Source organism: Eubalaena glacialis, chromosome 9, assembly GCF_028564815.1.
Source record: "Eubalaena glacialis isolate mEubGla1 chromosome 9, mEubGla1.1.hap2.+ XY, whole genome shotgun sequence".
In the NCBI taxonomy this organism is placed as follows: domain Eukaryota; kingdom Metazoa; phylum Chordata; class Mammalia; order Artiodactyla; family Balaenidae; genus Eubalaena; species Eubalaena glacialis.
The window spans coordinates 20,115,573-20,187,661 of record NC_083724.1 but is presented as its reverse complement, the minus strand read 5'-3'; the positions used below and the strand labels follow the sequence as shown (position 1 = coordinate 20,187,661).

The window sequence follows — 72,089 nt, the reverse complement described above, 5'->3', positions numbered from 1 at the left end:
ATTTATTTTTGCTGTGTTGGGTCTTCGTTTCCGTGCGAGGGCCTTCTCTAGTTGCGGCAAGCGGGGGCCACTCTTCATCGCGGTGCGCGGGCCTCTCACTATCGCGGCCTCTCTTATTGCGGAGCACAGGCTCCAGACGCGCAGGCTCAGCAGTTGTGCCTCACGGGCCCAGCTGCTCCGCGGCATGTGGGATCGCTCGAACCCGTGTCCCCTGCATTGGCAGGCAGATTATCAACCACTGCGCCACCAGGGAAGCCCCTGTGCATAACTTTTAAGATTTTTGACACATGTTGCCTCTTTGCAGTTGAGGAAGTTCATACCATTGAAGTGACCCCAGCAATGGGCATTGCCATTAGTTTTAATATTTGGCAATTAAACAAGTAGAAAATGGTATCTTATTTGAAGATGCATTTCTTTGATGATTGATGAGGTTCAGCGTCCTATTTGTTGATTGATCATTTGTTTTTCTTCTTTCGAGAATTACCTATTAATGATTTTCATCCATTTTCCAATTTCTGGGTTCATTTTTTTTTTTCTAGTAGCAATGTAATACTAATATTTTATTGACGTCCACTCTTTGCTAAATGTCTTGCATCAATTATCTCATCTAATTCACACAGTTACTCTATGAGGAGGTAAGAGAATTTTTTCCTCCTGACACCAAATATGTGTTGTTTTTTCCAAGGCCACCTCTCTAACTCTGACACCAACTAGGTGTCAATTCTGACACGAATGACCCAGAGTTAGCATCAGACTCACAGATTTAAGGGCTCAGTCTCACAAGACTGCCTTCAGTTCAGACACTAATTACAAGTATCAGGTCACTGAGAGACTGGCTATAAATTGGGGTTTCCCACAACCGCCTTCTCAGGTTTGAAGGATTGCTGGAATGGCTCACAGAACTCAGGAAAGCACTGTACTTACTGTTACAGATTTATTATGAAAGATGTAAGTGAACAGCCAGATGAAGAGGTACATAGAGTGAAGTCCAAAATGGTCCTGAGTGCGGGAGCCTCTGTACCCGTGGACAGACCTTGATATGTTCACCAGCTCTGAATCTCTCAGAACTCTGTTGTTCAGGAGTTTTTATGGAGGCTTCATTACATAGGCATGATTAATTAAATAATTGGCCATTGGTGATAACTCAATCTCCATCCCCACTCTCCTTGGAGATTGGGGGATGGGGCTGAAAGTTCCAAACTTCTAATTAAGTGTTGATCTTTCTAGTGACCATCCCCCATCCTCATCGAGGAGCCCACCAGAGTCACCTCATTAGAACAAGAGATGCTTCTCTCACCCTTATCACTCAGAGTTTAAGGAGCTCTGTACCAGGACTTGGGGACAAAGATCAGATATTTTACTTGTTATATTACAGGAGGGTATTATCCTCATTTTGCAGAGAAAGAAACTGAGGCAAAGAGAGAACATGGCCTAAGTCATACATTTAGCAAGAGGGAGCCTTGGAGCTGATTCGATCTGTCTATCTGCAAAGCCCATTTCTGAACAAAAGGCTACATGACATTATTAATATTTATTAGTTCATATATTAAATATAGTAGCCTATGTCTGTGGTAGATGTTGCAAATACATTTTCTTTTTAGTATATTATTTGTCTTTAATTTTTTGACTCTGGAAGTTTACATTTTTGCATTATTATTTCATTCAAAAAGCTAATCTACAGGCATAAAAGCAGCACAGTGACAAGTTAGTCCCTTTCTCACTCTTGGTCCCAGGCTTCAGTTTTCCACTCCAGGAGTTAAAAAAAAATTATAGCTGAATCCATTCATTTTTTCTTTTGTGACTTCTACCTTAAGTGCTGTATTTAATAGAAAGTGTATCACTACAAGATGTTATGAATATTCATTTATATTTTTCTTACAGCTTTTATAGTTTTTTAAGATCTAAATCCATGGAATTTATTTTTACTTATGGCATAAAATAAGGTTCTTTTTTCTTCTGAGTAGTTAACTTACTTACATTTGAATTTTAAATTTGGAGGGAAGACAGAGCATATTTCATGTCCAATTTCAGAATCCAAGAGAAGTAATTATGCAATAATGAAAAGAGAAGTTTCCTCATCTGGAGGGAATGCGGAGATGTCACAAGAAAGAACTGCTTCTGTGAGAGAAAGTGAATGCACTCACGATCTCACCAGTGTAATCCACAACTTTTAACAGAACTGGTTTGAACAAATTTATGTGATGAAAGAGGAACACACAGGGCCACTCCCAGCAGACTCTTCCAGTTGGATTTCTGCCACCATATTCTGCTGCAACTCCCAGGGAAGAATGAAGGGACCCTTTCCCTCATTCCTTCAAGGGATTCTCCTATGCATAGCAAGTTTGGGGACTTTCTCAATTTTCCTGGGTGGAGATCCATCCCCTCTCATGTTTAGTGTAACTAGGGCCTTTGGCAAATAGCCAGTCCTGGGACCCATGATGGAAATCTTGACTCCATAACCTTCTTTGGCTCAGCCAATGTCAAATGGAAACTGGACCTTGAGAGCCACAGTCCTGGGGGAAAGTGGTGAGTTAGATGGAGGCTGGTCGGGGGAAGTCCAAAACCTGTTCTAATTTCCATTTTCTTACTGATTCCCTGGGTGAATTTGAACATACTCAAATTCTACAGGATCTCTAAGATCCTTTCCAACTTGAAGTTCATGATCCTTCTGGGCACTTCCCATTGTCATCTTCAGGCATTCATTCATTCATCAAATATTTATTAAGCACCTACTGTATATATAGAAATTGTTCTCACAACTAACTGAAATGAAATGTATTGAAAGCTCTTCAGGAAAATGAGACTCCACATAAAAGTCGCTTAAATAATAAGACTTAAAAAAAATCTTACATAACAAGATGTCGCAAGATAGGAAGATTTCAAAATAGGTTAATTCAGCTGCTGAATGACATCAAATACCAGGTTCTTTCTGCCTTTCCTCTGTTCCACTTTCAGCATGTTAGTTGGGTCCCTCATTTTCTCAGTATAGCTGCAGCAGCTCATTGTATCCCCATGTATCTAGGGGCAAATAGAGTGGGTATTGAAATGCCTTGAGCTTTCTTTTTAAGATCTAAGAAACGGTTCCTAAAGCCTTTCTCATCTTTCTCAGTATATTTCTTGTGGTGCTCCAAGGACAATGGTACTTCAAGGACAAAGGACGACCCTGCCTGAAAAAGTTTCAGAGTTACACCCCCTACCGGACTCTTAATCGCCCTCCCCGCCCTCCCCACCATGTTGCCATGGTTATGAAATTCCTGAGCCCACCTGGGCGACGCCCACCTGGGCAAGGGGACCTGTCCCAAATAAGGAAAGGCATCTGGCCTGTACCACTCCCACCCTATAGAAGGAATGTATATGTGCCTCGACCAGTCAGTAAACAAAATTTTCACCTTGGACCATTCCTTTGTTTTCTGGCTATAAAAGCTGATCAATAGCACGTGTTCGGGCTCAACTCTCCCAGACTACTAGGAAGTCGGCCTGCTGTTCTGGCAGCGACCCTTCCCTCTAATAAATTCTATCTTCTTTACATTCTGCCTTGTGTCTGGAAATTCTTTTCCAACCCGCGTTCGGACCACGACATTTCTGTCAAATATCATTAGCCAGAATTGGAACATATGTCCCTTCCCAAGTCAATCACTGATAAAGTGAATGGAATCACCAGTTTTGGCTCATACTAAATCAAAGTTCTTCCTTACTGGGATGGGGCTTGGCTGGGATCTAGAAAAATAAAGCCAGTCTGAAGAGTCTGGATAACTCAACAGATCCAGAGTTCTGTTGGCAAGGAAGGATGCTGTTGGGTAGGCAACCAAGTGTTTGCCTTACCAATCTTTCTATTTTTTGCCAATGTTAGAGGCAAAAAGTGATATCTTACATTTTTGTTTATGTTTGCTTTTTTATTCAGTTAGGCATTTCTTCCATATTTCTTGGCCATTTTTATTTCTTCTTTTATAATTTGCCTGTTCATATCTATGGCCTGTTTTTCTACTGGTATGTTCATTTTTCTTATTGATTTGTAAGAGTTTTTTGTTTATTATTTTTCTAGTGGGATTATTAGTTCCTTCCCCATTCCTTTACTCTGAGTCAGGCAATCCTGAGTTCTTTCTTTTCCTCAGTCCCATATACCTTCCAAATTTACCTTCTTGGAGCTGTTTCAAAAATTCTTTCTTTTATAATGCACACATCCTGGTCTAGCACAGAATAGTTTCCCACCACCATCTAGTTAGTCCCCAGTCTACTGTATTCTTCTTTTAGAATAAATATCCTGTTTCAATTGCAAATGCCCCAACCACTTCTCCCTTTGGACTGTTGCCATGGCCTCATAATTGTTTTCCTCTCCTCTAGTGTCTTCCTTTTCATCCATCCTGCAGTATTTCAGTGAAAAAACACCAAGGTGTGGATGACACAGCTTTATGTCCTTTGTTGCTAAGGCTGACCTTTTGCTTATTCAGTAAAGTCTAGACTTCTAAGCGTAGCGTATAAGACCTGCTTCCAAATAATCCCTTTTCGCTGTTGCCTTATGCTCTTATTATATTAGTTTACCATGCCTAATCCTGCTTTCTGCCAGCGCCATTTCCCTTTCTATCATGTCCTTTTGGTGAAATCTCACCCATTTTTCAACACCCACCTCGGAGCTACCACCTAAGCCAAGTCTTCCCAGATTCCTCAAGTCGGAATGACCTTCTCTTTCCTCTTTCCTAAGCATTTTTACTGTCCGTGTTTGAGTGTGTAGGACATCTTACCTGTATCACTGTCCCATGCATGTGGGGCTTTCCACCAGTCCTCATCACCCCCTAGAGTTTATGTGGAGTGGTGTTCAGCTTGCTGAATCTGTCAGTGCTCAGTAAATGCTTGACATTAACAATTCCTCTTGGTGTGCAATTAACCTAGGGGTCAACTTAAATTTAATTGCCATTTAGCACTTGCTGGAGCAAGGCTGATTACCACTACATGCAAAAAACACTTTTGGAAAAGGAGGTGTTTTCCACAGTCTGTTTGTAGTATGGATTTTCAAGCCTCATTTTTGGTCTGTTAGCAGATGTCTCCATGATGGTACTTCAATCAATCGATCCTTTTAGCGTAAGGCTATTTTAAGTGAATTCAGCCTTGAAATTACAACTACAAACAGATCTTTATAAGTCATGCTAAATTATGGGGAATGGGATCAATTGTAGAAATTTCCTTTTCTAGTTCCTTTCAAGAAACTTTAATAGATATATAATAACCGGTAGTTATTGACAATTTGCTACACGTCATGCACTATTTTAATCACTCTATGTATGTGAATTAATTTAATCCTCATAACACTTTTAAGAGATAGGTACAATGATCATTTTCATCATAGATATGGGAAACTGAGGCAAGGGAGTTTAAGTAACTTGCTTTAAGTCACAAAGCTAGTAAATGGAGGAACCAGGATTTGAATTCAGGCAGTTGAATTTCTAAACTTGCACCCTGAAGTGAACTCTGAGCTATATTTTTACTGACCACTAAGGAGATAAGTAGTCATTTCAAAGCCATTCAATATAAATTACTTTTTCAGCAACCTTAAGTTTTAAGGGACAGGAGGACAAAAAGGAGAAGACTTAGGTGGGGGAAATTTTTGGCTACATCTACAGTTATGAGAATTAAAAGCTTTATTCATCTGCCATCTCATGCCACTTTTGGTTTCCTTGCTAGAACGTCTGATGATCTGGAAGGCACAGTCAAAGATGCAGAAAGATGATAGGATGTAAGTTAGAAGGAACATTACAGGATCTACAGTTTTGTCCTGCTATGATGAATTTTCTGTTTCATGATGATAAGCTATTTGTCGATTTTAACATCTACAATATTTTAATCATTTAATGAGAATGTGCCTTCCAGTTTCTCTGCGCTGACATCCTAGTATATAAGGATTTACCCTAGTGGGGTAAAACCTTATATCTCTTTCAAAGCAGAAAAATAAATCCTTTGATTAATTTTCCCTACTGTGTGTAGAACATGTATTATGAAATGTGTGCAGCAATGGTTCTCAAAGCGTGGTCTGGGGATCCCAAGGGGTTCCTACAACCCTTTCAGGGAGTCCATGAGGCCAAGACTATTTTCGTAGTGATACTAAGATATTATTGGATTTTTTCACTCTCGTTCTCTCACAAGTGCACGGTGGAGTTTTCCAGCGGCAACAAGTTGAATGCAGAAGCAGACCCGAGAATCAGTTGACTTTTATTAAGCCAAACATCAAAGAAATTTCCAAAATGTAAAAAAAAAACAAAAACCACTGCCTCTTTTCTCATTAAGTTATTTTATTTTATTTTTTTTAAAGATTTATTTATTGATTGATTGATTGATTGATTGCTATGTTGGGTCTTCGTTTCTGTGCTAGGGCTTTCTCTAGTTGTGGCAAGCGGGGACCACTCTTCATCGCGGTGCGCAGGCCTCTTACTATCGTGGCCTCTCTTGTTGCGGAGCGCAGGCTCCAGACGCACAGGCTCAGTAGCTGTGGCTCACGGGCCTAGTTGCTCCGCGGCATGTGGGATCTTCCCAGACCAGGGCTCGAACCCGCGTCCCCTGCATTAGCAGGCAGATTCTCAACCACTGTGACACCAGGGAAGCCCCAAGTTATTTTTGTTTTTGAAAAATATTTATTTTTCATAAAAATGTTGTTTGTGTTAACCCATTAACATGTAATGGGTTTATTACTGTTATTTTAAAATAAATATTCTCAAATGATCAGTTTTAATTCACAACACAGTGCATATCAGTAGGTGTAACCCACATAAACAAAAGCTCTTTAAGATCCTCAATCATCTTAGGAGTGGAAAAGGGTTCTGAGACCACAAAGTGTGAGAACCACGGGTATAAAGAGACTAGTACAGATCCAAGTCATGAGTTATATTTAGGTTAGATTCTAAGATCATGATTTCAACTCTGTGTATGTGCTGAAATATTTAAAGCTTGAAATGTATTCATTTAATTATTCACGTATACAGTGGCTATCTGTTGAACGCTTGCTGTGTGCCAGGTGCTGGGTGAAGCATTGCGGGTACAGTGGGGAGCAAGATAGCCTCCCCTCCCAAAGCTTAACTTTGGCATTCATTCATGCAGCTTTCCCTGTGTCAGTGATACCCAGGGTCTACTCTAGTCTTAGAAGAGCCCCCAAAGGATTTATAATCTAGGGAGGCGAGACACCTGTGTGGAATCTTTAAGCAAATCAGGATGAATACAGTTACGATGTCATCATTAGCAGTTCTCACGATGTCGGAGCTCAGAGAAGGGAGAAATCAGTGCGGGTTGGTATAATAAGGGATTCTGGGACTGGACTTAAACCCAGAAGGATAGGCAGGCTTAAGAGAGTTCAGTTGAGAGGAAGGGGCCAGACTGGGTTGTGGAGGTGAATCATTGCTCACTGTCGGCATGTAGGGAAGGGAAGGGGCTTGCCTAATGGAAGAGTCTTATGGAGGGGAACTCCTGGTCCAGGACTGGGTTTGCTTCTGTAGTTGATGGAAACCTCCTTATGGCTTCTAAGCTGCTGGTCATCAGATGTCTCTCTTGGGTCTAATTACAAATCTATGCCATCATTCAGTGTTCCCAAACTTGCCAGATCCGAAACTTTCCCAAATGACAGAGTTATCTGGAAGTACTTGTTAAGGACACAGATTCCAGAGCTTCATACAAGATGTGCTGATCTGGACAGGGGCCTAGGGTTCTGAATTTTTATTAGGTATACTAGGTGATTTTTTTTTTTAATTATATGCAAGTTTGGGAAATGTAACTCATCTCATTACCAATGGTTCCAACCCTGATGGTGCACACTGGGAAACTTTAAAAAAATACTACTGCTGAGGCCCTACCCACAGTGACCTAGTTAATAACAACAAAATGATAAAAATAAAGATAGACTAATAATAATTAGAATTAAATTAGGAGAGTTTTTGGGTCCATAATTATTCCTTCAGTGGCACTATATTTCCCATAATCCCAGAATCAGCTAGGAAAATCTCATCTGGCTCCATTAACAGTGTTTTTCTAGTTTCAACATGCCAAGAACACAGCACTGCGAACTAGGGGTGTGTTTATTGGTGGGGTGGAGGCAGGGGAGTTACATTGCTTGCTTTGAAGAAAAATAAAAGAACATTTATGGTTGCTTTGGGCTGCCAGTGTCTGTTCAGGTCACAGCAAAAGTTAAAAGCATCCCACTGAGGCCACATGGGAAATAATCCTCCTGGTTCCACTTAACTGGAACCTTTGGGAGGAAGCAGAGAAACAAATCACACCAGGGCTCTCATTGTTCCTGAGAACTTTCTGAGTAAATGCAAAATATGTGCCATTTGATCCCACAGGAAAATCAATTTAGTTTTACTGAGAAAGTGTGTGTATATTTCCATTTATGAAATCATGGACTCCAAGTTCCGGGAGGTCACAGAGCCACAAAATATGCGAGAGGCCACTTGGCTCTACTGCTTACTCTGTCTCTCTCCGCTCTTCCTCATGCAGCTGGATTGGGTGCCAGGAGACAGTGAACTTTGAGCTGCCTCTGGCACTGCCTTGCTCTGTGACCTTGGGCAAACCTCTTGCACCCTGTGGGCCTCAGCTTCCGTATCTGTTTGAAGAAAGGTGTGCTTTAATCTGTTGAGCCCTTCTAGCTGCATCTTTGGAAAAATATAAGCCTCAATTATGACATTTTTCTGGCTCCTTCCTAGAAAAAGGACACCTAGTTTATAGAGCCAAAGGGTTGAACTGCATCTAGAAAGAACTATGCTTGTAATGTGTCCCAGTGGAACAGGGTCTGTGCAGGGACTTAGAAAAGAGTCTGAGTATTCAGGAAAGCATATTTGAAATTCTGAAGAAAGTAAGGGTCTGAAACTTGACCTTCTTGATTCATCTCCCTGGTGGGTTGTATGGTGTTGAGCTTGTGAATTATTCTCTATGGGATCCGTTTTCTTCATTTATAAAATAGGAATGATAACAATAATAACTTGTCTCATGAAGTTGTTCTGACAAGTAGATAAAAAGTAGCTACTTAGTATCTCAATAAAAACTAGCTGTCATTATTTTCCCTTTATAATGTGGTTTCAGTGGATGTTTTCTCCTTTCCTTGGTGTATCCCTTGGTACTATTCTAGCTTAGTTTTGTTAATGCGTCTTTATTCTCTTTCTACTCTATAATTATTTTGGCCTGGTTCACCTAAGGAAAGAAGAAAGGAAATGTTTTTTATGAAGTCACGTTTTAAAGAACAAATAGTATACCTGTATGGTAAGATCAAAGAAGGTGAAAAATTACCTGTATTTAATGCTATCAAATGGAGACAGAAGTAGAGTCCAAAATTTTGGCAGGAGAACAGGTCTCTGGGTGAAGGATTGCCTCCTAGCACTGTGCTTTTTGACCTTCGTTTCCTGAGCAAGAACTTTCTGTGCAAACCACTGGCATGAATCAAAGAACATCTGGGTTCTTGCTAAGGGCAGCTTCCAGAGCAGGGCAGCAGTCAGGACCTTCCTGCCATCTTTCTCCACCTCTCACCTTCCCAGCCCCAGTCCCTTGGAATGGAGCAATGATACCAGGGAGTCCACAGCTGCAACACAGCTGCCACGTGCTGGGCCTGAAAGTCCAGATTTGGGATTTAGTGCTGATTCTTCAGCTTCATCTTTTCTGTGGGTCCTTGAGTGAGTTGCCTGCCCCATCAGCCTCACTCAGAATCTGCACCTGTGAACGGGCAGGTTGGAATGGATGTGAGGTTCCATACATCAGGACTACCTGAGAATATTTTATTAAAAATACACAGCTTCAGACCTCACTCTCAGTGATCCTGGTTCAGAAAGGTCAAAGATGAGTTGAGAGCCACTGCTCCTGGCCCCGTAAAATCCTAGATGTCCTCCATTCATGGTATGTGGCGTGACTCACCCTCCTGATGGAAGTGAGAGAACTCAAGCAAGTTTCCTCTTGCACAGCGTTGCCATCCAGGCCGTGGTTCTGGAAGTGTGGTCTCCAGGTCTCCAGTGAGCCATGAGGGTTTATCTGAAGGTCTTAGACAGAATCATATGTGAGTCTTGTCTTTACTTTTAGGAGGTTAGTGACATAAATTTCCATAGGTTGGGATCTCTTATATAATTAAAGACTACCTGTTAATCTAATATCTGAGTTTGGGTTCCCCTGACAGCAAACCTAAAGCAAGGTTTTAGGTGAGAAGTTTATTTGGAAGGTGACCCCAGGAAGTATTATAGAAAGGAGGGATGGGAGAAAAGCCAATAAAGGCTATGTCACTGAATTACTCACTGCTGTGGGCAGCTGGACTTAATGCCTTGGGGACCCTCTGTCAATCCGTGTAGTTCCGTGATTCTCAACTGCATGGTTTTTCTCGCAGTGGCATTTGGCGGTGTATGGAGATAACCGGGAAGGGCTACTGGCGTCCAGGATGCTGCTAAACATGCTGCAGTACCCAGGACAGACCCTGCAACAAAGAATTATTCAGCCCAAAATGTCAATAGGGCTAATGTTGAGAAACCTGTCTCAGAATTGTCCCTCTTATGGAGATGTGCCTGGCATCTGTCCATCAACTCTCACCCCCCCTGGATAAAGGTTGCCTCTGGGAGTGTGAATGTCCTCAAACCAGTAGGCTGCACTTGAATTAAGGCTGAGCAGCCTTCTGTGGTTTTGGAGAAATCCCTGAGGCAGAAAAGCAGAGACATCACATGACACATAGGTGGGACCCTGGCCGTGTGCATGCGATAGCCTGATGTGTACTGAAATCAGGCCAAGGTCAAAGGGATGTGACTAAATGTGATTTTCCTAGCTGAGTAATGATTCAGGGCTGTGGAGAATATGGTACAACTGAAAAAAATTATAGACCCTGAAACTGCCATAATTTAATTTGACCGTGAAAATGGCTGAAGGCTGGAAATCCAATATAGTACAGAGCTACTGTATGATGAAATGGTTAAAAACATGGTGTCTGGGCCGAGACTAGCTGCCTTCAAATTCTGCCTCTAATAGTTTTTAGCTTTGGGACCGTGGGTGAATTAATTAACTTCTCTGTCCCTTAGTTTTCTCACCTAGAAAATAGGGTTAATAATGGTTCCCATCTCATAAAGTTATTGTGAGGATTAAACTTTTTTTCTGTATATGCATTTGTGTTTGTATGTATGTATATATATTGATGTAACATATATATTTAATGTAATGTGTATATAATATTTAATGTAACATTTTAACAGTACCTGGCATTTGGTGAGCTGGACTGACTGACTGGCTATTATCATCATCCCAGGGCTTGGGTTCTGGGCTTGGGAAGTTGCAGCATTAATCTAGCTTGGCCTTTTTCCACTGGTAGTAGGCACAAGACCTTCAGTTCAATTGAAAAACATTTATTGAGCTCTTATTATAAGCCAGGTACTATGGTATCTGTGGCTCTTGGCCAGGCTCTTGGTAATAAGAATAGGAATCTCTCTCTTTCCTCCTCCACTCTTTGTTTATGTACCACCATTCCTTTCTTTGGTTTCATAAGGTGTGATGGAGAGTAAAGAGTATAGGACTTGGAGAAATGAACTTCCGTTCCAGGCTCCACTTCATCATTCACTGGCTGTGGATTTGGGAAATCACTTTGCTTTACAATTTTATAAGTGAATATAACCCACTTCTGCCTCTCTGTGAGACTTAAATGACTTGCTATAAGGAAAAATACTGTAAGAATTTCTAAGTGAACTGGTAGTTTATTGTTTCACTTGAATGTCCAGTGTTCTCAATTCTGTCTGGGACTGTGGAGCTTTAAAACAGATTTCTGGGTTCTAGCCCTATGGTTGTTGAGAGTGTCTTGAGGGGCACCAAGGGAACCCATAATCAAAAATATTTTTTCTAGTCAATTCTGACAATCAGCCAAATTTGAGAAACACTAAACTATACTGTGAGTGCAATGGAGCAGGGATGATGTCTTATTCAACTTTGTGTTCCCACTGCCTAACAAAGTTCTTAATATACAGCGTAGTCAATAAATGTTTTTTGAATGAATAAAAGGCTAAACCTCTCTATACTTAAGAAAATAGAGGAAAGGTACAGCACTCTAGGAGTCACCCTGTTCCCCGATCTGCATGTTTGTCTGACCCACCTTCCTTCCACTGAATTAGTTTGTTGCTGAAGCACCTGAGCTAATTTACACCTGGGACTATAACACTTGAGCAGCTTGCACTGTATGTTCAGATTCACCATGAGTGACAATATCTGTTCTTTCTACTTCAAAGGTGGTTGGGAAGATTAAGGGGATAATAGGTAAGAAAGTGATTTTTCAGGCCGCAGTGTGCTATAAATATATAGGGAATTCATGTCAGTAAGAAGACAAGGCTCAGTAGATACAGTGACTGTAGAAGAGAGAAGATTCTTTAATCAGAGTCCGTAGGCCCACAGATTCACTACTGAGCTTACTAAAGTGATTCAGAGAACAGATTTAAAATGAAGTGACATGGAGAGTTGAAAGTATAAGACTGGGCAGAGGTATACAGGCCAAGGAAACCCCAAAGAATCCAGAGGGATCTCAGTGTTAATGTCAGGAAATTGGAATTCAAGGTGTTAAACAGGTCAAAAAGGAACCTTTTATAGCGATGGAGTGTGTGATCCATAATGGAATATACTGGCATGAATAGTTATGCACCAATGAACATGGCACTAAAATATAGGAAGCAAAATCATCAGAAAATACAAACAACAACAACAACAACAAGAGCAAAACCCCTGACAGAATCAAATTTGTAGTGGGAACATTTGTTATACCCCTTTGGAACTTCGGCAGATCCAGTAGATACAGAAGTAAAGATAAAGAGGCATGAACATAATTTATAAGCTATTTCTAATAGAAATACATTGATCCCTACAAACAAAGAATAAACCTTTTTAAAAGCATCTATGGGACAGAATTTTACCATACTTTAAGCCTAAAAATACTCTAAAAGAACAAAGAGTATTGACCTGAGCTATCTAATATGATAACCACAGTTCACATCTGGCCATTGAACACTTGAAATGTGGCTAGTTTTAATTGAGGCGGGATGTAAGTATGAAACACACACTTAGAATTCATTCCAAAAAAAAGGAATGTTAAATATGTCATTAAAATTTTTATAGTGATTAATGTTCAAATGATAATATTTTTATATATTGGGTTAAATAAAAATATTATTAAAATTAATTTCACTTGTTTCTTTTTACCTTTTTTAATGTCACTACTAGAATATTTTAAATTACATATGTGACCCATATTTTTGGCTTGCATTATATTTCTATTGGATAACACTTGTATAGGCCATACTTATTTTCCACAGTGTGATAAAGGACAAAATCTAAAGCATAATAATAATTTTTAAAACCCAAACCACTTAGAAATTGAAAAAATAAAAGTACAAATTATAAACTCCCATTTAAAAATCTTTTTGCCTTCAATAAAAAATTTTTAAGAAAACTAAAAATCTTTTTGTGTCAAAGAGGAAATCAAACTGACAATGTCAGAACATTTAAGGAAGTAAATTTGGAGAATAAAAATAATTTATATCAAAATGTATGGGATTTACCCAAAAGAAAAGGAAGAGCCCTAAATATTTTCATTACTAAATAAGAAAAGGTGGAAATAAATGAAAAACAGTCAAGAGTCAACTCAAGAAATTAGGAAAATGAAACCACATTTTTCCAGGGGTCTTATGGTCCAGAGAAAGAAGTCTGCCAGTGTACAATGGATGTCTGTTTGTTCTCAGTATTGAGTATCTCCTGTGAGTCAAGCAGCAGGGGCTCACCTACATTATCTCTAATCCTTTCAAACACACTACAAGATTGGCATAATTATACCCATTTTGCAGGTGATTAAACAGACTCAGCTAGGTTAAGTGACTTTTTCAAGAACTCAGGACAAAATCGTAGATGTGTGTGATTGGAATTCTGGCTCTAATGCCCACACTGTTTCCAGTTCATCACACTGATTTCATAAAATGTTCAGCTGCTTGGTTTAGAGTCCATGGGTTACTGGATAGGAATTCAGAAGTGAGAGAATTAAAAAGTCCAAACCATTGATTCACCTTGATTTCGTTGGTATCCCACAGTTTAGTTGTAGGAACTTCAGTCTCTTCCTTTATCAGACAAGGGAACAAAAATAGGTCATTGTTTAAGGCCCCTTTTGGAAGGTAGCAATGAAAGGTGCTTTGGGTAGGTCAATTTTCATGTGTGTGATGGGTATAACTGGTATCTGCCAGAAAAGGCCTCTCCCCGCCATCATGGTATAGCATGCAGTCACACGTATGGGACACTCCTGACGTGTGTCCTATTAAGAGTTCCCTGGAGTTTGGGTTGTCTGTCCAAGTACTGCTCTAATACTGACTTCACATTTGGACACATCGCAGCTGAAGTTTCATTACCTGAAAAATAGACTTCACCAGAATTTATTCTCTATTTTGTTTTAAAAGAAAGGGGGGAATCATAAAAAATCTAGAACTAATCCATTTCTTGGAACATTCTGATCAGTTGAATTCATCTCAACATAGACTTTCCAGGCTCCTACTATGTGCCAGAACTGGGGACAGAGTTGCAAACGAGACAGAACACTAACCCTAGGAGGAGACATATAGACTCTATTAGTGTGTTATTTTTCCAGTTGTAAGAACAGAGACCCTCCTGGGTCAGCTCAGAAGATATTTGATATTAGAGAACTACTTGAATAAACAAACCAAATTCCAGGGAACCTAGGAGAGCCCTCACCCTACTTACTGTAAGGATACATGTAGGAGTAAGAAGAATAGAATCGCAGTCACACAGCTAGATCCCTGAAAGACTGGCTCATCAAGGGGGCACTGGAAGGCTCACGGCTTCCCCAGAACACTACTTGACCACTGCCACAGTTTCAGCTACCACCAACAAATTTCTCTTTAATAATAATAATGTCTGTTAAGGGTCAGGCACTATGCCAAACACTTTCCAGTTGTGATGATTTTTCTCTTTTTCATGTTGTCTACTACTCCTTGGCTATTATTTTACCTTCCTTTACATGTGTGCTTTGGCTTCCAGCTCTGTTAATAAATTCTCAGGTTGCCGTGCCTGGATTACAAATGATCATAGAAAGCCCAATTGGTCCACTTCACTGATTTATTTAACCAGTATTTGTGGTCCTCCTGTTATGTGCCAATGTTGAACTACATTCTGGGGATTCCAAATTTAATGAGAGAGTGGTAGACCCTAAAGTGTGTGTGTTGGGGGGTGTGTGTGTGTGGAGTGTGCTAGACCAATACACCAACATAATCACATTTTTACTGTAAGGAGGTCCTTTTTCTTGGGTGGAGAATGCATCAGGGTTGGGGAGGAGGTGGCAAGAAAGTGATGAGAACAGGGGGGATATATTCCATGAATCCAGGTGAGAACGATAGTTTGGATTACAGTGCTGATAGCAGAAATGAAGAAAAGAGGAAAAATGTGAGCGCTTGTTACTGGTTGCTTGGATGTTGGATACTAGTGAAAGGGTGATTTCTGGTTTGAGCAGTCAAGGTGATGGGATGACACTTTTTGGGAGGCAGGGAGGGGAATAGACGATGTTAAAAAGTTTTAGACATTTTAAATTTGAAATATCAGGGAAAATGAATTTGAATTTGGAAGGGTGGATCTCAGAGGAGCTGTCTAGAGTAGAGATATAAATTTGGTAGTTCTAACATATAGATAGCACTTATAGCCATGAAGATGAAAGAGGTAATGGAAGGAAAGACTATAGGGGGAGACCAGAAAGATCCTGCAAAGAACCCCAAGTTCGGGAGGTGAGGAGGAGCCATTGAGGTGACTGAGGAAGATGTCCCAGTGAGGTGAGAGGAAAAAAACCAACAACAGGTGATTATGGCATTATGCAAGCTGAGAGAGAAGCATGTGTCAGAGAGGGAATACAACCGTGACAAATGCTGAGAGACTGGGTAAGGTGAGGACAAAGTGAGGTCCATTGGATTTAGAAACAAGGAGTTATTGATTAATGATGTTAACAAGAGCAGTTTCTTTTATTTTTTTTTTTGAATTGAAGTATAGTTGATTTACAATGTTGTGTTAATTTCTGCTGTATAGCAAAGTGATTCAGCTATACATATATATACATTCTTTTTTTAAAATATTCTTTTCCATTATGGTTTATCATAGGATATTGAATATAGTTCCCTGTGCTATACAGTAGGACCTTGTTGTTTATCCATTCTATATATAATAGCTTACATCTGCTAACCCAGCCTCCCACTCCATCCCTCCCCCAACACCTCCCCCCTGGCAACCACAAGTCTCTTCTCTATGTCCATGAGTCTGTTTCTGTTTCATAGATAGGTTCATTTGTGTCATATTTTAGATTCCTCATATAGATGATATCATATGGTATTTGTCTTTCTCTGTCTGACTTCACTTAGTATGATAATCTCTAGTCGCATCCATGTTGCTGCAAATGGCATTATTTCATTCTTTTTTATGGCTGAGTAATATTCCATTGTATATATGTGCCACATCTTTATCCATTCATCTGTCAATGGACATTTAGGTTGCTTCCATGTCTTGGCTATTGTGCATAGTGCTGCTATGAACACAGGGGTGCATGTATCTTTTTGAATTATAGTTTTGTCTGGATATATGCCCAGGAGTGGGATTGCTGGATCATATGGTAATTTTATTTTTTGTCTTCAGAGGAACCTCCACACTGTTTTCCACAGTGGCTGCACCAACTTACATTCCCACCAACAGTGTAGGAGGGTTCCCTTTTCTCCACACCCTCTCTTGCATTTGTTATTTGTAGACTTCTTAACGATGGCCATTCTGACTGGTGTGAGATGGTACCTCATTGTAGTTTTGATTTGCATTTCTCTAATAATCAGCAGTGTTGAGCATCTGTTCATGTGCCTCTTGGCCACCTGTATGTTTTCTTTGGGGAAGGTGTATTTAGGTGTTCTGCCCATTTTTTGATTGGGTTGTTTGTTTGCTGTTGTTGTTGAGCTGTATGAGCTGTTTGTATATTTTGGAGATTAAGCCAACAAGAGCAGTTTCTGTTGAGTGCCGGGGGTGGGAGCTGAGTGGGAAGGAAGCTCCCCTTTGTCCTGAACATCTAGTCTTACTGTGTTATCCCCACCATAGTAGCAAGCACTGTCATGGATTTTGTGTGTACCTTTTTAATTCATCTTAATTAAAAAAATGCATGTACAGATTACTATCCAATTCTTTCTCTGCATTTTAAAAATTTCTAGAAAAATACAATAAGTAAAAAAAAGAAGCAATAAGGCGAAGTAAGAACTTGGGACTATTGTGTGTCTATAACTCTTGGCAAATTTGGCTGTGAGTGGGGCATAGGAGATGGTGTAGGCACTGGAGAGGTCAAGCCTTGCCTTTTTTTTTTTTTTTAAATTTATTTATTTATGGCTGTGTTGGGTCTTCATTTCTGTTCAAGGGCTTTCTCTAGTTGTGGCAAGCGAGGGCCACTCTTCATTGCGGTGCACGGGCCTCTCACTATCGCGGCCTCTCATGCTGCGGAGCACAGGCTCCAGACGTGCAGGCTCAGCAGATGTGGCTCACGGGCCCAGTTGCTCCGCGGCATGTGGGATCTTCCCAGACCAGGGCTCGAACCCGTGTCCCCTGCATTGGCAGGCAGATTCTCAACCACTGCACCACCAGGGAAGCCCAGCCTTGCCTTTTTGATGAGGGTAGGCATTCGAGCATCTTTGCCCGTTGATGGGAATGATCTAGTAGAGAGAGAGGGAGACGGGCATGTTCCATAAAGGGCATAACTAGGGAAGTGAGGTCCTTCAGAAGACTAGGATGGATCAATGGGATGGGATTCAAAGCACAGGAGGAGGACTGGCCTTTGTTGGGCCTGAGGACACTTCCTCCATCACGGTAGGTTAAGATAAGGAGAAAATGAGTGCAAATACCTAAGGCTTGAGCATGGGTGGTGAGAAGCTGGGGGGTTTTGCTTCTGGTAGCTTGTATTTTCTCAACTAAGTATGAGGCAAGGTCATCAGATGAAACTGTGGGTGGAGGAAGATATGTGGGAGACATAGGAAGAGAGGTCATTCACCTCAGCAAGTGGGAAAGTGAGCCTGTGAGAGAAAGATGGCCAGCTCTCTGGGAGATGTGAGAACCCATTGATACTTGGGACTGTTGCATTCATGGGAACCCCATCAGCGCAATTGTGTGATTCTTTCCTTCAGCAACATGCAGCTGCTTGGGGCCAGCCTGAGAGAGGGGAGTTGGCTGGTGTGTGCAGGTGAGAATGATGGGGAAGGGGCTGTGGGTGAGGAAGTTGAGGGCATTTTCCAGGAAGTAATTAAAATGAAGCCCATGAAATCTATAATGCCCAAGAAGGGAAGCAAAGTCAGAGGAAACCAAGGGGTGATGAAAAATGGTAGGGATTGAAGGATAAGGTCAAAAACTTGTGGTGGGGGGAATGTTCTGGAGCATATGATTTGGAGTGATGGGAGGTGTGGTCAGAGTATGTGGTGTTTAAGTTGATATTTCACAGATGATCATGGTTTCTGTTGGTGAGGAGATGCAGGATGTAACTGTGAGATGGGGTGGCTGAGATACAGGGGAAGAAAAGGTGAAGGACCTGAGCTCAGTGAAAATGATACAGATGTTGGGGTGAAGAGGAAAACTGAGCCAGGAGCTCAAGTTGTTAAGGATTAAGGGAGTGGTCAGGGGGTCAACAGATAATAGCAACAAGGAAAAGGTGTGAGTTAACAAGAGCCTGGACGTTTTATAAGAATAAGGGGGAGGAAGGGTGTGGGAGAAGCAATGAGGAACAAGGAGGACGGCCACCCCATCTCAGGACTCGGATGGTGTGGGGTGTGAGAGAACAAAGTGCCTCCACTGTGAGGGCCATGGGAGGAATTGTGTCTCAGAGAACTGGCAGGGTTTAACAAAAGCAAAAAGGTGAAAAGGGCCCACCAAGAAAAGTTGATAATTTATGGATGTTTGCTGACCCCTGAGTAGGATTTCCAGAGGTTTACAGTGGAAGGGTTTGCTGGGGAGGGATTGGGTTAGATTAGGGGTTGTGCAAAGCAGCATGGAGGTGTGCACCCACTTGCTGCCCGTTGTCCCTGCAGAGCCAAGTTTGCACACCAGATTAATTCATAGGTAACTGAACATTCTATAGGCTTGACCGGAGGTATCCTATCCCTGGTCAAATCCCCTAAAGTCAAGATGGTACAGACTTGGGTACAGAATGTGGCTTCCTATGCTTGAGAAGCTACCTAGAACTATTTCCCTCAGCAAAGCCTGGTGGGACAGGGCAGCTACTCTTAGGGCAGTGAATTCCTGTGCAAAACCTTAACCAATCCCAGCCCCTTTTCAGAACAGTAGTCTTCTCGATAGCATGGTCAGTAGCTTATGTTTAAACATGTTTAATTAATATGATAATATTTGTAGAGTCTAGTTCATATTAGTGTTGCAGTTTCCAGCATAAATATGTGATTAAGTTATGTTTAAAGGCCAAATAAAATGTCAATGAAATGACATTGACATTGACATCTAACCCCCCTTAGATTAGCAAAAATAATGAAGTTTGGTGGTACCCAGGACTGGTGAAAGTGGAGGAGGTGGGCACCACTGTACACTATTGGGTGGAGAGTGAACTGGCTCAAAATTTATGGGTGATAATTTATGATATATGTTAAAATCTTAAATGTTCATATCCATTGACATTAAATTTACTTCCAGGATTCTAATCTATAAAAATTTCTCACTGTATCTTAGGCACATAAAGATGTATTTTTAGGGATATTGATTGTAGTACTGTTGAAATAGCAAAAAACTTCAAATGATCTGTTTGATCATCAATGGAAAAATGGTTTGAAAATTACCTCTTTACAAAGAAATATTATACAGTCATTTAAAAGATTTAAGAAAGACGACAACAAAGACAGATCTGTAGGCAACAACATAAGCAAAGGATGTCTTTGCTATATTATTAAGGAAAAAAAGTAAATTGCAGACCTATATGTATATATACATATATATACACACATATAGCATGATTGTACGTTTTGTAAAAGAAAACGTATATGTATCGTGTATGTATGTTTGTGTGTATTTCACCAATTCTAAGGCTTACATATTTCATATTTTCATGTCTCTGAAATCAAGATGTGTCTTATAATGTGTGGTGTGTTACAGTTTAATTGACAATAGTATTTTTTTCTCTCTTTGTGGTACAGAAATTAATGGTGCACTTTATGATTGACAGAGACCTAGGCGTGATGAAATATGGTAGCTAAATAGACGAGTAGAGAGAAGGAAAGATAAAAATGTACAAGCTGAGCTTCCCTGGTGGCGCAGTGGTTGAGAATCTGCCTGCCAATGCAGGGGACACGGGTTCGAGCCCTGGTCTGGGAAGATCCCACATGCCGCGGAGCAACTGGGCCCGTGAGCCACGATTACTGAGCCTGCGCGTCTGGAGCCTGTGCTCCGCAACAAGAGAGGCCGTGACAGTGAGAGGCCCGCGCACCGCGGTGAAGAGTGGCCCCCGCTTGCCACAACTAGAGAAAGCCCTTGCACAGAAACGAAGACCCAACACAGCCAAAAATAAATAAATAAATAAATTTAAAAAAACAAAACAAAAAAACAGAATGCCTAATTACATTTGAATTACAGACAACAAATAGTTTAAAAAAAAAATGTACAAGCATAGGAAAGAAGTTACACATCAAATAGTTACTAGAGGTTATCTTTAGGGGGGATTTAATGACAGCGGGTGAGTGTTTTTCCTTCTTCTTTAAAATATTCTGAATTTAATTAAAATTTTCAAATGAGATAAACATGCCCAAATCTTCAGTAAACAGTTTGATGCGTTTTCACAGATGTATATAACCTGTATAACCATCACTCAGAAGAGATTTAGAATATTTCCATCACTCTGGAAGTTTTCTCCATACCCAATCAATACTCCCCCCACCACCATAAACTCTGTTTCGACTTTTATCAACAGATTAGTTTGCCTATTCTGAACATTATATAAATACAATGATATATGCATTATATTACATTCATCAAATGCAATGAAATGGAATGTACTCTTTTTATCTGTCTTCTTTTGCTTAATAAAATGTCTTTGAGATTCATTCATATTACTGTATGTGGCAGTAGCTCCCCCCCACCTTTTTTTTTTGCTGCCTAAGTACATTGTATGAATATACCACTATTTATTTATCCATTCTTCTGTTGATGGACATCTGAATTCTTTTCACTTTGGGACTATTATGAATAAAGGTGCTACATTCTTCTACCTGTCTTTTTGTGGACATAGGACCTCAATTCTCTTAAGATTAATGCCAAGGGGTAGAATGGTTGAGTCACAGGGCAAACATATGCTTAGCTTTAGTAGATATTACCAAACAGTTTGCCAAAGTGATGGTACCATTTTCACTTCTCCCAGCAATTTATGAGATTTCCAGTTGCTTCACACCCTCACTGACACCTGATATTGTCAGTCATCTTAAAATTAGCAATTCTGATGCATGTGGTATCGCACTGTGGTTTTAATTTTCATATCCCTGACTATTAATGATACCAAACACCTTTTCATTTCCTTATTGGCCATTCAGATATTCTCTCTCTCTTTTTAAAATTTTTATTGGGGTATAGTTAATTTACAATGTTGTGTTAGTTTCAGGTGTACAGCAAAGTGAATCTGTTATACATGTACATAAATCGCAGCAAGGTCTTTTTCGATCCACCTCCTAGAGTAATGAAAATAAAAACAAAAATAAGCAAATGAGACCTAATTAAACTCAAAAGCTTTTGCACAGCAAAGGAAACCATAAACAAAATGAAAAGACAACCCTCAGAATGGGAGAAAATGTTTGCAAATGAAGCAACCAACAAGGGATTAATTTCCACAATATACAAACAGCTCATGCAGCTCAATATCAAAAAAACAAACAACACAATCAAAAAATGGGCAGAAGATCTAAATAGACATTTCTCCAAAGAAGACATACAGATAGTTAAAAAGCACATGGATATTCTCTGTTTTGAAGTTCTGTTCAATTCTTTTGCCCACTTAAAAGTTAGATTGGTTTGTCTTTTCAACTAATTTATAGGAGCTTTTATCTATTGTGGATATGAGTTCTTTGTCATATATATGTAGCAAACATCTTCCCAAATACATGTGGCATTTCTATTCACTTTTATAATGGTGTCTTTTGATGAACAGAAGTTCCCAATTTAAATGAACACCAACTTATCAATCTTTTATGGTTGTGTCTTTCATATCCTATATAAGACATTTTTGCCTACCTCAAAATGCTGAAGATATTCTCCTATATTTTATTGCAGAAGTTTAATGTTTTATGATTTACGTTTAGATCCATGGTCCATCTCAAATAAATTTGTATGTATGGTGCAAGGTAGGGGGTAAAAATTCATTTCTAATACCATTGTTTCAGCAACATTTATTAAAAAGAACACTGTTTCTCGATTAAGCCTTTTGTCACAATTCAAGTGACCATGTATGTGTGGATCTGTTGTTAGACCCTACTGCTTTGATTATCTTAACCTTATAGTAAATTGAAATCTGATAGTTCGTCTTGCAAAATTCTCATTTTCTTTAAGGCTACCTTGTCCATTTTAGGTTCTTTTGCATTTCCAAATAAATTTCACAGTCAGTTTGCCAATTTCCACACATAAAATACCTACAGAGATTTTAATGAGGATAAAGTTTATTCTTATAGGTCAATTTGGGGAGAATTTACATCATAATATATTGAGTCTTCCAATTAATATACTTGAAATATCTCTCCATTTAAGTCTTTAATTTCTCTTAGCAATATTTTATAATTTTCTGTATGGAGGTCTCGTACATCTTTCATTAGATTTAGTCCTAGATATTTGATATTTTGGGGTACTACTGTACATGGTATATTTTTCTGAATTTTGTTTTCCAATTGTTTGTTGATAGTATGTAGAAATATAATTGATTTTTATATATTGACTTTGTAACCAGCAACTTTACTAAGTTTATTTGTTTATAAACCATTTTTGATTTTATAATTATAATATTTGTATCATCTATTAATAAAGACTGTTTCACTTCTTTTCTGATCTTTGCACAATGTATTTCTTTTTCTTCCCTTATTGCTCTGGATAGGACTGCTGATTCAGCATTGCACAAAATTGGTGGTAATGGACATCCTTGTCTTGTTACCAACCAGTGGACAAATGTCCAGTATTTCACCACTGAGTATGATTTTAATTGTAGGCTTTTGTAAATATAATTCTTTTGTTTCTTAGTATGAAATATTTAAAATAATGATGAGTGTTAGTGAGGAACACTTCTCTTTTCCAGATGTTTCTTTCACATGAAGGAAGCTCAGTTAGTATAACATTATGTCTCTTTTTGTTCTTTGGTTCATTCTGCTGCAGGAATGGTGGAGTGGCCTTATCTGCTTGCTAAATCTGAGAAGAATACAGTGGGCATGTTCCTTCAGCTGCTCTCTTGATCTTCCTCTTGGTGGTCCCATGTTCTCGTCCAGGATTCAGGAATGCTACAACAGGCAGTTCTCTCTAGATCAGGAATTTGGCTAGAAGGGCTGGCCTATTTGGCTCTCAAGCCAAGCTACATCATCTGACTTGGCCTTTCCCAGTGACAAAGTTGATACTTTAATTTCCCATCTGTCTTAATTTTTGTTTTAATTTTCAGTTTCTTCCAGAGCCTAGGTACAAAAAGGAAGGGCTCTGGAACAAACTGAAAGTTAAACAGGGGAATCAAGGGATACTGTTACTTGTTGCATTATTTTTAAATAAAACAAGTTTGTCACAAAGAATTAAAAAATCTGTTAAGACAGGATGTTTTCAAGGTATGACTTTCATGAGCCATTTGAGCATCCTTCCTTATTCTGCTTATCCTGGCCCTCTTGCTGTTACCCGTTCCTTCTCCACAGTCTTCCTGCTGTGCCTTAGCCAAGTTTTACCCCCAGACAGGAAACTGCCCAACACCCTTCCCTCCTTGAAGCCCTCGGCTTCTCCCTCAGTGCCTCCGCATCTGCACAGCTGATTTGTCCTATGGATCCCCTTCTTCCCCAATGGGCCTGCAAAGTCTGCAAAGTCAAATCCCACAATTATCACAGAAATTCCACCCCTTAGTTAGACATTCCCACAACAGGCCCTGAAGTAAATTTATCTCTCAGGGCCTCATTTCCATACCTTTAAATTGGAGATCATAATAGGACCAACCTCATAGGATACCTGTGAAGATTAAAGAGTTATTTGGATGTAAAGCACTTAGATTAATGTCTGGCTCAGTATGCTCTCATTACATGTTAGATATTATTATTAGCTGATACGATCACATTCATTGGGCTTTTTAATATATCATTTTATACTCTTCCATACTTTTATCTGGATGTTTTGTGTACGTATAACTTATTTTCCAAATTAGTTTTTAAGCGCTATAAAAGCACATCTGAGTCTTGTACTTTTCTTGCATTTCCTTTGTGCTAGTCAAATTTACTACCTGTAATAGAACAGCAAAATGATAATATTGGGATTTCAGTATTTTTTTAACTGTATTTCTGAAATACCATTAGCCTGATCCTTTTTGAAGTGATATTTCTGGGATATGTATGTGTCTCTATTATGTGGAGATTTTACTTCTTTAAGTATTCAGAGAAAGAGATGTAGAAAGCTTCTCTCAAGAAATAGAATAAAAACTAATTTGGTTCCTGAAAATCTGGGCTAGAGTCCTGGTTTTTCCATTTAGTATTTATTAGCTAGGTGATTTTCATCTCTGATTCTCAGTAAAATAGGGACAATAGGCCTCCTTTTCAATGCAGCATTCAGCTTTCTTCTGTATTTTAATATTCAGATTAAAAATAGCAAAAAATCTTATTTGTTGAACAAAAACACTACTTAAAAATAGCTGGACTACCAGAATGCTATAAATCTGTACCGCAGTCACTAGTACATGTACATCTGTGAGTATGAGATATACATGTATATGTATATTCATATATGTATTGGGTTGGCCAAGAAGTTCGTTTGGTTTTTCAGTAAGATGGCTCTAGTAGCGCTTAGTTGTCTTTTACTTCATTTGAAACAATTTTGTTAGATTGCATTGTGACAGCTGTCATATCAGTATGCATGTAAAAAAAACCCATCAAAATTGGTGAATTTTTGTGTAGCCATTTTAATGTTGAAGATGGAAGAGAAAAAGCAACATTTTCGGCGTATTATGCTTTATTATTTCAAGAAAGGTAAAAATGCAACTGAAACGCAGAAAAAGATTTGTGCAGTGTACGGAGAAGGTGCTGTGACTGATCAAACGTGTCAAAAGTGGTTTGCGAAGTTTTGCGCTGGAGATTTCTTGCTGGACCATGCTCCATGGTCAGGTAGACCAGCTTAGGTTGATAGTGATCAAATCGAGACATTAACTGAAAACAATCAACGTTATACCATGCAGGAGATAGCGGACATACTCAAAATACCCAAATCAATCACTGAAAATCATTTGCACCAGCTTGGTTATGTTAATCACTTCGATGTTTGGGTTCCACATAAGTTAAGCGAAAGAAGACCTTCCTGAACGTATTTCTGCCTGCAATTCTCTACTTAAATGTAATGAAAACGTTCTGTTTTTAAAGCAAATTGTGACAGGCAATGAAAAGTGCATACTGTACAATAATGTGAAACGGAAGAGATCGTGGGGCAAGTGAAATGAACCACCACCACCAACCACACCAAAGGCCAGTCTTCATCCAAAAAAGGTGATGTTGTTTATATGGTGGGATTGGAAGGGAGTTCTCTATTATGAGCTCCTTCCGGAAAACCAAACGATTAATTCCAACAAGTACTGCTCCCAATTAGACCAACTGAAAGCAGCACTCGTCGAAAAAAGTCCAGAACTAGTCAACAGAAAATGCATAATCTTGCATCAGGATAACACAAGACCACATGCTTCTTTGATTACCAGGCAAAAACTGTTAACAGCTTGGCTGGGAAGTTCTGCTTCATCCACCGTGTTCACCAGACATTGAACCTTCAAATTTCCATTTATTTCAGTCTTTACAAATTCTCTTAATGGAAAAAATTTCAATTCCTGGAAGACTGTAAAAGGCACCTGGAACAGTTCTTTGCTCAAAAAGTTAAAAAGTTTCGGGAAAATGGAATTATGAAGTTGCCTGAAAAATGGCAGAAGGTAGTGGAACAAAACGGTGAATAGGTTGTTCAATAAAGTTCTTGGTGAAAATGAAAAATGTATCTTTTATTTTCACTTAAAAACCAAAGGAACTTTTTGGCCAATTGTTATTGAGTTAACAATTCCAGAAAAGGGTATAGACCAGTGTTTACCAAAGAGAATTCTCTTGAGGTGCTAATAGACCTGACTCTCCCTGGGTCAGGGAGAGGGTTACAGTAGATGAAAAACTTGCAAAACTGTTCAATATCCACAGAATGATAATCAGTCGCATTGCATGGGGGCATAATTTGCATTTTTATGGACAAGAATTATCTGTATTACTATCATTTTTCTGTAACTTTAAGGGTTGTAAAAAATATCAGAGACAACAAAAGCTTGAAATAATTAGAATTTATGAGATAGTCAGTAATTCCACTAAATTTCAGTCTTTCACAATTTTCCCCTATACCATATGTTTTCTGAAACAGAATGCTATTCTTGGTAGTCCTTTATTTAAAAGGAGCCTTGAGTTACTTATTTTAAAAATATAAGAATATAGAGCTCATTTAGTGAGTATTTAGATAGAATATCTTCAGTTTAAGAGAGACTGAACTAAAAGAAAAAAAAATCAATATAGGAAGTTTTTTTTAGAGGTGATTTCAGCTTCTATTCAAGTCAATAAATATTTCCTAAGTACCTACCATGTGATTCAAAGAGGAGTAATAATGATACCTTGTCTTTATTGGGCACCAATAATGTTCCACTACCCACAGTGTTAGATTTGGCCCCATGTTTGAGTAGGACCTTACGTCTGATAGTATATTTCTGGGAGTCTGGATAATTCAGTCCAGAAAATAGCCATATATTGGTTTCCAGAATTCACAGAGAATTCACTTAAGTCCCCTTTACTAGTGTAAATGGAAGTTATGTTTTCCTATCCCTCTAGCCACCATCTTGTCTCTGTATCCAAACTCCCCTGGGTAGCTGATTGAAGAAAAACATCTAAGAGCAAACAATAATTTTCTTGGAGCAGTGCATTCTGAATCCCTATTTTAGAAAGAGACATCCATTTAAAACCTTTTCATCATTGTAAAGAATTTCAAATCCTCACATCTCAAGCCTCTTTTTTTAGAACAAGATCTTTGCTTTGTTTTTGTGTAACTAAAAGGTCCATTAATGTTTTTTCCCAAAAGAAAAAACTCATTGTCCTCAAAGGTTAATTCAGGCTCTTGACTTAGAAAGCTCCTGGCAGTTTTTTTCTCTAACTCAAGTCATCAAGATTTAATAATAATAAAAAATGAAAATAATACAAGAAATGTGTTTCAGTGTCAGCCATCATATTACTACAGGACCGAATTGGGTCAATTATAAGGGTGTATAGGGCTTTCACAAAACTGTGAGCTAAGGGGTCCAAGTTGTGATTTAAAATTATTCCGTTTTTTCATGGTTCTGTCCCCTCTTACTGGAAGTTATTCCTTCTCATTGTTTTTGGTGGACTTGCCTCTGAAGCCTTTTCTTCTTTTAGTTTGTTACTCATATTTTTAGAATAGATACTGCCATGATCAAAGCCCATGCATGGGCCCATAGAACCTGTCACTCAGCGTTCACAGACATATTCTATACACGATTCCAACATACTTGATACTCCCTTCTCACAGCTAATAATATTGAGAAGTTCAGATAGAGGCAGTGGCCAAATGGTTCTATTTGTGAGTGAATTTAGGATGTGTGTGTGTGGTATGTAAGTATGTACATCTGAACATATATGGAGTCACCAGCAGTATATAGCAGAGTTGGCAAACACTTTCTACGAAGGACCAAATAGTCAATATTTCAGGCTTAGCAGGCCATAGAGCTTCTCTTGCATCCTGGCTTAACTACTCAGTTTGTAGTCATTATATCAATAGCAGAAAAGCAGTCATAGAGTGTATATAAATGAGTGGACACAGCTGTGTTCCAATAAAACTTTATTTACAAAGCATGCAGCTGCCCCAAAGCTATTGTTTGCTGACCCCAGAATATAGTATAGTCTGGGCAAGAAATCAGAATACTAGGGGCTTCCAGCTCTGCCCCTGCGAGCTGAGTGCATCATCTGTCACTTGAAAGAGTGGTTTTGTAAACTCTAAGTACTGTACAGACATCTAAGATGGTTTTCAGCAAACCTTTCATTTATTCAACAAATATCTATCAAATGCCCATTGTGCGTCAAGAATGATCCTACACTATAACATGCATACAGTATGTGCATAAATCATCAGTGTATAGCTCAACAGAATTTTAAAGTGAATACACCCATGTATCCATCCCCTTCAGACTAAAATATATACGAAATATATACATATATATCACCTTCCCTGGTGCCTCATCTCCAAAAGGTTTAATAGCTTTCGGATACTCAAATTGTTCTAGCTTCAGTTCTTTCCGGTTGGCTCCCATGTTCAAGAAAAACTCCCCCAAAAATGAAAAAAAAAAAAAAAAAAAAAAAGAACTATCCTAGAACAACAAGGTGGTAGCAGATAAAGATAAACTTTGGGAGGGGTACCAATATTGGACTGTTAGGTGATTGTCAGGTTGGGGTCATAGGGTAAGTTGACAACCTGCTAGATGGGGAGGGGTTTTTCCCTGAAGGGAGTGGATGTTCACATAGTCATTCATTTTGGGAAGTGTTTAATTCTGGGCAGGAAATGAGTTGGCACTTTGGGTTGGGGGTGGTCACTCTTCTTTCTATCTCTGGGGCCAGGAAGAGTTGGGTTAGGATACTCAGTCATGAAAAGGCCTGGGTAATTATGGTAGTGGGAAGTGAGACATTGCCTGCCTGTGTGGAGTTAGGCCTAGAGTGATTGGTATCTTCAAGTTCATGGTTTTCCACTTAGCAATGACAGTGACCATGGGGAGAAGCAGCCAGAATTTCTGGAGCAGCCAGAATGAAGCATAAAGGCTAAGTGATGTAGAGTGACCGGCCTCAAGGTAGCAGTGTCCCTTCCAGAGTCCAGAGTAGGGTGTGAATGGTGGGGTATCATGCCAAAATAATTTAGAAGCAAGAATCACTTTATTTTGTAGACACTGGCAGGAGAAGTGTACTCTGTTTAAGCACTGTCTTATTAAGAAGTCTGCAATCTAACAAGGGAAGCAAACACATCATCATACAACTGTAGTACAAGGTGATAAGTGTTTTAATAGAGGTGAGGATATCAAGGCCCGGGTGGAATGCCTAACTTAGACTGGGAATGGTTCTTGAGAAATAGTGTTTGAGTTGAGATTTTATGGATGAGGTCAGTTAACCAAGCTGAAAAGGGAGGGCAAGGACCTTGTAGACAAAGGAATCACATGTGCAAAGTCAGGTGGCTTCACAGCAGAGCAGTGTAGTATCCTTAGGGATGTGGCTCTCGAGTCAGACTTTGGGCATTTACATCCTGGCTCTTGAGCTGCTTAAACTTGGACTTGCTGATGCGTTTCTTCAAGCCTCAGTTTCCTCATCTGTAACACGGGAATGGCAATCTCTCATAAGGTGGTATGAGAATGCAATAGCCTGCAGTATTTGAAGGCTTCAATATGATGCCTGGGAACCTGGTAAGGAAGCATTCAGTAAGTGTTATCAATTATGTATGTTCATATAATATAAAGCTGTTTAAATAAACACACCATAGTTATTGAAGGAGGAGCATGGGAAGATCAGATCCAATTAAGACTATATATTCGAGTGTAAGAATGTAACTTTGGTAGTAGGAATTAAGCCTCCTTAAGCATTTTCTTGATTTTCCTCATCCTGATGTGTCAATCCCGTGACAGATGGCCTTCCTTCCCTTTTCTTCTGTGCCTGATGCTGTGTGCATGAGGCCAGCTGGTAAAATGAAACTAATTGTGAGAGCAGAAGGCAAGGTCAGGTCATGGCAGTTACGTCATCTGGGCCCCGAGCAGAGGGGATGAAATGATGACATACTTCAGCTGGTTTTCCCTTGGAGCCTTCCAGTGGTGGGAGGGATAAAACTTCTTTTCAGTATGTTCCTAACTAGCTGCACTGACATCCTCACCCATTAATTCTCTGTCTCGCTGTGGGTGCAATCTACTTTTTCCGAGTGCTGACTTTGTGCCCGACACTGATCTAGGTGCTGGGGATTCAGAGGAAGAGTCTTGCCTTCTAGATGTTCTAAGTAGGAAAAAAGACATGCAGATACCAATAGTCCACTGCTGCCATGAGGGAGACACAGGGAGGGGACTGTCAACACTCTATCTCCCAAGTATTCCATTGGCTTATCCAGGCCAGTTTTCCCTAAAGTATAAAAGCACCTCCGGAAACCATAATTCAAAAAGAGTCATGTACCAAAATGTTCATTGCAGCTCTATTTACAATAGCCAGGACATGAAAGCAACCTAAGTGTCCATCATCGGATGAATGGATAAAGAAGATGTGGCACATATATACAGTGGAATATTACTCAGCCATAAAAAGAAACGAAATGGAGTTATTTGTAGTGAGGTGGATGGAGTTAGAGTCTGTCATACAGAGTGAAGTAAGTCAGAAAGAGAAAAACAAGTACAGTATGCTAACACATATATATGGAATCTAAGGAAAATTAAAAAAAAAAAGTCATGAAGAACCTAGTGGAAAGACGGGAATAAAGACACAGACCTACTAGAGAGTGGACTTGAGGATATGGGGAGGGAGAAGGGTAAGATGTGACAAAGTGAGAGAGTGGCATGGACATATATACACTACCAAACGTAAAATAGATAGCTAGTGGGAAGCAGCCGCGTAGCACAGGGAGATCAGTTCGGTGCTTTGTGATCACCTAGAGGGGTGGGATAGGGAGGGTGGGAGGGAGGGAGATGCAAGAGGGAAGAGATATGGGAACATATGTATATGTATAACTGATTCACTTTGTTATAAAGCAGAAACTAACACACCATTGTAAAGCAATTATACTCCAATAAAGATGTTAAAAAAAAAAAAAAGCACCTCCGGGTGTTTGTCTCACGGACACTTTTGTTTGTCAAATGGCTAGTTTTTCTGGCCACAGAAGGGAGACATGGCTTTGGTGAATTTGAGGAACTTCATTCCTCTCAAACATTTCCCCCTGCTCCTTTTCCCACAGTCAAACTCCTTTGTGAATATGGAATATAATAACATTACCTCACGTTTGTGTACTTTTCAAGCTTATTGTGTGTTTCTTCTCCCACAGCTTTGGGAAGGATTATGCTCCTCATTTCACAGCTGAGGAAATTTAAGTTTAAAAAGTGTTTGTGACGCATCAAAATCCTAATGTTAACAATTACCTGAGCTAGGATTCAAAGTCAGGTTTCCAAAGTGTTCCTTCCCACCTGCTGCCCCCAAACTTGTTTTCTCTGTTCCTTGGCCACAGGGAAAGTACATCCCCCTCTCTGTACTGTATCCAGAGCTTTCGACATATTGGCCAGAATTTTGTCCCAGCTCTTGCCTAAGATTCCCAGGGGAGAGAGCTGGACCAAAAGCAAATTTTAAAAACTCGGTGATGATAATTACAAATGAATACTATCATAGTGACTTAACTATGCCTTTGGCAGTGTCCAAACCCTCACATCTGCATATGCAGTAGAAGGGAATGGAAAATCCATTTTCCAAAATCAGCTCGAGGGAAACAAGGCAGCATAATGGATTCAGAGTAATCTCCACTTACCAGGGAAAGTCATGGAGACCAGTGCTGCTCAGACCATTCAGTGCCCATGAATCCCTTTTGGATCTTATTAAAACGCACATTCTTTTCTAGTAGGTCTGGGTGAGTGTGAGAGTGTGCGTTTTGAATAAGCTATCTAGGGATGCTAAGGCTGCTGGTCCAGGGCACAATATGGATAGCATGGGTTTAAACCATTGACTTTTAAACTTAGCTTAAATTGTGGGAGCTCATTCCTAATGCCTGGGTCCTAACTCTAGAGATTCTAATTTTTTTTTTTTTTTAAAGATACCCTTGTTTTTTATTTACTTTTATTTTTGGTTGTGTTGAGTCTTCGTTTCTGTGCGAGGGCTTTCTCTAGTTGCGGCAAGTGGGGGCCACTCTTCATCGCGGTGCGCGGGCCTCTCACTATCGTGGCCTCCCTTGTTGCGGAGCACAGGCTCCAGACGTGCAGGCTCAGTAATTGTGGCTCACGGGCCTAGTTGCTCCGCGGCATGTGGGATCTTCCCAGACCAGGGCTCGAACCCGTGTCCCCTGCATTGGCAGGCAGATTCTCAACCACTGTGCCACCAGGGAAGCCCTAGAGATTCTAATTTGATTGGTCTGAGATGTGGCCTGGGCATGAGGGTTTTAAGAAGTCCTTCAGTTGGTTCTAAGGTGTTAAATTTGATTTAAACTCTCTAGGGTGAGTATCCCCTCCTGCGAAATGATTCCAATAGCATATAGCTGTCTTATAAGGATAGTAAGAGACAGATTATATAGCAAATATTATACCTGGCTTATAGAAAAGGTTCAATAAAGTAAGTGAGCGTTTGTCTTTTTCCCTTCCAAATTTCTGATGGCACAGGTGGATTTTGTTTTCTGAAAATTTCACCTCTCTTTAATCAACATTCTTACTCTCCTGAGTGCTGAAAAACATTCATAAGAGAAAAGGTGACTTTCAATTTACATTTCCATATTTAGTAAGGATTTTAAATTTTTAAATTATTTTGGTGGCTTATTTGATATTTTTATTATTTAAAAAAATTTTTTTTGTTTTAATTAATTAATTTTATTTATTTACTTTTGGCTGCGTTGGGTCTTTGTTGCTGCGCGCAGGCTTTCTCTAGTTGCAGTGAGCTCGGGCTCTAGAGCGCAGGCTCAGTAGTTGTGGAGCACGGGCTTAGTTGCTCCGTGGCATGTGGGATCCTCCCAGACCAGGGCTCGAACCCGTGTCCCCTGCACTGGCAGGCGGATTCCTAACCACTGAGCCACCAGGGATATCTTTAACCTAGAATGGGGCCCATGTTTAAAGAGATTTTTTTTGATTATTTATTTAAGAAATATAGCTATCGAGCTATCTATAGTTAAGAAATATAGCTATCTGTTATATCAGGAACTGTGCTGGGCTATAGAGGACCCAATGCTGAATAAGGTTCCTGCCGTCGAGGACTTTGGATGTTGGAGAGGAGCTATAGAGAGAACCAGGGGTGGACAATACAGTGTCATGCACTTAAGGATGGGGCAAGCGTGAGAGAAGACAGCAGGAAATTAGGTGAGGCCAGAAGAGTCAGAAAGACTTCGTTGAGGAGCTCAGAATAATGTTAGGAGTTAACCAGGCAAAAGAGAGTGAAATGAGCATTCCAGGCAGAAGGAAGAACATGTGCAAACACCTGGCGACAAGGCTGAACACAGAAGGTTTGAGGAATTGGGAGAAGTTCAATGTCATCTGAGCATAGAGCATGGGAGGTGGGAGGTGGGTATGAACGCATGAAGCTGAAGAGAAAGGCAGGATCTAGATGGATATAGAGCTGGTTTGGAGAGCTTGGAATTTAGGAAGGCTGGATTCGTAGTGACTGGAACACGAATGTTGAAATGGGATGTTCCCAGACCAGGGCTTGAATCCCAGCTGTGCTACCCCTGGCTGTGTGACGTTGGCCATGCCACTGTGTCTCAGAGTCTCAATGTCATTGTTGCCTGCAGTGTGGCGGTAATAATGCCTCCCTCATAGGGCTGATTTGAGGATTGAATGAGTGAGTACATGACAAAGGCATACGACGTAAAAGTTTGATAAATGATCATTATTACTATCAATTCCAAGAACAATGGAAAGTTGTTATTCTGTCTGGAGATGTGATTTGTAAGGAGTAAGTCAGGAGACAGGGATGTGAATTAGGAGGTGATGGGAATAGTGCACGTGAGATGCTGGTGGCTAGGACCAGAGAACTGGATAAACTGGACAGATGTTGTTTGGATGCGAGACAGGAAAGAAGGGTCATGAGAGTCTCAGGTAGTCTTTGAGATTTGGAACATGGGGATGGTGACAAGTCTGGGGTGTGTATCATGAGGTCAGTTTTATACATATTGAGATTGTATCCATCAGGGATCAGTTGCAGGGAGCAGACTTCTCTCCAGCTTTTTAGCAGGAAGGCATTTATCCCAGGGTATTAAATGGCTTACAGAATTGTCGGAGGGCTGAGCAAACAGAATCCAGGTTGAGCTTTCAGGAGCAACCTCTAACGCTGCTCCTAGGAACTGAGCCACTATGGTCGCTGCTGTCTCTTCAACAGTCTTGCAGTCAGGAAGCTGCCCCCTCTACAGCCACAACACTGCTGTTTCAAACAGGAAACCAACCCAGTAAGGAAGCCACTGCTGCTGCCAGTTCTAGAACCAATGTGAATCTGCAACAGACCATGTCAGCAGAATGGATGCTCCTCTCCCTACACCCAGGCGCGCCATACCTATTAAGCTAGTATCTGAACACTGGAAGCTATGCAAATGCAGCTACAGGAAAACCACAGGCCTCCACAGCTGTGCTTGCTGGGTGAATGGACGAACATTCCTAAATCTTGTCCATCTCAGACCGAACTATTCTAAAGCCCAAGCTGCAAGGGAGTAAGGAAAGTATATCTTTAGCTTCCCCACCTCCGGAGCAGGGAAAGGCAAGCTTGAACAGTTGTGGGTTGTGACTCACTAGAGCATCATAAAATCAATTCAGGTGGTCATAACAAGATTTTTTTCCTTAGTCACAAATAGTAAGCATAAGTATTACTTAATGAAATGCTTGTCTTAGGTGTGTGTGTTGTTTTGTTTGTGTGTGCACACGTACATGCAATCATTTGCGAACTAAAGTGTTTTTTTCTCTGGGTCATGGTAAAAAAAAAAAAGTGAATTTGAAAGCCACTGCACTAGACGTTGACTCCAATCTTCCATTGCAAGGTCTCAGAGAGAACTAATGGGTAGAGTGCGATAGCTACTCAATGTATGGGGCTGGATTTTAGGAAAAGAACCGAACTGAAGGTAGAGATGATGTAGTCATTGGCAAGAAGATGTCATTTGAAAGCAAGGGGGTTGATGAAGTCACCCAGGGAGACCGTGTGGAGTCTGAAGAGAAAAGGGAACAGAGCCCAAGGAACATGGACGTTTGGTCTTGGGGGAGAAATTTCCTTCTGGGTTTATGTTCATTCGTCTTGCAGTCTGGGATTTTTCATTTATTCTCCAGAAAGAGAACTGGATCCAGGGGAGCCCCAGAGTGCTTTGGAAAGGCGTGTTTTAAGCACACGCTAACTAGAGCTGATTTTGCAGCAGCCTGGAAGAGCCACGGCACACACCGTGCTGAAGCATAGGCTGGCACCTGGCCCGGGGCCTGGCACCACACTGGCACTTGGGACTTCACGTGGAACGGTTGTACAGAGCAGAGAGGTTCTTAGGAAAGATGGAAAGAGCTCTTTAGATTCCAAGGCTCCAGCTCATGAGCTGTGACCACAGAGGGGTCTAAACCCTCACTGGTCAAGGCTAACTCGGTAGCTTTAGGGTACTATTTCTAATTTTCAAAGAGGATTTTTGCTGTATTGAAAAATGGCAAAAAGGAGGGGGAACTGTACAGGAAGATCCTTATTGCAGCAAAAGTGGGAGACAAACTACATGCTTATCCTTAGGAGGATGAGCACACTCTGGTATATTCAAACAATGAAATAGTATAATAGCAGTTAAATGAATGACCTAGATCGACGTGGGTCAGCCTGGAAAAATCTCAAAAACTTAACGTTATATGAAAAATTTCAAGTCACAAATGTTATATACAGTATGATATTTATTGAAAAATTTAAAAACACACAAAATTGTACTGTATATTCTTATGGGACAAGAAATATGAAATTATGTAAATGAAGGGGACATGAAAACTCCCAGGTAGTTGTTACCTCTGGGGAGGGCATAGGGAAATGGTTGGAGGGGTGAGACTTCAGCTCTATCTGTATTATTTTATTTTTTAAAAGAAGCAGAACCAAATATAGCAAAATATTAATAGTTATTAAATACACTGGTGAGGCATGGGAGAAATATTACTTTCTGTTCTTTCCATAATTAAAAATAAATACAAGAGTATATAAATTTTGCAATGCCCAGAGCAAGAATCAGGTTTCTTCCCAGGACCCCAGGTTAAGCAGATGACCTATACAACAATTATTAGGGGAAAGCATATACACACATGTACACATATGTGTATATATAATATACATATATGTACATGCATATACACATACCTACTTATACACACATATATACATATATATACATACACACATATATGCGTAACCTCAAATTAAGACAAGCTTTTAATATTTTTATTGCAAAATATTGTCCTTATCATATATTTCTTCAGTTTCTGAGAGAGAGAACTTTGACATCATGGGACCCTAACATTTTTCTGTGATTTGACCGTGTACAAAATCTACAGACCACCTGTGTCTCACATTAGAGTGATGATCCCAGATTGTTTTGAGAGGGGCAGGGAGAAACAGAAGAATCCCTGAAGGTTGGGGCCTACTGCAGTGCAGGGCTGGAAAGATGTGACCTGAGGAGTTACAGAAAGGCTACAGTGGGGACCAGTACGGCCTGGTGGGGAATAATGGCTTAAGGAGTCTGGGCTCAAATCCCCGCTCAGCTGCCGCCACATGTGAGGATTTTAGTCTCTGTCCCATATTGGGCTTCCGTTCAAACACTGGCTCAGCTGATCTCTCAGGATCTTTCCAGAGATGACACTGACTGACTTCTGTATCCTCTTAACTTAAGGGCTTTGTCCCCCAGTGCCAGGACAATCAGTGGTATTCCAGGGATTCTGGAAGCCTCCCTTGTTTGGGGAATGCTGCCCAGTTTCCCTCAGCACTTCCTTGCTTTAGTGCCTGTTCATATCAACCCTCCTGGAGGTGCTGGGCCCTTCTCTGAGCCAACCTTTGTGTGACGGCGGGATTCTGAGAAGGAACTGGACAAGGAAGTTACAGGAGACATTGGTGTGTGATGGAGAAACAGGGTGAAGAAAGTCACCAAGTATGGAGAAAGTCCTATGAATTTTCCCAGAGGCAGAAATACATTTACACTCATTATTTTTCATCAACTCACCCATCAGCCTCTTGTCCAAAGAGGCATATGTTTCAGGTAACCTGGGTTCCCAGTTAGAAAAATGATTTGTTTTACTTGTGTAGATGGTGTCATTTGCTCACAGCATTTCCAGGGGGTGCGTAACCCTTGGGGAGTGACAGAATTTCATTTTAAACTTCCTAGGCTGTCCTCTCCCTGTGGGTTATCCTTACCTTGGGTTATTAATGATTATTCTCTTATACTTTTTTGTCGTGCTGCTGGATTCCTTTAAATTCTGTGCCCCCTTGTGTCTTCAGATGTTGACTTCCAGGGCATTGCTTGACAGAGACTGAGATTAGGAGCCCCTCACGAGGTGACAGTCAGGTACCTCTGCTCAGAGGAGGGTTGGTGAAAAACGAAAATGGAAACTTTCTCAAGTTAGAATATGAGACGGTAGAAACCTTGCTTAGGTTACACATGCTTAGGTTGCAGATATCTTTTCAAGAGTGCGTGAGTTGGTTTAAGCAGGATTCATTTGTCCTACAGAGTTAGGGTATAAATGCCAGGCGCCCCCTTATTCTGTGGCTTCGGGTCCTCAAAACCTGTCTGTTTTTACCACATACCACTTGGGTTGATGAATTCAACACTTCTTCCAGTGCCTGCTCCTCCCAAAGAATCTACTCCCAGAAAGTGTTAAAGAGAAATGTAGACTTGACTAAATATTTCATAGTGGAGACCTAGGAAGGGGTCGATGTAACACCCTGCTCAGCAAATTACTTAAATCTTTCCCTTAGCCATTTCTGTTCTCCCAAGTCCCTCTCATCCGTACCACCACTGCTGTTTTTTTTTTTTTCTTCTTTTAAATCATTTCTAGTCTTTCTCTGACAAACTTTCCTGAGTTCCTACTCCTTTTTCTCTCCTGCTAATTGAGAAAAATGTACATTTTGCTCCATTCTTTTGCATAGCAGTTAAGGGTCCCTTTTCCTTCTGAAGCATAACCTCACAGGCTTATATTTCAAGTCAGTGGTCCTTCTCTCAAACAGGCAAGGTGCTCCTTCGAAGACAGACAGATGTGAATGTGGGTTGAAATGTCGTGCCTAAAGTCAGGAGGGGAGGTAGCTGCCGCTCAGAAGTCCTTCTCACCATTTTCAGAGTCATCACTGTCTATCATCAATGCTGTGGGGCCTTAAAAGCCCTCCGCAGAAATGGTTTCCTGAGAGTATCTGAAGCAGGGAAAGAGTTCACGTGGGCGATGGCGGCAGCTCTTCTCTGAGCAAATGACTGATCACCTTGCCTGAGCGCTTGCCGAATTCACGGCACTTTCCTGACAGGAAACAAAAGCTGTCTGTTGACTTATTGTCAGTCTTAACTGCAATGGAGTCAAGCCTGGTCAGGTGATTTTCCAAATACCCAGAAGGTATTAGATTCAGGATGGTCAGTTTTACACATTTTAGATCCTACTGTTCACACCATTTGTCAAGGTGCCCTGAACCTTGTCCCCAAATCCTGACTCTGATGAGGTGACACGCAGCCAGATACTACTAGTACCATCGGTTTTATGCCAGTGCGGGGAACTTTCCTTTGGTCGGGGGCTTCGAGAACATTGCCTGGAATCTTTTTTTTAAGGAATTTTTTTTTTTTTTAATTTTTAATTTATTATTTATTTATTATTATTTTTTGGCTGTGTTGAGTCTTCGTTTCTGTGCGAGGTCTTTCTCTAGTTGCGGCAAGCGGGGGCCACTCTTCATCGCGATGCGCGGGCCTCTCACTATCGCGGCCTATCCCGTTGCGGAGCACAGGCTCCAGACGCGCAGGCTCAGTAGTTGTGGCTCACGGGCCTAGTTGCTCCGCGGCATGTGGGATCTTCCCAGACCAGGGCTCGAACCCGTGTCCCCTGCGTTGGCAGGCAGATTCTCAACCACTGCGCCACCAGGGAAGCCCTGCCTGGGATCTTAGTTCACAGGTCTGTGATGAGGGAGCCTGATCTTCTGAGATGGAGGAGCCTCTGGAGAGATTCAAACTCAGCCCCTTGATTTTTCTGATGTGGAATCTGAGTTCCAGGGAGGGGAAAGGACTAGCTCAGGTCATACAGTGAGTTAGTGATCGGGCTGGGCCTAAACCCATCCCTTCTGATTGCCGTGTGTGGCTTTGTCCACCACACCACATTGCATCCCTGCCTTCTATCTGGAAGATACTTCACTCAAAACTCTCTTTTTAACCCAGAGTTGTATCTTCCCAGGAAATAGAAGGAGAAGTGTACTATTTAATTCCCTTTGTGGTTTCAGTCTTGGCCTAAAGTGTTCTTTTTTCCCCAAGTGTCTGGAAGGATGAAGTGCTGTATGGTAGAGAGTTGCTTTCTTCCTGAAGGCCAGGAGGGATGGTTCAGTCTGAACTACTGTATAAGAAGATGGACAACACATTCTCAAGAGGAAAGGTGTTTGTATCCACATACTGGAATTTATCCACCTTGACTGATATGGTGGCGTTGACCTGGAGGTGCTCCAGCAAGAACTGAGAGAGGTTCTGGTATATGTTTTTGGTTTGCGCTCCAGACTCACACACTGTCACCAGTGTCTGTTTTTTGACATCTTTGTTGATGAGAAGCTCCAGCTTCAGGTCGACAGAATGTTCTGGGCATTTCACAAGAAATTGCAGTTGGCAAATGATGAAGTACCAACCTGGGAACTGGATCACCAGATTCCCATCCTGATATCTGACTCCATGGGTAATGCCATCTTTGTTCCAAGACAACTTGGTTTTGTTTATATGCTTTGACACTGGAAAGAGAAGGACAAAAGAACCTCAGAATTATTAGGCAAATTTCAGATGCGGATTGGAAAATTTGAAGTCTTTATTCAAGGTTCCCCATTCAAGTCCTGTGTTTTCTATAATATTGGCTGCTGGTTCAACCATCTGGAATATCTTCCATGTTACTCCTAGGCATTACTGAGTATTCAAGGTACAGGTACAAAACCACCCCCTGCCTTTTCTCTAATGCATAAAGCTGGAGGGTCAGAACACACACGGTATTAGACCTTTACCTCCTAACGGAACTGTTTCCCATTTAATCGTTGTATCATTCTGTTATTATTATAATTATTATTTTTCCCTTTTCAGACTATAAGCTCCTGGACTGTATTCCCCATAAGTTCTGGACTATCATGGACATTTAATCAACCAATCAAGGAATATTTGATCAATGGGGGACTGCTATTTGGTAAGCATTGTACAAAGTATCAGAGAAAAAAACAATTTTGTTCAATTAGTGAACAATTTCGGCATCAAGAGGTCCAGGAGAATCTCAATTTGTTAACTTTCACTTTAAGATACATCCCTTAACTATTCATTGTCTGAATTTTTAAATGTCTTCCTCTCTTTAAAAGGGCAGCCAGCCATAATTTTGTAGACCCCTCAAGTGCACATTAAGGGCCTCTTCCCAGCTGGGTTTTATAGAAAAGCAAAGAATTAGCAGACCCTCTAAGCTGACAAGTTGGCGTCGGAAGCCAAGTCTCTGAGTCTTAACAAGTGAAAATCGGCACTGATTGGTCAGGGTGTCTTTCAGAATTGGGAAGCTGGCATGTTCATTTTAATTGCTTCCCTTTAAACCTCGTTGCAATTCAGCTGAAGAATGAGAACTAAGCTGACTGCAAAATTGAATTTTTTAAATGAGCAGAATGGCTATTTCAGAGAATCTTGGCCATCTCCTCTGTACCTCATCTCTCCCAGTGTAAGTGCCTCTTATTATCTCATCTATAAGGGGCCTCTCTCCCGAAGCATGCTGCAATATGCAAATAGACCCTGTGCCAACATGGTCATTAAGCTGTCAATCTGGGCACAGGGCAATTTTGTGGCTCCCTTATGAATAACTTGATAGAGGCAGAGATTAAGAGCCTGCTTCCCGTGCCTGAGGAAAAGTACTGCACACTTGGCCTGCAGCCCGTAGATGGATGAGTAAAGAGGGGTGGTGTGGTGAGGCACAAATGCCCTCACAGGCCAGGGACGCAAACTTGAGAGAGTGAATGAGGCTGAGGAAGTGGGAACCTTGTAGCTTTCGAGAGTAATGTTCTCCCCTCGCCCCCTAAGGCATTTAAATTCAAATTATAAAAAATATCATGCAGGCTAAACAAAATCCACATGCTGGTCACATTTGGCCGTGGGCTTCTACTTGTGACCTCTGGCTTGGAAATTTCAGAAAGGCCACAAGAAGTGGCCCTCATGTGGTTGGGTTCCTGGATTCGGTTACTGACCTTGGAGGTAGGCCCATGACTTCTTGAATGGAGCCCTTTCCAGGATACATGAGATGTCCTCTGAACAATTCCCTAAAAATAAGGAGATCCCATGTTAAATGCCTCTCTCTGCTCCGGGAACTGGAGCCACCAGATCTTTCTCCGTGACCCTTTGATGGAGACGATTACTATTCTGTTTCCGTTTGGGGGACAAAAGGAGACCTGTTTATTTCTCATTTTGCTGTCAAGTACCTTAGAAGGTTTTTAAAAACGTGATTGCTCCCACTTGGGCTTTTACAAAAGACTGTGGAAGTTGGGGGGAGGAAACAGATAGGGCCTGAGTTCCTATATGTACCAGGTGCATTCTTGTTGCTTTATATATGCCACCTCACTTGATCTTTGCAACAACTCCATGAGAGAGGTATTATTACGTCCCTTTGAGAGATGGAAAAAAGCGTGTGGACCAGACAGATTAAGTACATTGTCCTACATCAGTCACTCAGCCAGGCAGTGGTAGTCAGAACACTAAGGCTGGGAGTAATGATTGCCACCCTTCCTTTAAGAGTGCACTAGCTGAAATAGACATATTTCATCTAATCTAATTCTCAGAATAACTCTGTAAGGCTAATCCTAGACAATGTCGAGACACCGTCGGTCACTGCTACAAGGTCATGCAAGTTGGTGGAAACCCTGAGATCTGCCCCCATGTCTATCTGATCCCAGAGAATCAGGTTTCTTCCTCAGGGCTGTTTTGCTAGACAAAGGAGATAAACACATCCCGGTGCTCAGTTTTCAGAGGATATAGGATCAAAGAGATCTAAGCAGGGAGCCTGCTATTTGGAGCTTCCTCGGCAGGGAAAAAAGACAATGTTTATGTCAGTGTGGAATTTAAGAAATAAAAATATTTTAAATATATTCACTGGTGATGGCAGCTTAGCTTCTTATTATAGTAACTATTTTGTATGCAAAGAACCAAGTTATGCATTTCCTGCAAAGACTCATGAATTCAACTTATTCTGGGCAAATTTTTTCTTCTCTTTGGGTCTTGGTTTCCCTAATCTGTAAAACTGGGAGATCGAGGACCTGACACTGACATCTTTTTGACGGTGTCACCAGAGATGATCACTCATTCCATCCATCAGAGACTAGGCAGCCGTTCAGTCGAAGTGGCCACATCCTAGTAGGCTTGTTCACTGGATCTTCAAGTAGTATACGTTGGGCTTACCATCTTCCCCATTGCCTTCTATGTCCAGGCCTGAGAAGATCCCTCCTGGCCTTCCTTAAAGTGGGGTGGGGTCCTTGGAGTGGTGGAAAGCTAAGTGAAGAGTCCCCTCTGCTGTCTGAACAAGCTCACTGCTAGAGGCACCCCCAGCAGAAGCAGGGGGCAGTTTTCATCCTTTTCTTCCCTCAAGGCATGAAGAGCTTCTGGTCCGAAGGTCTCTCGGCTGAGGAGGGCTGGTAGGCCAGCTGCCATTCTTCTGATGCCATCTCTCACTCATCCTGCAACTAGCGTTCATGTCCTGCCTGCAGCCCATGCTCTCGGGGTGTGTCCAGCCACATTCACAACAACGAGGCAACGAGAGCTGCTCATTCTTTTTTTTTTTTTGGCCGTGAGGTGCGGCTTTCGGGATCTCAGTTCCCTGACCAGGGATTGAACCTGGGTCATGGCAGTGAAAGCCCGGAATCCTAACCACTAGGCCACCAGGGAACTCCCGAGGGCTGTTCATCCTTAAATGTGCTCTGACTACTGGTAGGGAGTCCCCCTGGCCCAGCCTTCTCTTTTTGGGATGTGGAACGTCAAGTCAAAAGGAATCGCAGAGAGGCACGTCTGGCTGCATCTCTCCTCTGCTTGGAACCCGTTTCTGACACTACTGTGACTGCAGGATCAGGGCCCAGCTCCTCCACGTGGCATTCACGTTCCCTTGTGTTCTAATCCCTACGGAATTCTGCGGTCTCCTCCCTCACTTTCCCTCTTTCCCTGTACTCTCTTGTACTTGTCCCAATAGTAGTAGTGGTAGTGCTAGTAATAATAATAATAACAGCTAATACATATTGACTGATGGCTGTTTCCTTGGCACTCTGCCAAGCACGTTACATGCATTATTTTACTTAATTCTCACAATCGTCCCACGAGAAAGGAACTCTAATGACTTCTCTCTTGTACATAAGGAAACGGAGGCTTTAAAAAGTTCACATCCGCACAGCTAGTCAGTGGTGGAGTGGAGAGTCCAACCCAGGCTATCTGACTCTAATGCCCGAGTGGATTTTTGACCATTTTACTGAAGGTTGGGGCCTTGGGGTGCCCCCAAATATACCATGTTGGTTTTCCATTCCACTTGGAATTCCCCTCTTCACTGATAAGCTATTCCTTGTGTAAAGCACAGCCTCTGGGAACTCTTCTTTGACCCCTCCGTCTGTTTGGTATTTACCTCCTCCGTTAGATGGTGAATCCTCAGGGCAGAGACTACTGTTTAACTATCCCCACTGCCAGCTCAGAAGATGCTCTGCAAATGTTGAATTGAATCATCTAGTCTGTCTCTCTTACTCCCCTCTGTGGGTGTCAGCTAAGTTCTTAAGGCTTGAGTGAGGTGAATGCAGAGTCTTGGCTTGCTTTCCCTTCCGGGCTGGAATAACACCTGGCCTCAGTCTCCCATTGGTTCTGCAGGTTAGGTTAGATTAAACGGGAGGTTAAGATTCAAGCCCTTGGCTGAAGCCAGCACATCACACCAGGAACAGGCTCTACTCCTTGGCTGAAGACCCCCTCACACCATGTCACTTGTGGTGGCATCTATCAGGTGAGCTTCTGTAAATGGGTGGCTGTAGAAGTACAAGCCTGGGCTTGCCTCTCACACATGCATGTTCTTGTTTTTTTATTTCCCCTTTGGTCTTTGCATATTTGCTGGGTTGACCTCAGTTGTAATTCTGAGAAACCCAAGGATGGAAAAAAAAAAACACCTTATTTTGAAGCATTTGCATTTCCTGAAGTCAAATGCCATGGTGTATCTTAGTTTTTCTTAAAGAATCTTTTAGATGTTTCAAGAGAAAGGGGAAACAGAGGCAACTCCCTTGAAGAATGACATTGCTAGAGCTGGCTAAATGAAGGGGCTGGGAAACCAGGACACCGGAGGAGCTATTGGTGGAATGGGGCTGCTGAACTTGGAGAAGAGCCCAGAGGAGGGCACACTGATGGCCTTTAGCAGCTGCCAAGGCTGTGAGGAGGGCCAGAGCTGATGGGGGCCGGCTCTCTGGGACCCAAACATGAAGGCTCCATGAAAGTTTAAGGAGATGATGCACTCAGCTAATGGTTAACACCACTCTTGTTCCCATTTCTCAGATGAGGCAGCGGGAAGACCTTCATTAAGGACACACAACTCACACTGTAAGTCACAGTGCCAGCAGCTCAAATATTTGACCAATTAGTGCTGTTCAGAGTCGTGTTGGACTGATGTGAGGGTCGTGAGGCTCTTGTCAAGACCTAGATGAATGGTTCATGGGTCATTAGTCATGTGGCTTGAGTCTCCTCATCACCCTGTGAATCCATGCTCTGACTTTCTTTTTTGGTTATGAGACAGGAATCCTATAGTATTCCTGGAATTTTGAATTTTGGGAGCATTGGGAGCAAAACACACCTCCGTTTCATTCATTTCCCAACCAGATTTGCTGTCTGGAGGGGTTTAGTTTGAAGAACTAAACACTAGGGTGGGGAAATGAGAACAATCTGCAAGTCATGGCAGAGTAGATGGCCTGGGAGTTAGAATCTAGGAATTGTCCCTCTCTGGGCTGTCATGTCCCTAGCTAGATGAAGAGCAGTATGAATCTGATGATCTAGAAGGGCCCTTCTAGCTGATTCTAGCAGGCTGTGTAGACCCAGCTGTACACCACCAGGCTTGCTGCGGGGACAGAAAGTCAGTTCCAGCTCCAACTGTCTGTCTTTTGAGGCATGTTGCTCTACCCCAGCTAGGAATCTGTCTTCACACATTAAGATTTCCAGACACCTGCATCAGTAGAACAGAGCATTTTAGGTCTGGGGACAATCGAAGTTATGAAGAGCCTGGTTCTGTAACGGTTTTCATGGTTCATAGAAATGGACGTTCCCTGAGAACTCATCTGGTCCAGGCTTGGTAACTACGTAACACATGTGTTCCCCAGTGTTACCCCCCCATCAGACTTGTCCTAGGTCACCCCATGAGTCAGTGACAGAGGCAGGGCCAAAACCCAGGACTCCGTGCTCCTGTGGGGCATTCCATCTTTTGGACAACTCAAGTACTCTGTGAATACTTCTGAGGACCAAGGCCTTCAGATGGGCAAGATTTGTAAGTGTTCTCCCAAGCTTTGGCCTCCTCTAGGGGGATCATGGAACTTTCTTGGACTTTGTTTGGAAGCCTGGAGAGAAATATGTGCCAATGAAACTGTCCTGGACAGGTACACGTAAGACAGAGATAGGGAGAGAGATGTTGCTTAAGGTGATTGAAAGGGTCATGTTCTAGAGGTCAGAATAATGGCATCCTGAAGATGGGAACCCACCTTGAGATCTCAAAACATTAGACCCAAGAGGACCATTAGATGCCAAGTTAACCAAGACCCTAGATTTATGAGTGGGGAGACTGAACCCAGAGGGACTGAAGGTCTGGCTGAAGACCCCACCGTAGGTTAGTGGCAGAGCTGGGTTCAGAGCACAGAGTTCCTGACTCCTAGCCCAGGGCTCAGTCCCATTTTTTAGTCTTTCCATGTAGCAGGAAGGGTTAAATGTAGGAAGAAGTGGGTTTGTGGCCACCATACACGCTGGACTGAAAACTGATGAGACAGCTGGTGGTGCTGGGAAAACAAGCACAAATGAGCCTTCTGGGCTCCCTCTTCCTGGGAGAATGGCAGCAGGTGACTTCAGGCGGGTGTGCTGAACACTGCCAAGTCATAAGTCAGGGGCAATCAGACCTCCATTAAGAAGCAACAATGCCCAAGGGGGCAAAACAAACCACACTTATCATTCCAGCCAGAAAGTATGTGGTCTGAGTGCCAGGCACCTTCCAGGTTGATATCAGGGCAAAACAAACACAGTGCATCTCCAAGAGAGCACCTGGGTTCTGGTCAAGGCTTTTAACTTCAGACCCGTCACTTTCCCTTACTGACCCTCAATTACTGCATCTGTGAAGTGGGGATGGTAACAACCCAAATGTATGGATGTTGCAGAGATGCAATGAGATTATGGATATCAAGTGGCCGGCACAGCACATGGTAGCCCCTTCCTCCCCCACTCCTCTTTCCCTAGTTGTTACAGTGGCACAGTTTAGCAGTGCTGCTTAGCTGATGAAATGATCTGGCTGACGAAATGCTCATTAAACCAGAGCTCATGGCATTATCTGATGGATTGAAGTTTCTCAATTGTGTACGTGAGTGTTTGAAGCCATCTGACGCTCCCAGGGAAGTGTGAATAATCCTCCTCCCATCTGCTGAAAATATTTTAATCCTTCCAAGAAAGAGGGGAATCATCCTCATGACTCTGCATCTACTATGTTCTGGCTTCTTAGTTCCTCCCTTTGGCGGAATATCTAGGAGAGTCCCAACAGTGACATCTAGGGGAGAGTCTACTATCAGTCGAATTCAGAATCAAAATGAATCCTTAACCTAAGGGTCATTTCAGCTGGTTTCAGTTGGACCGTTTTCTCGATGCCACCAGGCCAACTAGTAAAGGAGAAACTCCAGGATGGGTTATTTGTTAAACAAAGGACAACTAGGTGACCCTGGATTTACAAACAGCATTTGGGGAATAGCCATTACGGCATGCTCAGTGTTAAGCACATAGAAAGTCACCAGTAAGTACAAATTGAGATCAAGCTGAAATTCATTTGAATCCCTTGAAGGTTACTTAGGATTTTGAGGTCTTTTTTTTTTTTTTTCTGGCCACATGGCGAGGCTTGATAAAACTATCAAGTCAGATAGTTTTATCTTACACACTGCAACAGGTCAGGATTGAAAAGACCCCAAGGGAATTCCCTGGCGGTCCAGTGGTTAGGATTCTGTGCTTTCACTGCTGTGGGCCCCGGTTCGATCCCTGGTCAGGGAACTAAGATGCCGTGTGCCTCACAGGCCAAAAAAAAAAAAAAAGACAGTTTAAGAGTGGGCTTTAAGTGAATGGGTTTAACGTGAATGGAGAAGCCAATAAGCTCTTTGAGGCCTGTGACTATCTGAAAAGCAGTTACCCCATGAGCAGGGGTATCCCCACTTGCTGTGGAAAAAAAAATGACAACAACTTGTAATCTGGGCAATCTAGATCCAGATCAGTCCACCTGATAGAAGTGAGGTCTCTGCTATCTTTCAGCCTTTCTAGGGGAGGGGGCTGCTGCTTCTCTACCTGCCTCTTCTGCGGCCAGCACAGCATCCTGGTGGGGCTGCAACCATCCGGATCCCAGCTGTGTGACACCAGGGTGAGCGGGGGGTTGGTGAGTAGCCAGCTCCTTGGTTTAGTTTCACTGCCTTCGATGGGCAGCTTGTATTATTTCCCTGGGGGTGGGTTCACTAGTTACAATTAGAGAGCCAACTTACTTGATCTCTTTTAATGCCCACATTTTCTTTTTAGCAGGGGAAATGGGGAGGAAGGTAGCCTGCCGAGCCATGCAGAAATTATAAATTGTTAGAATGGTGAAATGGTCAAAGAATCCTAAGATATTTGATTCCTGGAATGTTATATTCAGAGCAAAATCCATGCCAGGTCAGGTCAGCTGGCTTGCCCCCCTCATGCCTGATATTTTCAAAAACAGGTAACTCCAGTCCCTGGGAGTTCACGTCCTAGGACTGGAATAGGTATTCCAGAGTTCAACCCAGTTCTCTGCCTTTTGTACCTCGTCCCCAGCTGGAGACTGAATCCAGGCTGAGGGTGGGGAATGCACAGAAGGGGTGCAGGACCACTTCATGTGGTCTATCCACTGTTCCCACTTCCTCAGGGCCTCCAGGGAACCTTGGGATATTAGGGGCCACGTGACATTCACAGGAAAGACAAACTCTTCTAACTGGCAGGCTGTGGGGAGGAAGGAATCATCCCAGGTCTCATGACTCCTCAGCTGCAAAGCTGGGGCTTGAATTTGGCCTCTAGATCCCCTGCTGTGGGCCGTTCATGCCCCCTACCACCTCACCTCTTGTGCAAACCCATTTGTGTGGTTGCCCTAGTGGCCCTCTCTGTCTCAGAGCTCGACAACAGAGAGCATACTTCAGTGACAAGAAGACAACAGCTGCAGGAGCAGGTGCTGAGGAAGTGACAGAGAGCCCTGGCAGGATTCCTAGCCTTGGAGGACTGATAGGGGCACCGGAAGGAAACACAGTCGTGCTGTACTCAGCATCTGACCATACAATCCTGGTTCGGCAAAAGGGCTCCAAGGCGGTCAGCCTGGACTTGGAGGTCTCCCCTCTCCTTGCTAGCTGTGCAAACTTAGGCGAGTCAAGTCGGTAAACCTCTCTGTGCTCTAGTTTCCCTACTTATAAATAATAAGGGGCTCATAATTATCCCCCGGACTTGTTGTGAGACTGTACGAGTGAATCACGAAGCACTCGTCTCAGTGCATGGCACAGAGTGAGTGACCCATCAGTGTTTATTATTTTCACTCCACCAGATCCTCACACATACCTAGTAAGGGAATAAAAGGAAAACTGATTTACAGGTTGTCTACAGAATTCCTCCAGTACAGCTAAGAACTGGTATTTTGTTGTTGGGAAGTTAGGAAGGCCTGGGGCTGAGGCCAAGGTGACCAAAATTAGTTTGCAATAAAGGCAGTAGAATTTGAATTTCTGCAGAGTTTGTGAGGGGAAGCGAAGGCATGGTGAAAATGGGAAGAAGGAGAGCGTGGAAGCAGGGCAGTATGCATGGCGGTGGGCTGAACCCCAGGGAGCAGGGCGGTCCCTCGAGAAGGCCCTGGTGGCTGGGGCGCAGAAGCCTCACAAGCACAGAGGGGTCTGCAACTCAAGTCTGCCTCATCCTCCGTGACGGAAGGCACTGCCCCACCGGCCTCTCCAAGCACCCTAAATGCTACTGTCAGCTTTGCTACACACACCTGCGGGTGCTTCTGGAGCTCTGGGGACCTCAGGCATGGGGGGCTGTGTTCCGGGGTTTGGGCAAATAAGGCACATACACGAGCATAGGTGAGAGTCAAAAAGCTGTGGAGGCAGGAGACTGGAACAAGAAGTGACGAGAAGCAGCACCAGCCTCCCTCGCCCAGCCCGCCTGGACTCTGTGTCCAGAGGACTTATGCTCGACCACGTGGCAGACAACGGTCGTATCTGCTGTCCCGTTTCACCCTCATAGTGGCTCTGTGCAGGAGTCCTTCATGACTGCATTTGCCAGAGAAGAGGAGAAGCGTGTGGGAAAAGGTTCTCCTCCCATTGCCCTTCCTGCCCTTAGTCCCGGCTGGGCCCCCACATGGGCCACTGAGTCCTGAGCACGACGGAGTGTGTGTGAGGTGGCAGGCTGCCAGTGACAAGTCTCCTGGCTGGGAGTGGGAAGCTTGTGTTGAGACTCAGACATCTTTTCGTTACAAAAAAGGCTTGGCTTTCTGTGGTTTCCCTGCAGCTAAGTGTCATCCTGTGTTACATTACTTTAGTGTACGGACATGGCCCTGTTTTCCAGGCTCTGGGCTGCTACCGGCTTCCTGCTGATAGTGGGCAGTTTCCGTCAGTCGGTGGCAGAGGTCTCCCTGGGAAGTGTCTGGCTTCTGCTCTTGTCCACCCCAGTGACAAACCACATGCTGCCCCCTGGGGTTTCCTCCCTGGAGTTTCTGGGAGACGATGCCTCTCTGCCTGGAATGTCTTGCAATGGCTTTTCAAAAGGGAGTTTGCTGCTTCTGCCTGTTTAAGAGGGGTTTGTTGGGGGAGGAGGCTGCGGATGCAGACTTCCTCAAGGTTATTAGGAATGATCTTTTTAGACTTTTCTCTTCTATATTTACATATTGAATGAAAGATTAGAGTATCATAAAGCGTCAAAGTTGGAAGGACCCTTCCAGTTCATTCAGTACATTGTTGTTATGTTATAGATGAGACCCAAAGAGGAGGAAAGACTTGCCCAGAGAAACACAGCCTGCTGGTGTGAAGGTCAGTTCTGGAACCCAGGCCTTGCTCCAAGGTAGTGTTCTTTCCACCTCACCCTGCTACTGTGTCTGTAGTTTGCCAAGTTAAGAGAAGTGGAAACTTGCATTAAAAGCAGGAGAAAGCTAGGGACCACGCACAGTAGGTCACTGACATTTTATGGCTGAAGCACATCATGCAGGGGCTAGAGAGGAGCCCTGGATTCTGATCTGTGCTCTGCCATCAACTCCCTAGATGACCTTGGGCAAGTCACCTTGATTCCCTCAGCTCATCATCTGCAAAATGGGACTATTAATCCCCATGTTGTTTGCTTACAGGATGGAGGCTAAGATTAATCCAGGGGAGGTGTGGGAAGGTCTTTAACGAAAGTTTCATGGCCCTGGTGAGAATTATTAGCATTTTCTATCTGGTTGCAGAAACATTGAATTGTAAACTGCGGTTGGTTTTGGATTAGTTTGTGTTCTGATATCTAAAGTGATGGCACATATGAGAAGTGATCTGGTAAGTGATCTAGTCCACAGCTTCCAAAACTTTGAATTTTATGGACCAAAATAATTACTCCAAAATGTAAATTCAGTGACCAGTATACAATGGGCAGCTTATTATTTTGCCTTGTGACCATTAAAATAAACAAACAAAATAACTCTGACTAAAAGCAAACCAACTTAATTCCCATCTATATCAGCTTCATGTTGTAAAAGAAAGGACATTTTAATACCAAAAAACTGTAGAGGGCTTCCCTGGTGGCGCAGTGATTAAGAATCCGCCTGCCAGCGCAGGGGACATGGGTTCAAGCCCCGGCCTGGGAAGATCCCACATGCCGCGGAGCAACTAAGCCCGTGCACCACAACTACTGAGCCTGCGCTCTAGAGCCCGTGAGCCACAACTGCTGAGCCCACGTGCCACAACTACTGAAGCCTGCGCGCCTAGAGCCCATCCTCCTCAACAAGAGAAGCCACCGCAATGAGAAGCCCACGCACCACAACGAAGAGTAGCCCCCGCTCGCCGCGACTAGAGAAAGCCCACGTGCAGCAACAAAGACCCAACACAGCCAAAAATAAATAATAATAAATAAAAATAATAAATTTCCCTTTTAAAAAAAAACTGTAGAAAAGGAGGTGCTCTCAGAGGAAAGCATAGTTGGCCATGGGAAAAGGGGGATCACTGGTTAGAACCTCTGTAGTTGGTGACCTACGATGGAAGTGCAGAAACTGAGACCCAGAATGGCTGAGGTCGTGTTGCCTGATCAAAATTGTCCTTGTCATTGAGGTCATGTTCTCCCTAAAGATCCATCTCCCCCTCTTGAAAAATGAAGTTCTCGTCAAAACCTGGAAAATCTGGATGGATGTGGGACAGTGGGACTGGGGAAGGGAAAATGACATTTACTCAGTGTGTTTGGTTTCTTGCAAGCTTCCGTGTTCTGATTCCAAAGCCGGTACTGTTTCCATGATGGGGGGCAGCAAACCCTGGTCTGTGGGTGAGATCCAGACCACCACCTCATTCTGTGAATGAAGTTTTGTGGGCCCGCAGCCACGCCTGCTCATTTGCACAGAGTCTGTGGCTGCTTCTGCACCACAGCAGTGGCGTGGACTCGCAACAGGGACCCTTATGGCCTGCAAAGCCTAAAATGTTTACTGTCTGGCCCTTTACAGAAAAAGTTTGCTTACCTCTGCATTATGCCGTGCTCCTTTTTACCTTAATGTGACTGTCTACAGAGGCATTGTGGGAACTGAGGTCACATGCTAAGTAATTCCAGCCAAAGTTAAGCTATTGTTGACAAAGCTGTAATTATTAGTCTGCCTTGAAAGATCCAGAATGCTGCTCCTTTTAGGGGATTTTGCCCTTACTTTCTAAGTCTCTGGGTGACAAATAGCAGGAGAAGCATGACTAAGGGTGTCCTGAAGGAAACTCGAAGTGCGATGGCTGCTGGCGTGAGGAGCTGTGTCCAGACACTTATGTCCTGTGGCCCCAAGCACGACCTGGTGTCTCTATCCAGGGGCCTATAATGACCCACTTTTTCTCTTTTACTTTTTTTCTCTGAGCCGTCTGGTTATCCAGCTGCTAGCTAGGTTCTAAAGGTTACAGGACTGAGATGGGGCTAAAGATTTTGGGTTGAAAGAACACTGGATTAGAGATGAGGACATCTGGGTTCTAGGTTTGACTTCATATGACTCTGAACAAGACCCTTCACTTGGTCTTACTTTTCCTCTTCTGTGCAATGAAAACATTCATCAGAGGATCCCAAAGTTTTTCATTTTCCATGTTAACCTAACTCTGCATATCACCACTCTGGGACTAGTAGAGACAATGCATTAATTAGTGACTTAAGTGATAGGAAATATGAGGGGTGGGGAGGTCTGTTTCACAAGCCCTCAGCTTCATTATGCATTTTGTCTGTTATCAGTTATTTAATGATTACTATGTGTTGGTCACCATGCTAAGCAATATCTGGAAGAGATGTGACAGCTTCTCCAATTCCTACATGAGGTGGGTATTATTAGTCCTATTTCACAGATGAGGAACTGAGTTTCTCAGGTGGGGTGTAGAGCCAAGATTCATACCCATATTGCCTGACCCCAGATTTTAAGCTCTTAACACAACGCTGCTTTGTGTTCCTCTCTGTGTCCGTGTGACAGCCTATGCCAGAGGTACAATTTTCACTAGTGGGAGAGGTGAGGGCTGGTGGGAGAACTTGTGGGGATGTGAGTGCAGCTCAGAGGCTGCTCAGATGAATGGAGATGCATCAGCTCTGCCCTGACGGCCCACGTCCGCCTCCACCCACTCTTCTGTTGGACACTATCATGATGTTTCTGGTTATTAATCATCTGTGATGTGATATGGATGCGTCCCTGCACATTTACTCGTAATTCCAAAGTCTTACCTCCTTTAAGGTGGAATTTGCCTGGCGGGTGGGGGATGGAGTCCTGGAAGAGAAGAAAGAGGAAAGAAAAAAAAAAGGCAGCATGAGAATGTCATCAGATTGAAACAGCTAGTCTTTTTCTTTTCCATTTTGGTTGTCCTCAAAGTATTGTGCAATTTAGAGTTCATGTTCCATCTGACTCTTAGATTTTAAAAAAATTAATTCACTGACTTAGTTTACAGTGGGCTTTCTCATCCATTTGCTTTACAACCTGCTTATCAGAAACACAACTGGAGGATTACTATCTTCATTTCACGTGTGAGGAACCGGGGGCCGAGAGGTAAAAAGTTTATGGCAGCTCAGGGACTAGAATCTGCAACTCAACTTTCAGTCCAGTGCTTTTTGTTTTCACCACCACATGTGTTATTTTTTCCTACTTTGATTAACATAAGAGCAAACAAGTGTAGTATATAAATATATGTGGGTTTTTTTTTTTTCTATGTTTGATTCAGCAGACAGTGAAAGTATGTTGTAAACATACCTAGGAAGGTCCATTTCTATTTCTCCTGTGGTTGGAAATTCTGAATTAATAGAACATTTACGTGCCAAGCATTGCGAAGATACCAAAAATAATTAAATTGGGTCCCTGCCCTCATGGATTTATTACAAGTTTATATTTGACTATAACATGTAAATACTTATAAATATATAACATAAATAAGCATACATGTCTATTATTTATTTTAATATTCACATGTTTTATGTTATTTATTCTATAATAAGCATAAATATATACATAAACATTTACATAGTTAAGTAAGAGGTTGATAGCGGATAATCTGACAGCAGATCGTCTTCTGAAGGAGGGTCCCCAGGCTGGGGAGTGGCGGGGATGAAAGGAGGTCTTGCCCAGGTGCTCTGAGTACAAGTAACAGGAGCAGATGGGCACAGCTCTTCACCCCTAATTCCTCAGAGACTAGCTTCCTCCCCGGTCTCCCTCCCCCTTCTCCCCACCTCAGCCATGAGAGACACCCCTCAGTTGTCCTGCCAATAAGGAATGAAGTGTCTTATTTATCTTTTGACCTATCCTGGTCAGGATCTCCTATAGTGCATTGGATTGAAATATTAATAAAGACCTAGAGAAATGTGAGCATTTACAAGGGTGAAAACAACTTCCCAACTTCTAACGGAGCAAGAAGTTAGCAGCTGCCCACATCTTATTTTCTTAGTGTTCTGTATGAACACCTAGGACCATCTGGAGTTCCCTGTTTATTCTACCATTGCTCTAGGGGCTCTGTCCTTTGCCTTCCATTGCCAGCTCTCCTGATCAGTGACTCTCGTCTCCAGCCCAGATGGGTGGCAGTGAGTCGAGGGAGACTCCTGAGGCAAAGCCCCGGCAGAGCACTGATCTGGAGATGGAAGTCAGTATAGATTTGGGAGCTTCAGCTTATCAGGGAAAAGAAGTGAACTTGGCTTGGAAGGTCCTTCCTTCCTTGCTCTAACAGTCTATGATTTTGTTGCTTTAGTTGAAAGCTCTTAACCTAATTAACAGTGCTGTACATTTGTGGTCTCTCAGTTGCACATGTATTTCAAAGGAAAACCTGATGTCACAAAATTCCCCTCCAGGTTGCCTCTGTGAGACAACAAACAGCATTTCATAGTTTAATAAACACCTAGTTTACTGCCAAGCATGTCCGTCGATTAGTGTGATGTGCAAATACGTGAAGAAAAACATCTACGTTTAAATGTGGTGCTAAGACCCGTTGAATTCATCGGCTGCCCAGGAACACGTCCAGGGACAGTGAGAGACTGCCAGAGCAGCAGCCCCCGTGGAGCCATCCCAGCGGCCACTGGCAGTTGGGAAATACCAGAGAATCATACATTCAGCACATGTTGAATTGGGCACCTGGTGTGTGCCAGGCTCTAAGTTAGTCATTGGAAGACGTCCTGTGGATTTTATGGCTCGATCATTAAAGCAGTCATTTAAGATATACAAGTAAATATCTAATTAGAATTGCAAGTTGTGGCAAGAGCGGCCAGGAGAGAGGCAGAGTGTTTCAAAATAGTACTTCTTGAGCTTTAGCATGTGTATGAATCACTTGGGGAGCTCGTTAAAATGCAAGTACTGATTCAGCACGTGTGGGTGGAGCCTGAGAGTCTATTTCTGACAAGCTCCCAGGTGACATCGGTGCTCCTGGCCCACAGAACACAATTTGAGTAGAAAGGTTGTCAGAGATAATATCTGGAAGGAGATCTAATTTACATGGGCGGTTGGGGGTACAGGGGGAGTCTCTGCCATTTGAGGGCTTTCTGGTTTTCTAGCTTCAGACAGGAGGATGTCAGAAACAAAGCTTCATAGTACAGGAAAGAATCCTGTTGCTTGAACCTTCACCCAGGACCCATGACATCTAAGACAGAAGTGTGACTATTCCTATCTTGAAGAGCTCCTGGGATGAGGACAGGTCTCCAGAGCTTCCCTTGGCTACCCATGGTAGACAAGATCAGAGAATCAGGGCCAGAGGGGAACGAAGGCATCCTTTAGTCCATCAAGCTAAGTTTCACAGGCAAGGAGACTGAGACACTCATGAGTCAGTGGAATCCCAGATCCCAGACTGAAATTCTCCAGTGCTCTTTCTATGCCCCAGGAGAGATGCTATCTTCAGAAGCTAAGGATAGAAAAGCTCATTCTTCCCCAGCCCCCCGCCCCTTAGTAGTCCTTGTATTTGGAGGTGCAGAAGTAGGGTATGAAGAGATGATGACTTAAATTTTGCTGAGGACTCTTTATACCCTAGGTGCTATGCTCAGTGCTGTCCATCTATCTATTCCTCTTTAGTAAGGTACCTCCCAGTCGTAGAATTCTTTCCCATACCTAGCCTGGGGATCCGGGTCTTGGCTGGGGAAACGTGAACTACCTTGCTTAGCAACTTGGCTTTGCGGTCAATAGTACATAGGCTAGACATAGACACAAGCAAATGGACCCTCCCAAGTTGTCATTCTCAGCTCCATTGAGTAACTCAGGAAACTTCATCTCCGAGGTTACCAACCAGGTACATTTCCTTAAGTGTACTTCTCTCTGTCTTTTTTTCCCCAGACTCTGTGTGTCTAATGGGTATCCTCAACAATGTTTGTGTGTGGAGGGAGGAAACGTCGCATTTAACCTGTTTGTTTCCAGGTGAAATGGCCTGTTCCGACCATCTTCCCCGCCTAGGAGTCTGTTTTCCCATTTCCTTTAATCACTGTGATTACAGGGCTAATAATGCTTCCCTCCGCTGGGTTGTTGTGGACATAATAAGATACTATACATAGAGTGTTAGCAAGTACTTGAAAGCTGTAGTTATTTTGGTTACCCTATTAATCCTAATGAGGTGCTTAATTTGCCTCAATACCTTGAAAGTCTTATTTCTTTTTGCAGAGCAAAGTATCACAGGGCATTTCAATTCACCCCTATATTTTATCTGGGCTGAAAAGCAGGGGAGTCAGCTCCCAAATTTACTTTGAAAAAAGATACCCTCTCTGATGGAAAATGGCCAAAGGCAACTAATATTTGGAATATGCCAGGTGGCCTCACATCTTGTAAGGTGGGCCATGGAGACCTTTGCCGGGAATGCCTCTCTTATTTTCCAGTGAACGTGATTAAGCACTTAATGAGGGTGCTTAATCCTCGGGGGCTAAATGCTTTACATGCATTATCTTATTTGATCTTTACCCCAAGAGTTAGTGATTGACTAAGACTTAGAGAAGAGACTTAATGATTATAGAAGGTCCCATAGATGGTGAATAGCAAGGAAAGTATTCAAACTCTGGCGTGTTGACTTGGAAGGCAATGCTCTTCAATGCCAAGCCACGTTGCCTCTCTAGGGTAGGGCAGGATGACGCCGGGGCAGGAAATCCTCCTGAGACTCCATGAGAAAGTGGATGGAGGTCATAGAAAATTTTCCTTGGCAGCCTTTGTTTTGGTAATGTTAGTGAACGTGGTCATTGGAATACAGTGGCTTAAAGTAGTGCTTCTCCCACTGGGGATCTTGTTAAAATGCTAATTCTGATTCTGTACGTCTGAGATGGGCCCTTAGGTTTTGCATTTCTAATGAGCTTCCAGATGATACCAGTGCTGCTGGGCCAGGGTCCACACTTTGAATAACAAGGGCTTAAAGACGTTACTCAACAGGCAATCAGGATACTGAGGCCTTCCTTCCCCAAGGAATGGGGAATGGCTTCCGGAGGCTGAGTGTGGAGCTGAGCTCATGTATGGGTTTAGGAAGTCTTCCTAGTCTGTTGATAGGGTGGCTTCCTATCCTCTCATCTTCCTCTATCAATGCTTCTTGCCACCTAGCTCTTAAGTACTGCTGCTCCCTTGTGCAGTCTGGACTGACCTCTGTTCTGGCCCCGCAACTCCTGTCCTCACACTTGGGCTTGCCTTCTCCCAGGCTGTGCGTCTCCTCACTCTTGCCTCACCTGGAATGCCCGGCACCATCTCCACCTGCCACCATCCTTCCAATGGAGAGCTCTTCTCCATTGAAGAATGTCAGCTAATAAACGCAAAAGGAATCATAGAATTAGGCAATTATCATTCTTCAACCCTCAGTGCATTAGCTGACTCAGATGAGGGTCATCATCAAAGAATGCCAAAAACGTGGAGTGAAGGATATTGGTATGTGTTCAAAGTATTACCCCATAGATTACTTATTAATAAGAAAGAACCAAGTGTTGTACTAAAGAGATAGCCAGTGGTCTCCGCCCGAATCAAGTGACTAAACATTATTGCCAATAATGGGGCAACCTGACATATGCCTCTAGCCCTGCTGCAATAAGAAGTATATAACATCGCCTATGTACTATTCTTGCCAAAAATGTTTCATCTGAATATAATCACGAGTAAACACTAAGACAGTTCCAAAACGTAAACTATTCTGCAACAGAACTGACCCTTCGAAAAAGTCAATGCCGTGAAAAACAACAAAGAGCAGAGGAGATTGTTAGATCTGTGCTTCTCAAACTTTAATGTGTTTATAGATCACCAGGGACCTTATTAAAATGCAGGTCTAGAATGGGGCTTGGCATTGCTAACAAGCTTCAAGGACCACCTTTTAAATAGTAACATTCTAGATTAGAACAGATAACCTGAGAGTGGATTCTGGATCAACAAACAAAACAAGGCACAACAGCTGTAGAAGACATTTTTGAACAAGTGGAGGAAATTAAAATATGGACTATATATTATAATAAGGTGATATTACCAAATTAACATTAACTCTCTTGGCTATGATAATGGCACTGCAGTAAGTAGGAAATGGGTGCTGAAATACATGCAGGTGAAAGGTCACACTATCTGAAACTTACTTACATATATATAGAAAGAGCAGAAATATGGCAAAATACTAACACAATGAATTTAGGTGAAAGGTTATATGGGTGTTTACCATTCTATTTTTCTGTAGGTTTAAAGTTTTTCAAAATAAAACTTTGGGCATAAGACATGATCCTACTAATTCCTGGAGGAGGCTCAGCTTCCCTTCTAAGCTCTTCTGCAAAGCCGTCCCTCATCCCAAGCAGAAATTGTCTTCCTCTCCTCTGGTATGGCATTCAGTGCCATTCTGCCCCAAATTCAATCTCTTGAGTGTTTGGGCCTCATTTCTCCAACTTAGAGATTCTCGGAAAAAAGGGTCCTGCCTTACCTACTTGGGTCCTTCCCTCACGGCCCAGCATAGGGCTTTCCCTGGAGAAGATTTTCAGTGAACTTTTTTTGGATTGATAAATTGAATGCATTGGAGAGAGTAACTTGGGGAGAGAGAAGAATCACCGGGCATTTCAATTCTCCCCTATATTTTATTGGGCTGAAAAGCAAACCAAAAAACCTTACCACCATGACCACCAGTCACCACCCCTATACTCCACTCTTGGTGGGGAAGTAGAGTGGTATTGTAAGGATAAATTTTTTTAAAAAAGGAATTTTCTTTGCTGATAAAGGGAAAGAAGGCAGCTGCTTTCTCTTCTTTCTAGAGGACATAATGAGCCCTTGCTCTAAACTCGTGGACTGTAAATGGATCTCTCTAGGGGTTGGATAAGTCCAGGCTCCTGGTTTGTAACAGAGATGTCTCTAAGATTGAAGACCTCAGAGCCACTTGAACTGTAAACACTTCTGGTGTCAACCTTGTAGCCTATATATAATCTATATCTAACCCTTTGTCTCTGGAGGAGATATGAGAAATTTTATTATTTTTCTTTTTTTGTTGTTTTTCTTTCTTTGCTGTATGAATTGTGTGAAATTTCATCCTGACACATATGCATGTACTCTGTTGTGCTTACTCAGTAAGACATCAATTTTCTGTCTTTCCCATGAAGATCTGTCTCTTTGTTGGTAGGACTTTTACTTCCTCAAGAGTAGTATATTGGTACAATCTCTTTGGAAGCTGATTTACATTATTTATAGAAATGAAAAACACATTATATTACCACCACTAGGAATTTGTCCCACAGATATACTTGTAGATGTGCACAGTGGGCAAAACTTCTAGAGGAAAACCTGAGTGTCCTTCACTAGGCACAGATGAAATATGAAGTACAGTAAAATACTATGGGACTCTTCAAAAGAATGAGATGGACTTCCATGTATTGGCATGGAAGGATCTCCAAGATATACTGTCAAGTCAATAAAGCAAGGTGCAAATTTATGAGTTTACTATAATGACATGTGTATATTATATATTTGTAGAAGCATAGATTTTTGGAAGGACATGGAAGAATCTGTTAATGGTCATTATCTCAGGGAAGAGGGATTGGTGGTTGGGTGGGGAGAGTGTGAGAGATTTCTACTTTTCTTTCTTTTCCCTTGTTTACTATTTACTTTTCTTAAACCACAAGAATATAATATTTTAAATAAATATAATAGTTTAAAGGTAAATAAAATACAGCCACCACAGAGACTTAAGACATCAGTAGGCAATAAGTTCCATAAGTAACATGAAAGCAGGGATTTTGTTGGCTTTGATCAAGGCTCTATACCCATTACTTAGAACAATGTGCTGTACACAGCAGATGCTCAACAAATATTTGAGGTTGAAACCTAAGTTCTTTCTTTGCCTCCCCCAAGGAATTTGGCCTTGGAGTTATTTGGTCTTCAAGCCAAATCTCAAGGCGGTCTTTGTTGATTTTCCTACATGCCCTTCACTTTTCTTCTCCATCACTTTTCTCACACTGTTCCACTGGCCAGGAAAGCTCTCTCCTCTATTCTCCCATCACCCATTTGAAATTGTGCACATTTCTCAAGCCAAACTGAAATTTCCATCTCCAGTGAAGTTCTTCTTAGATCTGCCTGGGAAAATGTTCAGTCTCCTTAACTTGTGGTCTCATGGTAGCCCTACGTGCCTACCTTCCATCGCTTATTATATATTATGAGTTAAGCTTGTTTTAAATTTTGTCTGTGCATGTGCCTTTTTATTTAGAACTGTGACTTCTTAGGCCAATAGAACCATTCTCATGGTTCTCACCCCCTGCCCCTATCCACCCTCACAGTAGAGTGCTATGTGGCCACCAATCCATTCCATTTTTAATAATTGGGATATGAGTTTAAGGTCCTTGGTTATCTCCCATTGACTTCTTTATCAGAAGTCCTGTTAGAGTCTTTTCATTTGTCTCTTCACTGTCATTTGTACCTGTCCTAAAGCCAGCCTGCGTTCCCTCCTCCTGTAGGAAGCCTTTCCTGATAACTCAAGCTCAAGGGGATAACTCTCTCTTCTTAGCTCTTCTAACAGTTAGTATCTGAACAAATTATTGGAAATGGTATGTGTAAAACACTTAACTTTTAACGTCGCAGTTCTTTTAAGCAAGTAACTGATATTTCTCAGGCTAACAAATCACAGTACACCAAACCCTACAATCAGGCTTTGAAGTGAATCTTTTCATATCCCAACGTGAGGGTAAGTCAGGGAGATGGATGCCAAGAAGATAGCACTCCCAAGAGAAGAGCAGGAACAGAGTTTCTTAGTGCTTCTGTGGCTGGCTGTATCATCAAAGGGAATGGTGTCCTGATTAAATAGTCAAGCAGTCTTTACCACTTTCTCAGGACGACTTAGGTCAAGCCCTGTCCCCTTTCTGTTCCTCATTTTCCACATTTACAAAAATGAGGGCGAAAGATCCACTCTAGTTCCTTCATGGAAAGAATCAGTTCATACAAAGGTGGGATTTGAATAAGGACCATTCTGGAGCTCTCTCTAGCTTTATGTGTTACCACCACACCTTATACCCCCATCATCTCTTTCTCTTTTCCTTCCTTCCTTCCTTCCTTCCTTCCTCCCTCCCTCCCTTCTTCCTTCCTTCCTCCCTTCCTTCCTTCCTTCCTTTTCTCTCTCTCTGTCTCATAGCAGTTCTAGCTGCAACCTTTAACTACAGAACTTTTCAAAGACCACTTTAATTTCTTTGCTTTGGCTCTTGCTATAAAATGATACACCTCTGGTTTACTTCAGATTAGAATTATAGAAATTATAGAGCCTCTACAGAAAAAAAGAGAAAGTGTCCTAGAATGTTTTCAAGAGTATTATTCCTAGTAGATGTAGATGAGCCCATTAAATGATGGCTTTCATAAATTCTACCATCTAAATTTCAAATGCTAGCAATTCTGTTTTCTTTCACTTTTATGGAGATAAGAGCCTCAAAGTTTCATTTAAATTTCAAAGCTTGATGACACTTGAGAAACAGATACCAAAGCCTTTTAAAACCTGGCTCTTTTTAGCAATCAATGAGTTAAAGAGCATTCAACCTAAGACAACTGAAGGAAACCAGAACAAATTCTGCAGGATGATAATACCATAAAAAATGGGAGCTTTGAAGGAATAAATAAAAATGTACTTACTCTGGCAGGTTGGGGGGTGGGTACAGTTCTTAAACTATCAAAATTATTTCATTAAAAAATTCATGAGCAGTATATACTATCAGTACAGTATTTTCTATAAAATACATGCTGGTGGATTCTCTGTAAACACCAATTTCCTAAAATATGAAGAAGCTTCCGCCTTCATCTCTTCTGTTTTCACAATAAATCTTACCATTTACTTCAAAAAAAGGTGAATTTCCTGAGACCGTTTGACCTCACAGTGTGTACCCATAATTGCTTGTAGTTTTAGAATTCTGAGCAGTCTCAAGGGAACAGGTGTGAAAAAACATCTCTAGGTTCTGCCTCTGTGCTTTTTATGTTTTTGTGGAAGAGCTAAGCTCTTCAAAGCAGTGGCTCAGGAGGAAGCTTTCAGTCTGTCTTGTGAGCTTTAACGCTGAAATGCCCAAGCTCTAAGCAGCCCTGGTCTTCTCTCTTGCCTCTTTCTCTTATAGACTTTGGCCTCTGAAACTTAGCTCCAGGTTAAAAAAAGCTCTTAGCATTGGATGAGGCCTCTGAAGTCTCAGGAACATTTGGACAGAGAATATAGAACCTTGGAATCTGGTCTGAAGGCATCGGAGACATGATACCAAGTTGTACAAATGTGTTACCAAGTTTCCTTCTCACTTCCTTCCTTGATGGGAATGTTGTTCTGGCTCAGCAACATTTAACTATTAATTTCCCAAGGCTAAGAGCGCCTCTCCCTTCTTTTGGTGCCTGTGAGTCTGGAAAGTTTGGAGATGATGGCTCAACAAAATTTTCTCTCAAAAAGCCAAACTATTTGACAGAGTTAAGTTCCCATTTCTTTGCTCCCTTTCTCTGCATGATACAGGTTCTTTTTTAAGTTCATTTCCAAGTCTCTCTCTCTCTGGAGAAAACTGAACATAAATCAGAAAGGAAAGGCAAAGAAAGAGAAGTCCACTTACCGTCTTCTGAACTACCAACACCATAATGGTTGCCACAGCAAAGACGAGACACAGAGCCAGTGAGGCTGTGGTGAAACAGAAATAACCGCGGCTAGTGGTTCCCAAGTGGCTGGTGACGGAGCCTGCGGGCACATGCATGGCTGGGTCTTGAGAAGGGGCCAGTGGGTTGAGTGCTTGCTGCAGCCCTGGGTCCATTCTTATATAGTCTTCCCCACATCACACCTTATCTCTCCTCATCTGATTCGGTTCTGGGCCCATCTCTGTTCCAAGAAGGATTCTCCCCCTGCATCCCGGATCATGTGACTTGGAAAAAAACCTTCACCGTCTGCCTCACGAAGAAATGCTTCTCTGGGGGCGTGAGGCGAAAGGCAGCAGCGCGGGTGGGGGAGAGGTTCATTTTTCATCGCCAGGGATGAATGTGAGTGAAGAGAAACTGTAGCTACAGAGAAGGTGGCTGATGTCAGAGGGTGAGTAGGAAAATGACGGTTTCCCTACTCTGCTGTGTACGTGTGTGTGTGTGTGTGTGTGTGTGTGTGTATGCGCGCACAAAGCAACTTCTGTTTCAATCACACTCAGCCACAAAACGCCTTCCGGCTTGAGAAGCTGCACATTCTCTTTAGCAAGGCCTGTGGCTCAGAAGTCCTCATCAGAAATATGTCTCTTTGCTGGGCCTTGGGGAGGCTGGATTTCTTGGACTGTGGTAGAATGACTCAAAAGGGTTGATAATATTGGCTCCTGCTAGAAACCGGAAATGCTACGAGATATCTGGGAAGGAAGGGCCCACAAATGTGGAGATTGATCCAAAGGGAGACAAGCTCATGGCAGTATGAAATTTGTTGACAGGTTCAAAGATACTGTTTGAGAGCAGGAATCTGGAAACACTGATCTTCTGAACAAAAATTCCTGCAGAGTGTACTGGGATCTGTTAAATTTGCATATAAACTTGGGCCTGCCATAAAACTCAGAAAAAGGGGAAGGAATTGGCAGTGAGGGTGGGTGTGGGGAAGCAGTATGGGGCAGAACGCAGGGGGGGGGTGTGTTCTGTATGGTGTGTGCACGTGTTGCCTGTGGACGGTGGGTGTGTGATACGTGTATGCTGTGCATGTGTGGTGTGCCTTCGTGACGCGTGGTGCATGATGTGTGCCTCTGTGTTTGTTGTGTGGTGTGTGTGCTGTGTGGTGTGTGCGCATGTGACCACTGCAGTTGAACCTCTTCTGTCTCAGGCGCAGTGCTAGGAGATTTACACAATGCCTCACTTCACCCTCACCTCTGCCCTCTGAGGCAGCTAATATTTCTTTTTTACAGGTGGGAAAATTGAGGATCAGAGAGGATGAACACTGCCTCAGTCAAAGTTGCAAGATAACTTGGGTGCATAGCTATACTTGTCTGGCGCCTTCAACTGTCATTGCACTTGAAGGCTGAAAACCTGAGGTCTTGTCTCAGCCCAACCGCATAATGGTCTTGGGTCCTTGTACAAATCCTTATGCCCCTCTCTTTTCCCCATCTGCATTGACAGCCACCATGAAGATCAAATGAGATAGTGATATGAGTACTTCATGAAAGGGAATAGACTTGGCAGATGGTATTGGACTATTCTGGTTCAACGTTCCAAATAGTCTGGAATTTAGACAGATAGAGTAGATAGATTCTCTGGGGGGCAGAGCTGCGTCACATCTGTGGTTACTAATGATCTCCATTTCAAAATACCATTTAAAAAGTGAATCACTGCATAATTGGTGCCTCCGGATGTAGCTCTTTGAAAACTTCATTTGGAAGTACCCGGGTCTTGGTAGCACCCCTCCCCTTTCTGCTCACTTTTTGGCTGCTGTATATCTCTGAGAGCAAGCAGAAATCCCAGGTCCCCCCAAGGAAAGGTCCTGTGTCCAAAGCCAAGCTTGGATTATTACCACTGCCACCTTTGCAGAGATCCCACTGCTGACCGTCACCTAAGCTGGGTCACTCTAGGAATTGGCCTGGATAGTCCTTCCAAGTGAATCCATAAAATGATAGATTCTGGAGATGGAAGAGCCATCAAGAGGTAAATTTTTGGGGGGGCTAAATAGAATGGTATAAAGTGTACCCATTTTATAGTCAAGGAAGCTGAGGTCCCCTTGATCTCACATTGGACTTGGTTTTGGAAGAAGTAGGTGCACACATTCATTTGATCTGTAACGGAGGTGGGAATGAAGCAAGCCAGTGTTTTGTGGGGTATGCACCTGGCTGATTCGGGGAGAAGACTGTGTCCTGTGGTGGGCATGGGCAGTGAGTGGGTAGCAGGGGGCTCCGTAACCTTCCCAGAGCTGCTGAGAACAGACTGCCCCCTCGACCTTTCTCTGCAGTCTCTTTGATGAAAGTGGAAAACTTCTGATTGTTGAATGGAAGCTGTGGGTGTTGAAAAATAAAAAGGCTTTGCTTGAAGTGCAGGTCTTCCTGAAGGCCCGTGGGGCTCAGAAGGGCAGTGGAAAAAAATGTTTGTCTTACAGTTACACGTTTTGCATACAGTACAATGTCCTGGGAGGGAAGGCTGACAAGGGGGAAAAATCACCCTTTTGTTTTTTTTCACTCAGAACCTTCTGAGCAGTTGAGATTTTCAGAGCAGTTTGCTTCCCTGGCTGCTTGTGGGCCCAATTTCACTCCTCTCCCTGTGGCACTCCTCTACTCGTGAACCATCAATGGTTTCCTAATTCTCACCTCCATTGGTCTAAACTCCTCTCTGCTGTCAAGCTGTGCCAGAAGCTAGCCCGGCCCACCTAGTGGTCCCATCCCTTGTGCTAACTGGCTTCTTTCTCCTCTCTCTCCAGCCAACCAGTGTACAAATGGAAAGAGCTTTTCCAGAGCTTCTTGCTCAGTGATTTTCAAATCCTTTCTGGAAGTGAAACTGGACAGTGAGTGTAACAGTGCAGGAAAGTGGAGTCCTCTGGCTGAAGCAGAAGCAGGATGAGAAGGGCTGAGCACAGACTGTTCATTTATCATTTAATAACCTGGGATCTCTCTAAGATGGAACACAATTTGGAAACTTGTGATTTAGCTCAAAGCCCTCAATCCTCAAATCAGGAAACAGAGACAAAGGAATGGAAATGACTCGAGGGAGGTTCCCTGGGGAGGGGTAGAGACATACTTAGAAGACCCTGTGCTCATTCTCATGCCCTCTCTGCTACTATCCTAGGCACACCCTGGCTTCTTGCCACGTTCTCCTCACTCTCCCACCACTTCAGATCCTTCGTGTTCCTTGAGGCCCCTGCCAGCCTGGCTCCATCCTCTAGGAAAGCCTGCCTAGACCTCTCAAGTCCACCAGCAGCCTCTCTCCAGAGCCCTCTGTCTTCATGCCACATAACACTGCATCTCATCATCTACTTGTCTTGACACCTGTCGTGAATTTTGCCTTCCGCATAAGATTAAGAGTTCCTGAGGGCAGTCTGCACTTTTCCAGTCTTTTGAGTCCTTGCATTACTCGGTGCTGGGCCTACATATGGTCAATCTGCAGTCAATGATTGTGTTGATTTTATGTTTATGGAAAGAGAAAGTTCTAGAAGGTTGGCTTATACAGAGGAATTGTGTGATGGCATATCTGTCACTTCTCAGTGGACCCCCCCTTTCCCTGTCCTTCTCCGGATGGCTCACCCATTGGCTTTTACGTTCCACCATGGCTCCATGAGAGTCACCACCAGCCTCCTTTCAGCCTGTAATCAGTTGCTGAGGTGTGGCTGCAGCACCTGAGACTCAGCAGGCAAACAGAACTAATCTCTCATCCCTTCAAGAAGGAACCCCATTTTGAAAAACTGAAGAGGAACCAGCTGTAGGACCCTCCTCCCCTGCCATCGCTTCCCTGTAAGAGGGACTGTGAGATCTCTATCATGTAGACAGACTAGTTGTTCCCAAAGCATGGTCCCTGAACCGGCAATAGCAGAACTTGGTGGCACTGCAGAAATTCTTGGGCTCCACCCTGGATCTACTGAATCAGAAACTCAGGCTGGGGTTTAGTAATCTGTGTTTTAAAGAGCACCCAAGGGAATTCTGATTCCTGAAACCATTTGGAAATCATTGGTTTAGGAAAATAACCTGTCCAGCTTCCAGAAAGAACCTATAAGGGATCATCTGGTCCAGACTCTGGCCTTTGTGCAGGTGAAATTCTACCCCCTATTGTGCAGGTGAGAAAACTAAGGCTCATGAAGAGGAGAGTATTGGCATGAAGACTCCTTTTTTTTTTTTTTTTTTAATCCCTGGATTGAGCCCTCTTTCTAACCTCAAATGTGGCTGTAGGCTGCAAAAATACTGTTGCTTATGCAGATGGAGATATATTTGTCGTATTTACCTAAAGTTCTCTTGCGGTGATCACTGCATGTAGTAGCAAGAAATCTTTTAAAAAACTATTGGTGTATGTGAGAGGACAAACTCCCCCGGGGTATCTTCAAGCAATACAACTTGCAATGAAACTGCCTATTGAGGAGGGAGGGCCCGTCCCATTAACTGGAGAGGGCTTTGCTTCGCTGAGGCTAACTAACTTGGAGAGACTGGACACTGGAGTTGGCCAGAGTGGCACTTCCCTGAGAGGGTCCAGTGACGACAGATATAGTAGAGGAAGGGTTAGGGCAGGGTCAGCAAATTGTGGTCACCGGCCAAATCCAACCCACCACCTATTTTAATAAATACGGTTTTACCAAAACACAGTCGTGCACATTTGTTTATGCACGTATATGACTCTGTTTGCATTCTAACGGCAGAGTTAAGTAGTTGCAACAGAGACATCATGACCCATAGTCTAAAAATTACTATCTACTCCTTTACTGGAAAAGTTTGATGATCCCTGGTTTAGTGTATTAAACTCAAAGCAGAATAACCAAAGAAGGGATCTGGAGAAAGGAACAGAAATGGGTTTCCTAAGACTCTTCTATAAAATCTTCACTTATGGTTACATTATTAAGTCATGCTTTCATGAGACCTGAGAGTGAGGTATGGCAGAAAACATCTGGGAAATACATAGATAGGTATACTTTTAGTATTGGATATATGTGTGTGTTTATAAATAATATGTAGTAAACATATATATATGAATATATACATGAATACACACATGTTACTCCTGCCTACTTTAGAAAGGTTTTGAGGCAACTTAAAATAAATGCACAGATGTATAAGAACCGAAGCCATTAAAACAAGGCAAAAGGTAGGAGCCAAACTATAAAGGTAGAGTGTAAAGTGAATGGATTAGGAACCCTGGCTGATGAGCACAATACCCCTGAGTTTCCTGGTAACCAGGGCAAAGAAGAAAGAAAACACATTGGGTTGCATAACTCTTTGATGGTAAAAAGCAGATGAGTTCAAACAGAGAAACGGACCCTTTGTTGCTTGTATAGGTGCTTTGAAATATACAGTCTCTGACTTAAGATAGTTCAACTTACAATTCTTCGACTTGACGATGCTGTGAAAGTAATATGAATTTAGGAGAAAGCTTGCTTAGAGTTTTGAATTTTGATCTTTTCCTTGGCTGGCAATATGGGTATGATACTTTCTCCTGATGCTGGGCAGCGGTAGCTGCGGCCCCCAGTCAGCCACGAGATCACACGAGGGGAAACAACCATTCTGTACACATAAAACAGTCTGTTTTTCACTTACAGTGTAGTTTTCAATAAATACATGAGATATTCAGCATTTATTATAAAATAGGCTTTGTGTTAGATGATTTAGCCCAGATTTAAGCTAATGTAAGAGTTCTGAGCACATTTAAGGTAAGCTAAGCTAATCTATGATGTTCTGGAGGTTAGGTGTTTTAAATACATTTTCAGCTTTTAAATTATAAAAAGTACTTTCAATTTACAATGGGTTTATCAGAACATAATTCCATCCTACGTCGAGGAAGATCTGTATAACATGTTCTCAAATGACAAATGAATGTAATCTATGAATTTAAATTATGACATTGCAATGACTTAGGATAAAAGCCATTTTAACAAGTGAAAATACTGGAATATTTAAAAAGAAATGTTATTTTATGATTTTCAATGAAGCAGAACTAATGATAAATAAATACTAAGGAAGTGAGAGATTCAAGAAAAGAAAAGCATCACTTTCCTAGCCTCTAGGGTCTTACAGTAGAGTTGAAGGACTAGAAAATTCTTAAGTTAGATGGTCCTTAAGAACTCAATTGTCATTCAAAAAAGAGAGGTGAGTTTGCACTTTTTGCAAAGCTGAGGAAAGGTCCTTCCATATCAATAAAAAAAGATACGGGAACATATAGGATGATGTGTTCTACATCACCCATTGGGTGTTTGGGAGCTTACTGTGTGCCGGGCCCTGTCAGTATAACAATGAACACGGCAGATGTCATCCCTGCCTTCATGAAGCTTATAATCGGGTGAGTGAGATGGGCAATTAAATAAGTAATTATAACATGATTGATATTAATAACAGATGATTCAGGGTGTTATATGTGCACAGTGGGAAGACTCGAGGTCTCCTATCACTCTCTAGGGGACTTCCTTGAGGTGACCTCTTTGACGTCTACATTAGTTTAATGAGTAAAAATCCACCCAAACTGTACTAGGTCGTTTCACTCTCTTTTCCAGTGTAAAATCTTTTAGCATCTCTCCTTGCCTGTGGAGCCCTGGTTGCGTTTCCTTGCAAGACTTCCCTGGCCTTTCCTTAGGCTTCATTTTCAGCCTCTGATCCCACTTAAACCTTCCCCCCACTCCAGGTGCAGTTTATGCTAATCCTCTGACCTGCTAACCCTTCCCCTGAATCCGTTTCTGTGCAGGCAACATCCTCACTGCAACATCAAATGCCCTACTTTGCTCCAGCAGGTTTTTCTTCCTTTTTTTTTTTTTTTTTTTTTAAGCTGCTGTTCAAATGTTGGCTCTTCTCTGAGCTTCCACCCTCAGCTTCCAGTAAGAAATATATCCCTCTTTTCTCTGCAGGGTTTCATAGCATACTTATACCCCCAGTCAATAATGACGAGAGTAATAATAATTATTTTATGATTACAACCACCACCTACATTTAATGAGCTCATATTGTACGCCATTCACATTACATTAATAATCTCACTTAATTTTTACTGTTATCCCATAAATGCTGTTATTCCCATTTGGCAGATAAGGAAACTTAGGCTTGGATCTGGCATTCTGACACAGGTCACGTAAAGTCCAGCCTCTATTCTCTGATTGTGTTAGATTTTCGGATTTCACTGGAGGTGGAGGTTGACACTGAAACATGTCCTAAAGTGTTGTTTCCTGATGTTAGCAAAATCAGGAAGTGACCTTTTCTTTTCTCTTTAAAGTGGGCTAACTTTTCTTTTTTTCTGTTTCTACGAAATTTGAAGCTTGATGGGTCTTGGTTTTGAAGTAAAAATCTATTTATCCCTGGAGTAAACAATTCAAATTGAACAGGTGCTTTAGCTGTGCAATGCTGCATATTTTCAGTTGCAAAGGGCCAGGCAAAGGACAAAACATGTGAACCACAACAGAATGCACCAATTCATTTTTCGTGGCTGTTATTTTTACTGGGAAGAACAAAGGAGTCCCAACCTAACCTTGCCTTCTTAACACCAAATTTTCAGCTGTGCAAAGAAAGGGGGTATTGGCAGATGGAAAAATGCCAAAATGTGAGTGCTTGCACAGGACATAATCAACAGAGGGAGACACTAACGGTGTGAAAAATGGAAAAACAGGTAGTGGAGCACTTCTCTGGGAAATGCATCCCCAGTGAAGTTATGGAGGAGTGTAGGTGTTTGGAGAAGGTTCAGAGAAGTGTCCTGGAAACACAGACCCGACTTCAAATCCCCTATCCCTTCCTTCTACTCAAAACAAACGTTTGTTGAGCACTCGCAGTAAGACGCTTGTAACCTTTGAGATGGGGGTCTACTTAGTCACCCCAAGTCTCAGTTGTTTTTATTGGTAATGTGACAACAATCACTGTCACTTTTAGGGTGGTTAAAAGATTGATATTGTGTTTAAAACACCTTAGAGGGACTTCCCTGGTGGCACAGTGGTTAAGAAGCCGCCTGTCAGTGCAGGGGACACGGGTTCGATCCCTGGTCTGGGAAGATCCCACATGCCGCGGAGCAACTAAGCCCGTGCGCCGTAACTACTGAGCCTGCGCTCTAGGGACTGTGCTCCGCAACAAGAGAGGCTGCGATAGTGAGAGGCCCGCGCACCGCGATGAAGAGAGGCCCCCGCTCGCCACAACTAGAGAAAGCCTGCGTGCAGCAACGAAGACCCAACGCAGCCAAAAATAAAGAAAAAATAAAAAACACCTTAGAACACCTCCTGGTACATAGCGGGCAATTGGTTTACATTCGATGAAAAGATCTGCACTATTCTTCTGCTGACTTGAAGTGTTAGACGCCAGTCTAGCTAAATACGCCACTGGGTGCGTATCCAGGCAACAGAACTCTTCCTCCATTTTCCCTGGTCAAATCACAAAAGATGTCTATTCTCCCTTTCCTTTCTTCCTCTTTCTCTCCTCCCCAGCTCTTTTCCTTTCTTTCCTCATTTGTCCTTGTGCCCTCCTTGGTTTAATAACTTCTGAGCCGCAATTTTACCAAGTATATTTTTCTCTTTTATTTTCATGTTATGTGTTTTTTTGTTTGTCTCAAATTGTTTATAATGAATATGTATTGCTTTTTGTATAGAAGATACTAGAAACAACCCATAATCCGTATCCATAGGGGAGACGGCAAGTAGTACTTGGGATCATACTAAATCTATATTATAGAGTTGTTTTCTTTTTAAATATATGTAGTTTCCTATAGGTCATAGGAAATCTGCTATTTCCTTGTCTGTATATCATGTACTATCTTTCACTACCTCTTTCCAGGGAATGTGGAATATATAAGAAATAAAATTAAGTTTCTCCCTCTGGAATCAGCACACAGAGTGGTTGACACAGGCTGTGTGCCCTTTTTTCTTGGTCTTAAAGTTTCTTTCTGGGGTATCCCATTCTGTCCTCAGGTTGGAAAATATAGGCGTAGCTGACAAATAGCTGGACAGGCTGAAAATCTTCTATGGGAACTGAGAAAGCATAAGGTATCAGTATAAAGGGCTCATCTGCCAGTTTGG

At 42.3% G+C, this 72,089-nt stretch overlaps 1 protein-coding gene across 1 annotated transcript; it reads right to left on the bottom strand.

Moving 5' to 3' along the window:
• Positions 1–39,477: 39,477 nt before the first annotated feature.
• TNFSF8 (TNF superfamily member 8) lies at positions 39,478–63,231 on the bottom strand. Its single transcript, XM_061201002.1, has 4 exons — positions 63,037–63,231; positions 53,269–53,311; positions 41,343–41,414; positions 39,478–39,872 (listed from the first exon to the last, which is right to left on the bottom strand). The coding sequence occupies exons 1-4, from the start codon at positions 63,229–63,231 to the stop codon at positions 39,478–39,480; spliced, it is 705 nt and encodes a 234-aa protein (XP_061056985.1).
• Positions 63,232–72,089: the final 8,858 nt, after the last annotated feature.

What these genes read in the sequence shown, in the direction of transcription:
- TNFSF8 (XM_061201002.1), bottom strand. Translation starts at nt 63,231, where the DNA reads ATGGACCCAGGGCTGCAGCAAGCACTCAACCCACTGGCCCCTTCTCAA. An exon ending in TGTTGGTAGTTCAGAAGACG is followed by an intron (nt 53,312 to 63,036) that starts GTAAGTGGACTT and finishes CTTCTCTTCCAG; the next exon opens with GACTCCATCCCCCACCCGCC. An exon ending in CAAATTCCACCTTAAAGGAG is followed by an intron (nt 41,415 to 53,268) that starts GTAAGACTTTGG and finishes CCTTATTTTTAG; the next exon opens with GGAATTGTTCAGAGGACATC.